The 72089-nt window shown below is 40.3% G+C and overlaps 4 protein-coding genes across 4 annotated transcripts; 2 read left to right on the top strand and 2 right to left on the bottom strand.

Moving 5' to 3' along the window:
• Positions 1–27226: 27226 nt before the first annotated feature.
• bhlha9 (basic helix-loop-helix family, member a9) lies at positions 27227–28099 on the bottom strand. Its single transcript, XM_026373097.1, has one exon. The coding sequence runs from the start codon at positions 28097–28099 to the stop codon at positions 27227–27229; it is 873 nt and encodes a 290-aa protein (XP_026228882.1).
• Positions 28100–39294: 11195 nt separating this feature from the next.
• On the top strand, positions 39295–59614 carry LOC113169189 (spectrin beta chain, non-erythrocytic 4-like). Its single transcript, XM_026370382.1, is given in 20 exon segments — positions 39295–39417; positions 46910–47173; positions 48059–48292; positions 48497–48586; positions 48677–48955; positions 49041–49171; positions 49326–49530; positions 50568–50597; positions 50599–50814; positions 50954–51088; positions 51229–51470; positions 52845–52983; positions 53117–53201; positions 53498–53709; positions 54028–55523; positions 55701–55761; positions 55847–56115; positions 56764–56934; positions 57138–57180; positions 58827–59614. Coding segments are annotated over 20 exon segments (4716 nt in total). The 3' UTR covers positions 59118–59614.
• Positions 59615–64354: 4740 nt separating this feature from the next.
• micu2 (mitochondrial calcium uptake 2) lies at positions 64355–68337 on the top strand. Its single transcript, XM_026371476.1, has 12 exons — positions 64355–64599; positions 64792–64921; positions 65296–65327; positions 65419–65494; positions 65668–65715; positions 65816–65898; positions 66495–66548; positions 66634–66731; positions 66863–67034; positions 67259–67367; positions 67451–67608; positions 67743–68337. The coding sequence occupies exons 1-12, from the start codon at positions 64402–64404 to the stop codon at positions 67842–67844; spliced, it is 1260 nt and encodes a 419-aa protein (XP_026227261.1). The 5' UTR covers positions 64355–64401; the 3' UTR covers positions 67845–68337.
• On the bottom strand, positions 68331–71660 carry LOC113169778 (interferon regulatory factor 2-binding protein 1-like). Its single transcript, XM_026371475.1, has 2 exons — positions 69609–71660; positions 68331–69201 (listed from the first exon to the last, which is right to left on the bottom strand). The coding sequence occupies exon 1, from the start codon at positions 71415–71417 to the stop codon at positions 69642–69644; it is 1776 nt and encodes a 591-aa protein (XP_026227260.1). The 5' UTR covers positions 71418–71660; the 3' UTR covers positions 68331–69201; positions 69609–69641.
• Between the last annotated feature and the right edge of the window lie 429 nt (positions 71661–72089).

Raw genomic sequence — 72089 nt, 5'->3', positions numbered from 1 at the left:
TCTTTTTTGATAAAGTCACATCACGGTTGGTGTTTTGTGCCAAGCCAAGCACTGAATCTCCCTTGACATGCTGGGAGGACCTGGGCTCCAAATCTGTTCCATTTTTCTGTCAGTGTCTTCACTATTTGTGCTTTCACACCTGCGTGTGGAGCCCATGAATGATATTATGACCTTGCTTGCCTACTTTTTATCGTTATGAATACCAGATGATGCGGCTTGAGCGTGGGAAAGATTGTCGAGGTATTCTAAATCTCCAAGTCTCATTCATGCCTTGGGTCAGAGGCACAGAGATGATATACAGCAGATTCAGTGTATCATTGTTGGAACGTGGTAGGTCACGAAAAGACTTGTTCCTGAGCATCATGCCACAACACAGCGTAAACGGACAGCCTCAGAAGACAAGTAATTAGTGTGATCTATCATTCGCAGTCGTTCATGTATGACTGCAAGCTTAGAAGGAGTTAAGGAGAACAATTTATTTTTCCTTCAGCACAATATGAAAACAAACTTCACACTTCATTCAAGAAATCAGAGAAGAATAATGGGATTAATCCAGGGTCCCTCCATGGGGAGGGCTTTCCAAATGCCTGAAAATGTACAGTTAGTATGTCTGCAGTTTTAATTTGAAATTATTAGATGTCCTAGGATAAATACGTGAAGCTGCCTGGACAAAGCCAGCTGAAATCCAACTTATTATTCTTCGCTAATGAAAACGTATTATTTTTAATTATTTTAATTTTATTATATTCTTATTTTCAAAGCATGATATGAACTACTCAAGTTGACAGCACCACTATATTAAATACCTCTGTTGTCAGGATTGTCTGCTGTTTTCTGTTGATGTCTGTACTCAGCCAGAGATTGTTTGTGAGAGAAGAGCCTCGGCTCTGTCTGCAGCTGCAAGCGAGTGTTTCTGTAGCTCCTATAATGACTGTACATCCTACGACATCACTCATTAGCAAACTCTTAGTCCTATCTCATAGGAGTAATAGAAACTAGTTGCATAACTGCATGGTAGCAGTCAGAATAGTAAAACATTGTTATTTTCTGTAACATAGTAGCTTGTTAATATAGATTTTTTTGACCAATAAGGCAGCATGCATATATGCCTTCCGTTCCAGGAAAGTCACAGAACTCAGTTGATTCTCCTATTTTATTTAAAAAATAAAAATAAAGGTTGCAAGGTTAGCAGGGAACAGTAATTACTATGAAGAGAGGGAAAAGGAAAGGGGAAGACAAAAGTCAAAAAATATTTTCAATATATTTTTATGGCCCAGACTTGATTTTATAACTGTTGTGAAATCAGCCTATGACCTTGAGCTGAAGAGGCTTTTTACTCTAATGGACAGTTCAATTAATCTGTCAGTCTCCAGTGCACAAACACAGCCATGACTGTAAACGAAGGTGCTCACTATTTCAACTCTTTCTCCATTACAATTTCAGCGTATCACAGACAAACTGTGTGCAACTGAAGGGCCATCTGGCACAAGTGTGCTGTGCTGTTGCAGGGATGACATCAAAGGCGATGCATATTTCATAAGAGCCTATATGGAGGCTGAAGAATTTAATTTCAAATTACAATGGAGACATTCTTGTTGCTGTGAACAATCTTGAAGAAAGGGCCTTGATGTAATTCACAGACAGTTCTTTCATCTATTCATCCAGCGTTTTCTTCAACCTTGGGCTCAATGTGCCTGTGCAAACGCAGTGCATTACTTGTCATTCACGAGCGTAATGACTCACCATCTACTGTTCCTTCTGGCACCATCAAAGGTCATCCCCTCACCAGGTGTCATACTCACTCATCAGAATACAAAGACTGCAAGAAAACGTATCTCATCCTCTCTCCCAGGTGCCTTAAAAGAGATATTTCACCCCGGGTAGAATATTTTATCAATTCAAGCATGTGCCCTCTGTGTGCAGCTATTCAGAAAGGCTCAGCCGCAGAGACCAGGTGATTTGTTGTTTCAAACAGGCCTCAGTGTTGGACTCAAGGACACTTTGAGCAGTCCAGGAAGGAGATAAATACATCCAAATACATCCTGGTAACAGGACAGAGCGTAATGCATTGCTAAATAAACAACAAGGAGGCATCAATTCAGTGAGCGTGTGTGTGTGTGTGTGTGTGTGTGTGTGTGTGTGTGTGTGTGTGTGTGTGTGTGTGTGTGTGTGTGTGTGTGTGTGTGTGTGTGTGTGTGTTTTATTTTTAATTCCAGGGTCAGTCTTTCTGGGGTGTAATTTTTCCAGTTTGCAGTTATTGATGTTGTGATGTGGGGGAAAAAAGCCAGATTGCTGGTGGTAATAGCAGATCCCCTGGGGGAGGCAATTTGGAGGTTGACTGCTCTTGAACCGTGATGGAAGCACGTGCACAGGAAAGTGGCGTTTGTAGCAAAGTAAACCAACAACCACCTCTTGGAGCATCTCTGGAGCATTATGAAATCTTTCCATTTTTAGTCCACGCCCTAACTTGCTTTTTCATTTCCTTAAATTCGGATTGAGTCTGCTCGCCTACATCAGCACTTCTTATTTGCACCATGTACAGCAATGGCTGCTGAAGCTGCCGCTCCACCTGCCAGCTTCAAAGATGGGTCTCAGAGGAACAGTTTTGGAGATGGAATCTGTACAGACTGTGTGCATATCTGTTTGGGTGAGTGTCAGTTCCAAATCACACAATGGGCTTATCTCTCCCAGTCTCGTCCTGCCTTCTGTGCTGTCACACGAGACAGCCAAACACTGTATGTACTGTATTCTCTTTGTTCTTTCAAACAGACCATCATGAGAAGAGAAATACAACGATTTCATCTTTGGAAGTGCAGTACATGAGCCTGGCACCTGCTTTCGCAGCCTCCCACAGAACGCCCTACCGTCTTGGGCTCACATGTTTATTTGCACCCTTCCAATTTCACCTTTTGTAATGTCTTGTTTCATTCCCGCATCAATCACTCAGCTCTCCCTCTCCTTGGGCATCAGCTACAGATTGATTACCTTTCAGGAGTTCAATGTAATGACAAGAGGCCAAGCTAATTTTCTGAAGTGATAAATGGTGAGCTAAGGGACTACAATCCACTGGGAGGCGAAGTGGCCACAGCCTTCTCTTTAATGGCTTTCTCTGCCAATGTTAAACAAAGGAAAGACTGCCACTAAGCATACATCCAAGTAACAAAGAGATGAAATCAGCCGGAATAAGATTACTGCTGCTTTTCTTTCTTGGAGTCTTTGACAATGAACCTTTAAGGCTCAATTTGTAACAGCAGAGTGGCAAACACTAATGAAACTATGTCCCATCAAGTAATACTTAAGGGTGTTAAAGGGCTTTTACACATTTAATCTATAATTTTTCATTTAAAATGTTCATAATTGCCAAATAACACCAGGCTGAGACAAAAATATGTTGAAAAAGAGCATCAGTGAATTTAGAGTTTCATCTTTTAAAATGCTGAGGCTGTTTTATGCACAAACATTAATATTATGACAACTTTATGATATTCTGTAAGAAAATGGGAAAATGAAAGATTGGATTTTCAAGGCACCACACATGTGCTGTTACTCAGTTATATATGTGATTTTATTGTCACAACAGCAGCAGAGAGCACAAAGGGATGCACGCTGGCATCGTACCCCCCCAACACGTACTGTACACCTTTGTTGTGCTGCCATTACTACTTGCAGACATTAGCAGCGTTCTGGGAAATAAAAAAAAAACAAAACAAATCTACAAATCAAAAAGAAACATTTGTTGCACCTGCGTAGCCTCTAGTAACCAAATAAATCACATTTAAGCTCAAATACTGGCTCATTAACAACTGAGTGACTCCTGTTGTTTTCTGCCAATACAAACGTCTGCGGCCAAGGTCAGACTGTGCACACAACCCCAGGCTCTGTTGTGTATAATGCCAGCTTGATCTGTTTTTTTTTTTTTTTTTAAGGCTTAAGGGATTTGAAAATTCCTAGTGTATCATTTCTCATGTGCTATTATTTTTTCAACAATACAAATCCAAATATAATGTAAATTATAAGTGATTAGGAGGCGACTGTGTCTTAGCTGTCTACAAACTGCAGGGTTTGTGGTTTGACTCCTGGTTTCCGGATTTCTGGCCACAAGTCAACGTGAATCTAGACAAGACACTGAACTTCAAACCCTTGGCGCCTATTTAAGTATCACTTATTATTATCACTCTTACAATGTGGCGTAGAAAGTGCTTCATGTAATGTTGTCTCCTGTTTACACATATGGGGAAAAGTCACGTTACAGTATATAAATATAGGATTTCAGATGGAATGGGATGATTTGCTGCGTTGTATTACTGAATTGTATACAGAATTTTTTTCAGGCACATAAAACACAGTAGAATAATGTGCCAATGTGAATTGGAAGCTTTTTTTTACTCATTAAATACAATTAAAGAAAGTGTCAAAGCTTTCATCAACTGAATTTTGCTGGAATTAGATTCTATTGACAGGCACTAAAGACGTAAACATGTTACTTTAACACAGAAAAAGTAAAGTCTCATGAACGCTGAGGCTTGAATCTGTCTGTTTCTTACACACTGATGATTAAACCTCCACCTCTAAGAAATAATTAAACTGTTGTCATGGAGAGGGTTCCTCAATGATGCTCAGTGCCACTGAAAGCATAAGTGCCCTGATCATTATGTGCATTAGTAGCCAATTAATAGATTAGCTGCTAGTTCTGTTTGCTGGATGCTCTATCTGGTCCAGCTCCACAATAGCAGCCACTGCATATGATAACAAAGAGGAGCCCCGTTTTTGAGCAAGCATTCAATTTTGAAACCCATCCTCTAAATAGCTGTTGTTGGGCTCAACTTAATGTGAACTAATGGACAGACTCTCAGAGCACAATCTCCAATTGGCCCCTAGTCATCTCCGTCTCTTAGCCTGCTCATCAGGGTAAGTACCAGTACACATGCAGGCAGTGCAGAGCCTGGGCTCACTCTCCAGGCCCTCAGCGCACAGCACAAACTCAATTCTGTTTTAATGTCGTCTCCACCCTCGTAAATAACTTCAGCGGTTCCCAGGCTCTGTTTAATAAAACACATCTGATTATATGGGGAGGGGGGTTATTAAAACAGTATTTCTTCCATACGTGGTGTGATTTTGCCGAGCACCTCGATGCAGGCCATGTGACAGGTGCTGTTATTCCTTATCCCGCTCCCTCCCATGCCGGCCACTTTCCTCTTCTTTAAATAGTACCTCATATCAGAGGAAGGTGTTTCAGGATGTTTTCTTCCTGTGTTATCTTGTTAGGATAAAGGACAAGTAAGAGGACAGACTCTGCATAATTAGAGTAACCTACGATTATTGTGTCTAAATGGCTTTTTGTATTCTGAGGAGCTGCAGCCTCCAATATAGCTCACAGTTAATCCATTTGACAAGCACACGGTGCTAAAAGAAGAGGAAAAACACATCTGTGTAAAATCAATAAATTGCTTGGCGAGAGTCAATCAAAAGCTGTTTTTGTGTGGATGCTGAACATCTGCCCACCGTGTAAATAGGACTTACTAAACTGTACGCCTCATGCAAAACACGCACGCACACACACACACACACAGATGCTTACAGCAGGCTCACCGAAGCAATGATAGTCATTGTTGCCCTAACAACTACTTAAGAGTAGGAAGCAAATCTGACATTTTCTATGAGAAAACCTCCTCCACTGCTTTAGTAGCATCAAATATAAAAGGGATTTTTATAACAAATCCCTTCCTAGTGGACCTCTGTGCTCTTTAGTTAGTATACAAAAGCAGAAACCCTTATTCACTGCCTCTGCAGTATACTGTATCACACAGGAAAATACAACCGCTGTGTGGGCTTACTTCTACCATTAATTAACTGTCCTGTCTCTAAGCAACATTCTCCACTTCTGCTTCCAAGAAATCAATCTCAGATATTTTTGCACTGCAGATGTGATCAATGCCGTTAATTCGATGTGAGAATTCTGCTTGCTCTCTTTTTCTGCTGCTCGGACTTGGTTGACGGATCACAGAGTAACACACAGCTTCACCACCAGTTCTCCTCTTAGTGGTCACTTTGAATTTGAAACGAAAGCCCAGACTGTTTCTGCACTTCACACTGCTGACATACTGCGTCCTATGTGTGATCTGACAGATCACAATTAACAACTCTATTACATGTCCATGTCTGTTACATTTAGGTCCATACAAAGATCAGTCACATCATGTTGTGTTGAACAGGGATCTTCTTGTCAAGTGTCATTTCATTTTACAACATGCACATGTTCATTCTAACTCAAGCCTCAGCACTTGTACTAATTATGCACCTAGACCTCTTGTGATAACGCGCTGCCATCTTGTTCGCTGACTGCAACCACTGGTCTGTTCAGAGTGTTTAGTTGAGACCGAATGAGACGAATGAGAAAGGTTAGAGCATATCTGAGTTTCACTTTGAAGTGTTAATGTGAAGATTATCTAATGTTCAGTAGATTAAAAGCTATGACTAAAAATCTGATGAAACAGCTACTTCAAAAGTAAATTAAGCAGAGATAAAGATGAATTAAAATGCGATAGCAAAGTAGTTTGACTGTTTTGTGTTCATGATCTGCTGTCTTACTGAACCATCAGTCACTCCTTGATTTAAAAAGGTAAAAGGTGGTAAAGGCTAAATGCAGTTTAGGAGGGGACAATATGAATGTACTGATTGAACTTCTATACTTTGTGCAGTAAGTGCTACAAATATTGAAGAGATCAGGTTTAATGTTTCATTTAATCTCTTATTGGTTCTACAATTATGCACTGACTCTTCAGCTCCAGCTTGCAGCATACAAGCATTCATTTATTTACGTTTCCAATGAACATTTTAAGCTGGACAGTAAAGCTGAAAAGTCTGAAAACTTCAGGAGAAGTCACTCTGGTGGCCAAAAAGACGCAGAGCAGGAGAATGAATGTTGTTTTCCACCTGTACATATAAGCTTTATAGTACAATTAAACCCCTTTGTAATCACCAACATTTAGATTTGCAGCTGTAATTTAATTACATATTTCTTCTCAGTAAATGTAACAGGTTCCATTTTACATTTATTTTCTAGCACTAAGTGAAAACGTCCCCAATGATCCCACTGTGACTTTCAGAACTGATCTTCACTCTCTTCTCTCTCTTCAGTAGAACATATAGTCTGTTCTCATAGTTCATTCAGTTACACTTAGTTCAGTTCAAAATGCAGCAGGGAAAAGCACTTACTGTTTGGAAGGTAATAGCTCACTATCTCCATATTTCCACATATATCGCATTATGGTCGTTATGTGGTTTCCCCTTTCTACAGTACTATACATTACTAATTCAGTCAGGGATTCACTGCAGTCAGTGTTTATAGATGTACAGGACACCTCATCTACTGTATGTAGCCACTAGACATGATGTTGATGTGGGTTTTATTTCTTCCCATGCATATCAAACCATGTCCAGGAGTGAGTTTACCAGCAGTAAACATTTCAAATTGTGCAGCTGGGTAAAGGACCTCTGCTGCAGAGAGGCCTGTAGAAGTTGTAGGTTGTGCAGTTTGCGGAGTCTTTGCATCCATGAGTCTTACGAGCGTGCATGTCTACACTAGGAAATACTCTTGCACTGAAAGCATTACAGGACCACTTTAGGAAAGAGAATGTGATTGGACGGGGAAGCATTCAAATCAATAACATTTTGACAGCGACTGACAAAAGGTCACTCCTGGGCCAAGAGACACAGGCAGTCACACTGTCAAGGGGGGATGTCTGAAGTGGACTGAGGACATTTCAAAACAAGTGAAAACGCAGCACTTTTTGTCTGAGTTGGGCAGTTGAAAAAAGAACACACGAAGCACTTCCAAGACTGTGTGTTCAGTGAGCTGATGAAACTGAGGAGAAATGATTTATTTTAAATGGGTTTTGTTGATTCCTTCCTCTCTTTTACTGGAGCTCCACTTGTCTAATCTTTGTTGTTTGGGTGGATTTCAGCAGAGCGTTTACACTTTAAAATAAATGAATGCAATAAAATATCAGTCACCATATAGGTCAAACTATTGTTTGTTTGCTTTAATTTATAAATACTCCTAAAACATGTCACCATGAGAGACATAGTTTTACTCTATTCATACCATAGAGAAATTACTCAGGATAGACGCTATTCAAGCTGCTTCAACTTTGGGATCCAGTGTCTTGTCTGGTACACTTCAACATGTGTCCAGGAGCAGGCGGGGATCGAGCTGTTGAACCCTGCAAAATAGCAAAAAATAGTCACTCAGTAGGTCAGTTAGTTAGTTAGTCACACGTTTTAAAAGTGTGAGTGTTGCAGGCCTGTGGGGCAGCAGTCATTTTAGCGTGGTTGGGAGGCTTTTTTGGCTCTCCCCTTGCGGGCCCAGTTGACTGCACTGACTTTTGTGTGAGTTGTTCCTGACTATTATGTGCCACATTAACCTGCAGTTTTCCTGTCTGCATATTAAGCAGCAACTATGGAGCTCGGAGGACCTTCTCATTACGACGGGCCTTTGGGTGTTCCATTGATCTCTGAAGAAGCACCGATCCCCTTCCCTGCTGTTATTCTGCAGCAGCTCCTCTAAGATCAGCTGCTCAAGCTGTCACAGGCCTCCACTGCTGCACAGCCGAGTGAGGGGTCTAATGGAGGCCAACTTCACCCTCTGGCAGCTGTTCAGACTTATAGGCTTTCTTGCTTGAAGGGTGACTCTTAGCTGCCCAAAATGACAACAAATCCTTTTTCACCCCTGTGGGTGCTGTCTGTGCCACTTTAGATAACATCCCTGAAACGGGACGGTTCCTTGGGGCCTAACTGTAAGGATGGCCACTTAGTCTGCAGCCAGCACATTTGGAAAACTTTAGGGAACTGTGGTCAGAACTGCGGCTTCGGAAACTTTTGAAGCTGTTGCTGCTTTTAAAATTAAATTTTAATCTGCTTCCTAGCTGGAAGACATACTCTAATGTGAAAGCCATGACTAATTATTTATTAATTATTATTGCTAATTGTAGTCTGAGGGGAAGAATGAAAGAAACTTAATTGCTACATCAAAATGCATTATTTCTGCTTAACCTCGAGCTCTGCAATATAAATGAAAAAGCTCAGATTGTGTTTTGTATCTGCATGTAGTTTCAATCAGACATTGGTGGAGTTGTTTATTTGAAACACGCCTGAAAATATCCAGGGCATATGAGATTTTTCGCCAGCTTAAAATGTTTTATAAGATTCCACATTTATTCATTCATTCATTTATTTATTGCTTTAGGCTTTTTAGGTTCTTAAACAACATTAACGCTAATTTAATACGTGTCATGCTCTTATTTTAAATGACGTATAGGAAATTTGTTTTTAAAATACAAAATTGAGTATTTGATACTAACTGTAAGTTGTTGAATTACACATCTTGTACATTTTATTACAAATACAAGTGAGCATGGCAGTTTTCTTCATTGTGAATTGATGATTTATTATTATTTAAACCCAAAATATTGGAGTTTTTGCCACTCGACAGAAACAAATATAAGTTGTGACCACAATACTGACACGTTATCACCTTGTAGATTGAAATAGAGCCCAGCAACATCTCAATCGGGAACACCTACTTTACATACATATTTTATAAGATATAGAACTATGAGATCTTTAATATATGGGGAAGCTTGATTTTTAAGTGCTTTATATGTGAGGAGAAGGATTTTTAATTCTATTCCATATTTTCCAGGGAGCCAATGGAGAGGAGCTAATGTAGGAGAAATATGATCTCTCTTACTAATTCCAGTCAGAACTCTGGCTGCAGCATCTTGGACTAACTGGAGGTAACTGAACTATAAATGATAAATAAGTCAGTTTCCATCATGCATTGTTAAATTTAGACAGTTTTCACTCTGAAAAGGAACTTCTCTATCTGCCAAATGTCCTTATGTAAACACGCCCTCGGGTCAAAAATATTCTGCTGCTGGTCAAAGAGCTTCTTCTGCCACTGTCTATGCTGTGGTGGTGTCCACCTGATTAAATTTGACCTGCACTGCTTTTGCAGTCTGAGTCTCACGTTGTACATGATTAACTTCATTAATGTTATTTTCACACACACAAATAGAATTAATTTAGTCACAGCCCTTCTTTGTTCTCCTCTCCAGTTTGATCTCCCCGCTCATCAAACAAATCACTCGTTATAGTGCAACAGCATGTGCACTTGATGTCTGACATTTCATTTATTGGACTAACTACAAGATTAATCTCCTCAAAGCTGCACAGGGCAACTTTGGTCATCTGCAGCCAGAGAACAACAGTGAGAGCAGAATGAATGAATTTGAATGATTTGACTTCTTGATCCATGATTCATGTGACGCAGCTCTAACAATCTGCACACTGTTTATTAACGTTAACAGACATCAACATGCAAGATACTGATGGGACTGGCTTTCTGTACTCTGTTCAAAATACAGTCTGGATATACTGTAGGGTTTCTTTCATTCAATGCAGGGTCCAGGGTCCAAGGTCCAGGGTCCAGGGTCCATGTCCAGCTCTGGCTCCCTGAATCAATCACCAACCTATCAATGTCTGGATCAGTATAGTCACAAATTCATCTAATATCTTCTTTGCCCTCCTGTAATTTGACAGGTTTTCCAATGCATACAACTGGCTGCTAATGAACTTTTTTCACACCGTCCTGCCACGGTTTGGTCTCTTTTAGAAAATTTATCAGTGTGTCACTTAGCAGACATGAGTTAATGTGCTATTTTGAGCTAGATGAAGCTTGTGGGGCTGCTGATAACACAGCAAATCGCCCTTGTCTTAATGAGCCAGTTATGCATTATTTTGTCATGAACAATCTATTATCTAGAGAGGTTTCAGCCTCCTCATTAGTGCACAGTGTTTTGTGTGTAGCATTATTTAGAGTTGATGCAGGCACTTTTTCTCTTCGTTTTTAAACCTCACTGTCATTTAAGAACAATACTGGACATCAATTATTGGTATCAATAAAACCACCCCCGTAGGTATAATAAGGTATTAGAAGCCACTTTATCTACTTTATCTACTTTCAGCTATTAGTATAGTATAATAATGTATTTTAAGTACAGAGGTAACGTCTTTTAATTTGTTGTTAAAGTTTAGAACTAGATAGCTGGGGCTCATCCCAGCTCATAGAAGTCCTCCAAGAGTTTACGAATAAATGAACAGTTTCACAATCAAACACTGACCTCTGGCCTCTTGTGAGTATCTGCCTTTATTTTGTTCACTTCAGTCACTATATAGAGGTTATATACGGGGCTAATTGCCCTCCCGGTGAGTGCTCGACAGTTCTATGGTAATGTTCCAGCATAATTACCCCCTGCTTAATTGTCAACGCAGGCTCAGCAAGGGCATTGTGTAGAGCTGTTAGTGTTCTGAAAATGATGGATGTATTATGCATTTGCAGTCTACATTACTTGTTTATACCCTAGTATTAGCACCCTTTCTAATTATTTGTACATTATAAAACGCAATAAAAATGTATTTTCTTTGTCACCTTTAAAAAAAAACTGAACAGGATTTGAAAATCCACATTTCATAAAGAAAGGAGGCTTGGCTCTGAATTTATTTATTTTTGAACATCCTGGGTTTCTTTCAAAGACAGACCCTGAAGCTGTCGTTTACTCAGCAATCCATCTGAATTGTCTTTCAGGATCACTGACCAGCGAGCTCACTGTTTCTCAAGAAAACAATTTGACATTTCAACAGAAGAAAGCAAGCAAAGCACATTAGTTCTGCTGCATGTACACTTCTCAAAGGCAATTACGGAACAACGGAGGCGAAAAATAAAGTGATGAAGCAGGAAATCTTTTCTTTTTGAAATGTTAAATATAGCACGTTAAGTATTGTTGAAGCCTGACGGTTCGGTGACTTGAGAAAATGTTGCTGTGTTACTGAACGAAGGCACAGTGGTTTTATAAAAAAAAATCTTATTATTATTGTTATTGTTAGTTCTGTAAAAATGGGAAGAGCACAGCTCAATGGTGAAGTCAGGGCTTTTCTACCTTAACAGACTTCCTTCCATTAACACACAAACCAATGACGGCTCAGTCCAGGCTCACGGCGACATGTGGACTGGAGGATCTACCTGCCCTTCCTACGATGGGTGGACAACCTGCTCCACCTCCTGAGGCGCAGCCGCACGCATGCAATTAATAACATTAATGATGGCTCTGTTCCATTTACATGTCCCAGTAAACCAGAATGCACAACACCAGGTTTCTGGAAGTGGCACAGCTGAATGGAATTCAGCCATTAATCATGGTAACGTGCACCTGTGTTGATGAGTCGAGATGTCTGCTGTGAGAAATGTCTATGAACAGACCTTCATGATACATTGAACGGGCACAAGACAGTCACTCGTTCCCAATGAAGTGGACAACCTGAGAAATACCTAAGCAACACCTGGACTCTCTCAAGTCATATGTCACATTAGGAAAAGCAAGTGAATAATAAAATGATTGATGGCTGAATCTAGTTCCAGAGCCCTCGCTGTAGACATTTTCCACACTGTAGACAAATTTTGCGTGATTTAGTGGGAGAAGCACAAAAAATACAGATGGCTCCATTCCATTTAGATCTAGGTAAGCTTTCCTTGTGAACAAGGATATGCAACACTAGAACTGCAAACATGTGAACACACCTGCAGTGTAATGCATTTGCTATGTTAAAATAACTTGCACAGTACGCCAAGTCCTTACATATCACAACCGCAAATTTTCAAGTGGCCAGTATTTTGATCTATTCACCACTCATTCAGAAAATCAGTTCCTCTCCTACAAACCTAAAGTGTCATCTAGTGCCAGTACAATTGTAGAAACATTTGCGTGTGTTTGTGTGTGCATGTGTAAATGCTCTGCACTTATAAAATGCTTTTCTACCTAACTGGCACTCAAAGCGCTTTTACACTGTTTCTGTGTGGTTGTTTGCCCATCATCTGCCGTTGCTGCTTAGTGGTGCGAAATGCATAATGGGATATTTTACTCCCCAAGTCCACACAAGTATGCTCTCAGAGCATCCTCGATAAAACCATAAAACAAACACTTCTGGTGCTTTCATTTGTACTTGGCTAGATGTGTACTTCGAATTAGAACAGTACTCAGGCTTTGGTTGATGACATTTCAAAAGTCCACAGGGACACACACAATGCCTATGGAAAAAAGCCTGTTGATAATACTGCCTCGCTGTCTGGAAACAGTCCAGAGCCATTGTTAACATTGTAAGTAACCTGTGCTTATTAACAATTCAAAATGCATCCTGTGTAAAAGGGCAACTTAACCATATACTGATACAAATGCACAAGTACAGAAAAGAAAAAAAACCAATCATGCCTGCATTCATAATAATTGAAACTCTGAATTAGAACCGGAAAAGAAAACCTGATTGCAAATCTAAATTGAAATATTAACATATTCTGATATAAAGAACACAGGGTCATGGTGCAGCTACAATAACAAAGCATACAGAAATAACCACTGTACAGTCTTTGCACTGACTCCTTGTGTATGCAATTGAAATCGAAGTTAATTAACCCACACAGGAATTCAAATGAAGCAATCACATTTGGTATAAAAGTTTTTTTCTTTTCAAAAGCACTAAATTGCATATTATTGAGATGCTTTGGGGGAACACTGTCAAATACGTCCCTACGGGGGATAAATCATAGATAAAATCATTCATCAAATAGAGAATTTTGCAGGCTAAACAACTGACAGTACAATATGAATTAAATCTCGTTTTACAGTATAGAAGGATTGAAGCTCTAAGCTTGTCCACAGAGACAAATCAGGACGAGCCTGAAAACAGCAGATCACAGGACAGCCTCTGTCTTCTCTGTGGATGCCTGTGCTGTGACTTTTTGATTTCTCAACTCCACACAATTTTATAGTTTTTTTGTTTGTTTTGTTTTGAAATTGTTATACAATTTGCCAGAAGGAATGTGTCTCCAGTATTAAAAAAGCACAGTGAATTTCTTAAATGTTGAATGTGATTTAAACACAGCCAAATTAAGGGCACTCAGAACTCAATTCAATTTAATAATCAATCATATGATAGCTCTCAATGTCTACAGTAAAGCTGTATATATAAAACTAGTGGATCGCTGTGTCTCTGACAATATTTCAGATATATTTCTAATCATTAACTGACCACTAGACAGAATCAATAAAGAAGAAGCTACTGAACAGTGAAGAAAGATGCCAATTTATCCTCTCTCTTTTCTCTTAAATGTGCAGTTTGTACAGATGTTCGGATTCACTTACTTGTACTACTAATAACCAATTACCAATATCTTGCTCGACCTTAGGCTGCCAATTTAGTTTGAGAGAATTAAGTCACCAGTAATGGTTAACATCTATGTTAGTGTGCAGGAGTAGTTTAGCTGTGGAAAGGTAGAAAAAAATGTCTAAACCAGCATATAATTAAGTGATAAATCCTGGTTATCTTTTGTGTCATTAAAATTCCAGTCGCTGATGTTTTTATGGTGTGTTATTGTAAAATCGGTACTACAGGCACTTGTAGTACTTGCTGGGAAAGCTTTGAACACGTACCTGTGCAAGATGTCTGGACCAATTACTACACAAAGCGGAGAGGGAGAAATCAGTACTCATTCAGCCATGTAACTTCAAATATAGCACACAACAACCTGCCTGGATATTTATTAATAAAAAGCAATAATCAATGCTAATGTATACCAATACATTTAGGTTCAATATATTTACGTTTAACATTAAAAACTATAGCAAATGCTTCCACAAAGCCAAATACATCCCAGACATAAACAAAATAATCTTTTTTTCCCCCACAAAACATTATAAATAATAATAATAATAATAATAATAATAATAATAACTTTAAAACTATGCAGCTACTGGGAAATGTAGTTAAAGTAACGTTACTGGATCAGCAGTAATCCAGTACATGTGGACCAGTTGACTACGGCCCATACGTACTCAACCACTAGAGGACGCGTAAGTCACACTTTTCTCTTCCTTGACTTTTATAACTGATATACAATAAGATATTTACACTGCGGTAATCAAGAACTATAAAAGGTAATTTTCGTTAACTTCTTAAGTTATTTCCAACTGTAAATCCAGCATAAAACATCACTTGTTAGCCATTGTCAATAGGCTACCATTAGCTACCAATGTTTAGTTTAGTAACTAATAGCTAGCAAGACCTATTAGTTAACGCTAGCTTAGCCTAGGTGGATGACAGAGACAGTCAGTCATTTCTAAAGACTCATTAAGTTACTTTTACTGAATAAACTAATTATTTTCCCCCTTTTTATTTAATCTTTTTGTATTTTTGTTAGCCTAAAGGTGCATAGATTGAACTGACACAAAAAGGAGGAGAGTAAGAAAAACCCAGGAAGTCAGGTGGAGCATGTTACTATTTAGCATGCTAGGCATTGCTAGGCTTGATTCATTGGTATCCTGCTATGTGCTTGGTACAGTAGTTTACTGAGTTCTCTCCCTCACACAGTCATGGATTAATTCCCTTTAGGGTACAGCTCTATGCATGTAACTCCGATCTTGACGTTATTATGTTTGCGTTTCATTTTCTTTAACCTCACAGTAAATATAAAGCCTGTTTGTCTTACCTAACTGAACAAAAAGTAATCCATCTTCTTTTGACAGTTGGAGTTCAAGTCTTCACTCTTATCATATTTTCTCCTTCAGTAATTGCCTTTTCTTTCTATTTCTCAGGCTCAGAAAAGGGAATTGATTAAATTGTGAGTCTCTGCAGCACAGAAAGGAAAAAAGAAAGCCTCACTCAAATAAAAATACAGTAAAGCCCCAGAGGCCAAGTAAGTCTGGCATATAATGTATCTTTATCTGTGACTAATAACACAACTTCTTTGGTATTCTCATTACAGCGGAACCTTTTGCTGTCTCTCTCAGAGGACAATAATTGTAAAAAATCTGTGTTGCCCAGGTCCAATATTCATATGACCCCGGGATGTTGAACTTCAATCTGTGTCTTTTAACTATGGTGAATTTCTTTTCTTCAAATAAATAGTTAGAGAGAGCTTGTGGAAAAGGTTGTAGTGGATTGGCAAGACTCTTAAGGCTCAAACATGAATTTCAGCTTATTTACTGCATTGTCCTTACTGTCTGCCTTGATGATTTCACTGACACATTTCTTCAAAGCCTCTACTCCTTCTCAGCTCATTTCCCTCTTGTCAGACACGTTCCTGTAACCCTCCCCTCTCTGTGGTTTTATAAACCAGTTTGCCTGAAAAAAAAAAAACCCATTAGTGTATCCACAAAGGGGAGAAAATTAAATAATTAAGGGTGCAGCAGTGAAAATAGCAGCTGAAATGAGCCTGTCCAATCACTTAACAAGGTGTCGTTTTATATTCCTGAGAGGCGGTCGTGTGTCAGAGTACAGATAACCTTTTAGAAGATCAATTTACTTTTTACAATTATTTAGACACACTCTATTAACTAAATTACCAACTTTAGGTGATCTAGCCTCTGTACTCACTTAAGTTGTTAAGGCTTAGGGCTTCACAGCATGCCAATGAATTTACCTGAAAGGTGACACACAGGAATAATGGGCTGTACCTTTTTCAGGTCCTATGTGAAAGTAAAAGTAACAAGCTTTTTTGAAAAAATATTCTCACCCTATGTTCTATAAATACAATCCTATGAATGAAATGTAACACTCCATGCCAAGTCTGTCAGGGCAAATTAATTTATTTTAGTTAATTGAGTAGAATGAAAGTATTTTGTTGAAAATGCCAGCATCTGACAGCATCTCAAAATCCACTCAGTGTGGGCATGTACAGTATTTATTGACCTTTGAGTTAATACACAGTAGATTGTGGGAAAGCAGCACCTACATGTAGAAGCTGTCTCTGGGTAAGGTCAGCATTTGAAATTGAAGCCCCTGACAGAAGTCCATAACCAGCTGCACACAGTAAGATATATATTCAACACACAGAAGCATGAGAAGGTGTTAAATTAACTGAACACACTCACTGATCAAAGGTGCTGTTCTTTTAACAGGTGTCAGAGGACAAATCAGTTAATGCCTGAGATGTCTACAGTGTGTGGCCCCTAAAACATGACCGAGAGAAATGGCTCCAACATTACCAATCTGTTCAGCCTGGCATCTTGACTAATGATGTTAGCAGGTACGTGGAGAAATTACATCTATCATGACCTTTTTTCCAGTAGGTGTGTAAGAAAAATCTGACATCATGCTCTTTTGCAGACTGTGTCTGTTTGTATGTATAGGTAAGCAATAATGGTGCACTTTCTGGTGCAGTTTTTGCTATTTAATGCACAATCCTTATCCTGCCAGGGGTCACCACAAAGGGTCAACCTCTGTGATCCTCTGTGGTGATCACAGAGGATTATTCTGGCTGAGGTTTTCACATTGCATGCTACCTTTCCCAATTTTGCAGGCTGGTGTTCAGAGTGCACTGGCTTGTGCAATATCAATGCCTGGAGTTTATTATAAGCAATTTGTGGGTTCAGTGTCCTGTCCAGGGACAATTGAACATATGGCAAGAGGGAGTTAGGCCTCATACTTTGAATCTACCCACTGAGCCACCTCCACCCCCAGATGAACAAACTATATATACATATAGAAAACAACCCTGTCAAGTATTATTTATCAATAAAATAAATTAGTTTAATACGTAAACCGATAATCCTGAACATCATAGCAACATAGTAACATGTAACAATAATATAACAATTTCACATTGTTGAATTAAATATTTTCTGTATGTTAAAACAAAAACACTACAGACTTTGCAATTCAACACTCTTTGTAGTAGATTTAATTGCAGCCAAGTGAACAGACTTCAAGCTGACAGGGATTTGCACAAATCAAACACTAATGAATAGAGCACAGGCCAGCATGGACAAACGGCAGGATTCCAGCATGAAAGTTTCAGATCAGAAAAATGACTGTTTCCTTTTTGACTTGGTTGTTGTGTGCTGATCTGACTCAATACACAGGTGAGTTCCAGCAACAGCGTGTTTGGCATAAATGCATATTTTCAAAAGAGTTTCCACCCAGTAGAACCAGTTGCGGGACCACAGGTTGTCTTCTACAGAAATGCAAATGTCTAAGAGAAATGCAGCCTTTTTATAGCGTTCAGGTACTGTGTTTTATGGTGGCCCCAAGAGCTTCTTGCACTGCAACAAAAAAAACCACACAAACAGAAAGAAACACCATCAAAGAAGAAAGTATCTTCACCTATTTGACAGCATGTACCGTATGCATCATAACAATACTATATATATATATATATATATATATATATATATATATATATATATATAAAGATTAATCACATGTGCAGAAAATAAATTTGCATATATATATATATATATATATATATATATATATATATATATATATATACATGCAAATTTATTTTCTGCACATGTGATTAATCTTTTTTCTTCAAGTTGCCAGAACTGCCAAATTGGTGATGAGTTTCTCCAATTTGCTAATATTTGTCTTTGTCACTTCAGCCAATTCAGTGTGCCCGTTATAGCTGACAGTGAATAACAAATTTCTTATACAGTGTAAGCAGTCGCAGCTTTTGCTGAGAGCACTCAACACGGAGATCCAAGTAGTTACAGCGTGGACACAGACCTTTTGAAAGGCAACCCAGATCTTTTTCAGTGTTGTGTTTTTGTCAGCTTCTCTCCTCGCATTTACGATTCAGGCTTAATTGGAACAGACTGTCCTCAGAGCTGAATTTGAAGAGGAATCAATGGGAAAACTGGAGGCCGCATAGAATGATGAAGGGAGTGAATGACAGTACAAAATAGTTGTTTACGTACTGTGTAAAAATACATAGCTAGCAGTGAATAAATAGACCATCCATAACACAAAGTGCTTTCTTGTGTGTGATTTTAGCTGAATAGTAGCCGGAATAGTAAATGTCATCAAATTTCCCAGCCCCTGGTTATTTCCTGCTGCATATCAACACAAGGCTGAATAGCTTTTTTCCCATCACAGAGCAAATAAAAACTTGTACTATGCTGGCAAATGAAGAGAGCCCAGATTTAATAAAAAAGCAAAGATGCTGTGCAAGGATCCAAAATCACATCCAAAAATTACATTAGAGTTGGGTTTCACTTTTTTAAAGTCATAAACCAAAGGCCTCTTCACCTTGACACCGAATACAGCCCCTCTGATCCTAGAGCCAGATGAGAACTGCCACCCTCTATTCTCAGCTTATCTCTGCATCTCTGTACGCTCAATGTCAGCCAAGCAGGTTATCTATGGTGGATTGGGAGATGTGTCATTTTGTCATAGTGTCATTTTTGTGCTTTCTTGCCCCAGTGTGCACAGGCTCAACTGCACAGTTGCTGCACTTACAGTGTGGTGAGGTATACCAGGTCACCAATTGTTTCGTTCGGTATCCTTAGTGATTACATGTTTAAGTAATTATCTTTCATCTGTGAATATTTAATGTAGCTTGTGCACTGATCACAGTTTCTAAGAGCAGTACTGAGATTGTCATTTAAAATGCATATTTTATATATTATTTACTTTGCTCTGCACAACTCTGGTATAACAGTCTGGACAACATACTATACCACTTGTTCAGTAACTTGAGTAAGACCTCAAATCCAGCCTTGTTCATTGTCTTAAGAGGCAGCGGTTTGTCCTCTTGTCTAAATGTGCCATATCTCTGACAATGGTGTCATCTCTTGCTTGTTGAATTTAGGATTCACAGCATCAAGCAAAAGTATGCCTGTCCTGGTTGGCAGCTTGCTTTACCTTTCTTCATCTGTCTCTCTCCACAGGTGTCGTGTGGAAAGACACGGAACATTGCATTCTGTGAAATTGCAATATCAATTTGTACGGCCACCATCATTAGTTATTAGTATTCAGTCAAACTAAAAATGTGTCCAGGACCCGTTCAGACCCAACTTACTATTTTTTCCATTAATTATTCTAACTAATTTAATACATACATTAAGATTTGAATAAGTGATAATGTAACATATACATTAAAGCTGGGACAGTCATGTTCATTTCACGTTTATATAAACATCAGCAAAAGTATCATTCTGATCAGCTGAAACTTAACTATAAATCAAATTGGGCTATTATTTGTAAAGTTTTTGACAGAAATACTAATCAAAATTATTATAAAACAAAACAAATATTTTCATGCATGGGCCCCTAAGCAAAAAAAAAAGCACATTCCAGATGTTGAACTGTTAGAAAAGGCAGAACCACCATATTAAAAAACACTATTATTAAAATCTGCTTCATATTTCTGCAGCACTTCTCATGTCCCTTCACCTAGATTCTCAATGTGCATTCACCCAATCTATCTTTGACTCTAATTACACACATAAGCTCCAATGTGTAACATTTTCACAACAAAAGTACGCATTCAAAAGTTTGCTCATGCACTTTCTTGAAATAAGGCAAAGGGCATCTCTGCTGTTGCCACTGCTTGCCTGGATCATCTGTTTCTGCACCATGTTACTTGTAATCACATCCTGGATGTCTCACTAGAACTGTGTAAGGCTTTATGGCACCATGTAAGACACGGCCAGCTTGACTCATCATGGCAGAGGGAACAGATTTGAGCACTGTTAAGGGGATGGGGGGAAAGCACTATGGTGCGGGGTCTACACTTGAAAACTGCAGGGGGCAGCCAAAACAGCAAAAGCTCCAAATCTTGCAAAGTTGCTTGCCTGCTCCTTTTTTTTGTTGCCTTTTTTAATCTACATGTAGCTGATAGGGTATTTTGTGGTGGTCCTTATATTGTAGCTCACAGCACATGTAAACAGACAGAGCACTATTAAAGAACAACAACATGTATTCATTATAACAAAATTTGCAAACACTGCTAATATCCAGTTACCAGCAGTAACTGGGTTCTCTGATCACAGATTAAATATTACATGTTGAGGGCCAGTTCTCTTTGTTTTTTGACCCAGTTTGTCTAGCACGTCACTGGGAACCCTGGTACTCTCTATTGCCATTCTGCCATTGAATAGACGGTGGTCAAAGATGCTGTCAACAGCAGCTAAACAAACTCTGCAGTGGACTTTACAATAGAGCCACAGCCTTTACCAAAACCAACCAGATAAAAACAAACTTCCACTCGAGAATGTGTTTGGTCCACACCTGTGATGTGGCATCAGGGAAGTGAGAAGTAGTAAATAGAAAAATGGAAAACTACACAAATTGGAGCCAGGATACGTGAGCTCCTGGGGCCCAGCTCATCCACCACATTCTTGGTTGGCTCGTTGTTTTCCGATAAGTTTTAACTGGCTGATCAGTCACAACTATGGTAACTAGATGTTCCAGCTAAATTGTCATGGTCCCTTGTTGAGCATTTGCCCTGGCGTCCAGGCAGTGAAACACTGCTAGTTGATGTAATGAAACTGAATATAAATATATAGACTTTTTATTGAACGACATTTTGACAATGATCAGCATGATTCTTCTCAGACACAATGAGTTAGATTGCTGTTGTAAATGAAAACTCAGGCATCATTGGTGAACAAAATGACCAAGCCCAGATTCTGGTACACACCTTGAACAAGTCAAAAGTCTTTTCATGTTAAGACCCTGATGTTTCCAAGTCAAACACTAGAAATATGCATTGTGTGTGTAATTATTAATATAATGATAATATATGCTGCAGTATTACTGAGCATATTTTATATGTTTTTTATGCATTATTTTCATGCTTCACATCTAAGTATTTAATCTTATTTTACATCATATTTTATTCTAGTTCGACTTCAGCAGGAAACTCTGAACAACTACAGCGTTCTAGTTTTTGACAAAATGAGAATTGTCTGGGAAAAACTAATCAGAGTTCAAACAAATGCTATAGCTTATGACCACAGGGAATCTGATTTGACAAAAACCTTCGAACCTCTGAAACAAAAGGTAGATAAGAGGCAGCAGTGTTTTCACATGTCCACAGATGGTATTCCTACATCAAGTATACTCTTGAAGCCTTTAAAATTGAAATCTCTTCAAGATACGTAATTATTTGCAACATTGTGTCAAACTGAACTTTGTGCATACATACAACACATGACCATGAACTCACCTTCACAACTGCCACATCTTTATTATAGGATGGGGAAAGAACATTTTTTTGGTTCAATCCAAAAGCCTACTACCAGTTATACACTGACAATCTGAAGAGCTCACCAGCCAAGTATACAGAAGTACTGTGTTGTTCTGGCTCCATCTAGTGTTCAATTATGACACTGCAAATGTGGCTCCAAACAAACCAATAAAACAAGCTGCAGCTTGCCATTTGTCCAGACTAAAGGGCAGTAGTGACTAAGAAGGGTAAGAGTTTTTGAGGCTTAACAAGGATAAAATCCTAGTACAAAACTGAATCCAGTATAGTGAAATGTGGAAAGAATCCTCATATATATTATAAAAGACATCGTTCCAGCATTATTTTTACTTTTGCTAACTGAAGTTATTCAGTGATATCAGACCCTAAAGACAGAATATCCAAATGCTAAATTATGTAAGGCAAAAATTTAATGTTCCTTTAAAATGATCATAAAATATTGTATACTATTGGTATACTTTGTCAAAATAAACCTCACTATAGGTTTCGTCAGATTATTTAATAAGCTGCTACAGTTGTGTGTCTCAGACAGTGACTAATAATTCAGGTATAATGTGTTTGTTTGTACATGTCACTGGAACAAACTATCTGACACATAATGTCCTCTGGCACCTTCACTTACTTCATCTTTATGAATGACGTCATAGCATAGCATGATGTGTGTGTGTGTGTGTTTGTATCCATCACATTGTAAATCTGTTTATAAAGTATTATGGCGATTGACCCTCATTTTGGGGACAAAGGGAAAGTAGCCTACATAATATAAGTCGTAAAATTTTTGAGTGGTTTAACATTATGCAGTTTATGGTTAGGTTTAGGTTAATGTTAACACAAGGGATGGGGTTGGAAAGGTAGGGGTTATGTTTACACTGTGTCATCATTTTAATGTCCTCTGAAGTGATGGAAACTGATTGTGTGCTTGTGTGTATGTGTGTGTGCATGTGTACTATGGGAGCAGGGGGGTCAGCACAGTATGAAGAGCACCAGCATGCATCTTCACTCCGAAGGCTGACTCATCCCCATATATCACTCAAACACACCCTTGTGTCTTGGCATCATTTCTCTCATGTTTGCTTGTTTTCTTTTCCATCAGCTTGGCAGTGGAGGGTGTCAAGGAGGCGGGACAGTCTGAGAAAAGATTCATCACTGACAGGCTCACATGTCGGAGTGAGGTAAATCCTCAGATGAGTCACAGTTCAACATGAAGACGTTGACCCATTAAAGCAGTTTCTTCCCATAGACTGCCCAGCAGCTGTGAGATTTGCACTTTGTGTTGGATAATACCATCTCATAATTTGCAGTTTTGATAATCACTTGTAACTTACGCTTGTTCTGTTAGATAGATTTTACAGTGAGTTAGAAATCAGTGGGATCATTATTCTTTAATAATCAAGTATAATCTGTGTCACTTTTTTTAAAACAAACTATAGTAAGATAACTTGGTATTTAATCATTTGGATGCTGATTACTCGCTACACATAATAAATTTTCACTGTAATTCATATACATTACATAAACAACAATAAAAACCTCAATCAATTATAACAACAGAAAGGACATAAACAACAGGTGTTATATAAAATACATTAGTATATAAATGGTCTATAACTGGATGCATTAATGGGACATAAAATGGTCAGTGAAAATGTTTATTACAGAGAAAATACTGCTTGTACAAATAAAAACAGTTTATATAGTCAGGTCATTTTGTTCTCAATGTCACATAAAAAACAGAACATGTTCTAAGTCAGCACTGTACCTGAAATATATCTGAAGCCCATAAGTCAGGGGAGGGTGCTTGGTGCCATTTGGGTATTTCTAAAATACCCATACTATATTATAATAGTAAACTTTTTTACTTTCTAAGTGTGTGATGAACGGTGGTAAGGAAGTCCATGCTTTCATTCTTACATAGCATAACATGCAAAATAGTTTGTTGACTTGCATTAGTTTTTGAGTTTTGATGTATAGCTAGTATTAGAATTATGGCCATCACAACTGTTTATGGCAAAAACTGAGAAACATTTGCAATTTATTTAATATCAACCACACAAATTAGGCAGGGTTGTTAAACAACTGTTTTTTGGCCAGGCATTGTGTCTCTAAAGGGACTAAAGCATTTAAAAGTAGTTTGAAACCATCTCTTTCAACCACTTAAACTGGCACCATGTGTTCCGTGATGTAATTACTGACAGCGTTTGTTATGTTTTGCCATCTGTTGTTTTTCTCATTGTAAAGCACTGCAGTGTGTTTGTGTGCTGGAACTTTGGCTGGTTTTAGGTCAGTTGTGGTCAGCTGACATCCAAAGCTTTTCATATTCTTCATATCCTGTGCAGTGGTTACTTCACATTTAATGAAACAAATTTTCAATCTTGTCTTTTCAAAGCCAAAGCAGCTCAATACGAGTGAGGATGAATACTTAAATGATTGATGAAATTGTGAGGCTGGTGGCCAGGATTTTGTCTCCTGGTGTTGTTTGTTTGTGTTTGTTTTATTTTTAACTTCAGTCATGCCTAAAAAGCAGCTATTCTAGCTTTACTTGTGGTGCAGTCATCATATGCACCTGTTCCATGGCAGCACACTGCATTCACTGTCAGTGCCCATATGCATTAGCCTATCCTAAGCTACTGTACATACTCAATAATGTCAGCTCACACATCATTAAAATGACAATGAAGATAAATATTATCACACATCCCAATCTCTTACTTCTAGCACTCAAAGTTTCCAGGCCTCTTTTAATGAGTGCAACAGTTTTTCAGTCTACTTTGTTTGCATCTACTGTCTGCTACAACACCAAGAAATTTGGTTCCCTTAACCTAGTCAGTAGGTATTTCCCTGTGCAGCTGTGACTTGAGGTAAAGTTATAAGTATGGTTTGTTTAGAATACAAGAACTAATGTATTACTACATGCCCATTACATTCCTCTGAAAATGTTAAAATATAGTTAAATATAATAGTGTATCATCTGCATAGCTGTTTTTGCTTAATACAGAGCAAGGGGAAAATGTTAAACAAAAAATGTAATGGTCTTAACTTGGTAACTTAAATAAAGGGTTTGGTATTAGAATAATAAAAGTTAAACCACATATGTGTGATTATAACATTTCATCAATTTCTCTAGCAATAACTTGTGGTTAGGTGCATCAAAATCCAAGCTTAAATCCCATAGTACTGCTGTCATGCTAGTATTCTGCCACAGTTGAATGCCCTTTGCGATATAGTCAGAAACTAAATTATTATTACCTTGGTAGTACTTTCCCAACAAAGTGGTAGTAAACTGATGGCTGACTGAAACTACTTACTTACTTACTTACTATTACTACTTTTTTTTTTTGTAGGAATAAAAAACCTTTACTCTCTACTTTTCTCTCAGTGAAATTAACTAGTATGAACTGGCAACAAGAATTAGAAACCCAGTGTAGCCTCAGTAGCAACTGCATAATACTATCATTCCCTCTGGAGCTTTTTGAGAACCCAGAAAAGTAGACAAACTGGCACTGTAGAGAGTGGAGCTCTGCTTTTGTGCCAGAAAAGGAGGAGAAAGAGACATGCCGTCACTTAGTGCTGTCAGCCTCTCACTGGTGAGTCAAGGTTTTCCAGTGATTCGCGTCTGTGCAGAAGCTGAACGACCGGCTCAAAGTGTAGTCACTCTCCTCCTTTTTCTTACCACCTTTACCCTCCCCTTCCTATTATTTCACTCCTTTCCATTCATGTCTTTGTCCGTATTCCCTTTCCTTCCTGCCCGCTAATTGTTGTACCACATCATTTATTTCTCCACTAAGCCTGCAGTACTTTTCCCCAGGCCAACTCTTTGCAGTAGCATCTTAAGGCCCTTGTTGGAAGACCTCCAGGATGTTCAAAAAACTCTCACACACCCAATTCCCCCTGCAGGCCAGTGCAGCCCGACAGGGGATTTCACCATGCTGATGACGGGGCACACTCTTCCTTCCTGAGCCCACATAAATCTGTCGGTTGGCTCTGTCCTATAGTCTAATAATTAAGCTGTTTTCCATGTCACGCTGCTCAGCAGGGGAGAGAAGGCTGTTATTGACTAACATGAGTTGGTAGTGCTGGGAGAAGAGTCTGTGGTTAGAATTCATACTTCTTGATCTGCAAAAAAAGAAAAAGCCAGCTAAATGATCACTGTTAATGATCTCACTTGCAGTTGTTCCAGCAGTAGCTTTAAGCAAAATGTACCTATGTGGAGAAAGCACAGCTTGTGCAAAATACAGTGCATGCATTTTTCCAACTTCTGTGTTATAAAGTGATTTGATGCTCACATAGCAAGAGCCCTGTGATTGTTTTTCTTATACCAGTGAGCCCACACTTTACTCTGCTGTGTGTAAGTAGCATCTTAACTTCACTTCTTGCAGGAAAATAACAAGAATGAACTTGTAAGAACATTTTTCAACTGAGTGAAGGACCTCCATCATCTGAGACTCATAATAGTATAAGCTATTAACCTTAGGCTATTGTCAAACACACACACACACACACACACACACACACGCTCGCATGTGTATGCTTACACTCAGACAAACAATGTTATGAAGCATATGTTAGTGTATAGAAAATTTAATTTTCACCAAAGTTTGCAAGTGGTGTATAAACTCTTTACAATTTTATCATTCATAACAGTAATCTTTATGCTATACAAAGAATAAATACAATTACAAATGTTGAAATTTGGGTTCATAACATATTGTAAGAACAATGTACATAACAATAGAACACATGCAGTATGTAGGCATTTTTATTTTTCAGCCTGCTTATTGTTTTCTGTGTTTATGTTTTCTTTGCATACAACATATTAATTAATGTAATGAAATGTCCAATAATTCTGCTTTTGCAGAAGGTAAAACAGATGAATTGTACAACTACAACACTAACTGTGTGGAAGGTATATCTGCGGCAGATATTTACAAATTACTGTACATTTTCCAATATTTACAACACTCTACAGTCTAGATTGCCATTGCACTTCTCTTTATTACTGTCAGTTACCTTTAGATGACTCTGCTCTACAATAAGAGAGTGGTATTGTAATACTGACTTTGCAACAGCAGGAACATAAACATTTCTTCAGGGTCAGTCTTCAGGGTTCACAGTGGAGGAAATAGCTTTTCACATTATATCAGAGCACAGGTTGACGCTGTTCTCTGGCTCTTGCAGGTAGCTCACCTGCCATGGAAGCCCCAGAGCTTGAGGTGACTCAACACAAGTGTCCATGTATCCCTGAGTGCAGGATGCCCACATTCCTGGCTGATACCCCAAGCCCTCACCCACCTGTGGGTATCTCAGAGGACTGGGCGGATGGTCATGGGCGGTGCTGCAGTGTCCATGTGTTACATAAAGCTGTCCATCAGTGGGATAACAAGGGTAGTGTGGTGATGGTGGACATGATGACACAGTGTTATCCATAAAGACGTGAGGCTCCGTGGACAGTTTGTGCATGTGAGTTCCTTGTTGCGGTTGCATCTGGTGAGAGATGGATGTGTGCCAAGGGATGTAACTATGATGCTCCAGATGAGGAACTGTTACCCTGGTCGGCTCGAGTCTAGAAGCTGCCAGTGCCGCTGGTCCTGCAGAAGCCCTGTTGCACTCTCGGTGGCTGCAGGGCTTGTTGGGAGGATGGGAGCTCAGGAATACTGAGAGAGCAGATATGCGGTTGATAGCCCTCTGCAGCGTTGCAATCTTAGAAAGTCGTTTGCCACTGAGGTCATGGTTCAGAGCGACACGCAGGGCATTAAAGGCCTGGTTGTAGTCCAGGATGCGTTTTCGCTCACGGACATTGGCAGCCATGCGTCGAGCTTTTGAGCGGACAGGGCGATTTCTCTTCTTGGTCTGGCTTTCCTCTGGATCACTTGGGCTGCTGGTTGAGCTCTCACTGTCTTGGAAAGATACCTTTGGACTTCCCTCATCCTCAATTTGGCCCAGCATGCCAAGTTCCAGCTCTTCCTCAGAGAATTCTGAACTTGCAACACTGCTGCAGCTCATTCTGTCCTTAATACGGAGTCTATGTTGTTTAAATTTTGCCTGTCGTCTTTGAAGACTGTGAGCGCTCCCTGAGTGTTCCTTGGCTTGTTTTTGTGGGGCTGTCGGTATGTGCCGCTGTGCCGACAGCCCAGGTATTCTTCCCCTCTGAATCCTCTGGTGCCTTGTGATTACTTGTACCTCGACAAGACAGGTTGGCCTGCTTTTTAAACTCTTGAAGTCACATGGTACAGTCACCTGTAAGGAATGGTACACTCTCTCTCTCACCAGTTTTATAGGTGCCCTCCAGGCAAATGGCACTGTCACCTCCTCCTCCTACTCTGACTCTCCCTCAATTCCTTTACGGGATATTACAGAACAGTTCCACCAGTTCCATGTCAGTGTAAAAACATAAGCAAAACATAGTTTTTTGGAAATAATACTAAACTTGCCTGACAATTCAACAGTTTTTTACTACTTAATGCTTATATAATCTCTGACTCCAGGTACTACATGTTGCCATGACGACCTTCCATGAAACTATAGAGCTATAAAAAGCTTCAGTAAATGGCCTTTTCCATACATCATTGGAATCCCTTCCTTGCTAAGAACTACACTATAATGCAACATTGACTTATCGTCCACCAAAATCATTTCTTTCTCTGCATAGTAGCCTATTGTGAGTATCTCCTTCTTCTAACATCAGTAGTGAAGAAGGGATATCTATCTAAATAGGTTTTCCATTAATATTACTCTTGTGACACTTGTGACAAATTGCACATTTATCCAAGTGGCCTAATCTACGTATTTCCTCTTTTCTCAGGTGTGGGAAGAGAGGAACCTTCTTATCTACCATAGGCTAGATTTGTCCTTGCAATTAGTCTCTAGAGTGGTGATTCTCCCTGTCTCTCTTTCTCTCTCTCTCTTTCTCTCTCTCTCTCTCTCTTTCTGTCTGTCTGTCTTTCTGCTCAGGTTTAAGGGCCATGTAATTTAGACTAGCTTCCATCCCCATAAATCAGGCCTGGGCAGCACCTGAGGACAAGAGTAGAGTGAGCCCTAGACTTCAAAGAGAGAGAAAAAACAAGGGCAAATACTTTACAAATAGAACCTGCAATTGCTTCTGGCTTATGCTATCGATCTTTCGTAGTCTTCTGCAAGTGAACATGTGGTTCCACAATTTTGACTTATGCAGCATTGAAAGATTTCTTTATGAATTGTATACATAATATCCTGAGGTGGGTCACATGTACGGTTATTTTCTAAACAAATTCGCATAGTACATACAAATGCAGACTATGACAAAAGATCTGTGTCAGATATTGTAGTGGAAAGTAAAGGGGGATTGCACTGACTTAAGCTCGACTACTGGTTAAACACAACAGCTCAGGTAACTAAATGTCCTCAGACACTGAACTGGGGGTCGTTGAGAAGCATTGCTTCCTTCCTGCCCTCTTCGTTTTATTGTACGTGTTGTGGCTCTGAGACACCATCTTTTAAAACAATTACAGCCCAGAGTTTTAGCTCTAAAGCACAACTATTTATATTAGGCGGGAACAGTTTAGCCTTTTTAATGTCGCGTCTGGGAGATTATTGTAAAGATTATTATTTATATCCCCACTTGTATAGTCGTCAAGTACGAGTGTCAATGTACTTCCTTTTGCTCAATTTCTACTACCAAACATTTAGTGCAAAACAAATTATTTCCACAATCTGTACAATATTCAGCATTGCACATTATGGATGCATTTTTAATTAGAAATAAAAATTTGCTTTAAAAACCTTTTCTTACATGTGCACTAGTAGTAAGTAAAAACATTGCATAGTGCAATAAATGTGCAAAAAACTAGTGTGTGTTCACAGTTCAGCACAATGATGATGTTACCATCATCAATTACACTAATCTTTGTCTTTTTTGTTTTTGTGTTCAACCGTTGGGCCATTTCTGTGAAGTTGTAAAGTAACCATTTTACTTAACACACCTTTTAAGTAGCTGCATGCCTTTATAGCTACAATTGTTTGAAATGTTCAGCCCACATTGCTCTGCTCCAAGGAGTGCATAGGCTTTATCACAAGCTGTGATTTATGGCTTCACAAACATGTCAGATTTACTGCTGTGGTGTAAAGAGCATGAAGACTGCAGCCTCGGACTCTCCCCGTCCATTCATTTTTGACAGGTGACAAGACACCAGTAATTATCAGCCGCCGGGAATAAATCACAAGATTTTATCACGTAGCTCGCCATGCCCTTGATGGAATAACCATTTTCAAGCAAGGGGAACCTGTCCAACACCGCTGAACCTAAGATTTGTAAATCTCCTGCTCAAGCCCCATAATGACTGGTTGTTAGCCGTTTGTTATTAGAGGTCTGTGTGCCAAACATTATAGATGTATATTTCCAAGGGGATAGTTAGGAGTAATAAGTGAGTAAGGTCCGGGTTCGCTAACCTTGGCTTTGCCGTGGTATGTTAATGCATGTTTTTGGTGCCTGTCATGGAATTTTCTCACCTCAATAAAAAGCCTCCAGTCAAAAAAGGGGTTTGCGGTTACTTTACCCCACCACTATTTGTCACACCACAATACCTTAGGAATTGTAAAAATCAATGTTATCAACTGTACACTGCCAATCTGTGGTCATTTCATGGCAGTTATGTTATTTGCCATGAACTAATCTCTTTTACAACAGTATCACATCATCCTTTCCGACTCTTTGTGAGTGACTTGCTATTTATGTTCTGTTTATTCGATGAAATATAAGTATTGCTTTTTGTTTTTTGGTGCAAAAGTAAAACAATCTTCCACAATATTAACACCACCTTAATAGGGGTGAGCTTGGGAAAAATGTAGTGCTTGCCATCATTGACAAGTGTCAAACAGTGCATGGCAGCTTGCTGCAAATTAGGGTGCAAAGCCACACACCAGTGTCCGTGCCGATCCCTGTCCACAAGAACATTAAAAATACCATGTGGTGCTAATGTTATGGCTGATATGTGTTCAACTGTTTAAGACCAGTGCTCAATACACACTGCTCTATCACTACTGTGCTTGTTCAGTTATTAGTCAGCATCAAATTACCATAATAAACTACAAAACTTGACAATCAAGCAGAAATAGTTTTCTGATTTATTATAAAGAAGAGCCTGCAAAAACTTTTGAATGTATCTTAAAGTAAATATTTCTGCACTGCTGCCAGGCTGTTCTGTGAATCTGACTTCATGAGAGCCATCAACATCACCTCTCAACAATAAAATACATTTTGCAGCATATTTCTACTAAAAACATATTTGAAAAGTCTAGCTTTAAATGAAAATAGCTGTACAACTTCATAAAAATACTATATTCAAATTTTACAAAGTAGTACAAGGAAAAATGTTTTTCGAAAAAAGTTTTCGAAAGTAAATTAAATTGATTTTATATTTTCTATAATACTCTGTTCTTAAACCCACAGTGATGGCTCATATTTTAAAGGTTTATGTGTTTCAAAAGTAAATTTAGGTGAAATGTGTTGATGTAAAATAAATGTAATGAAGAAAAAAGAAGCACTTAGTAACAGAAAATGTGAAGACTTAGCAAAAATTGAAGAAGCTCAGATTTTTTAGTAAATACAGTTCCTAACTTAATACGTGGCAAGAAGAACTTAGTGAACTAATTTCCTGATTTTATGCATAAATTCATGAAAATTCACAAACAGCAACAAACATTAGATTTCTAAGCCAATAAAACTCATGATCATGAACTGTCATGATCTTTCATATCTTTATCGAACACACCCAACATTTAAAAGTAAGTCAAACTGTTTTTATTAACTGGTTCAAACACTTTGGGCAGACCTGCATAATAAAAAAACACTAGACCATTCCTTCTCACAGAACTGCTTTAGCTCAGTTGTACTCATGGTAAAAACTACCTCCAGACACTGCTGAGCAGTATGCTTTCTGAGGGCAGCAGATTCCTTTGCATATGCAATTTTTAAGCAGCATGCTGCCTGTCATGGCCGATCATATCAGATCACAACCAATAAAAGAGATGATCCGGCTTCTCTGAGTCACACTTCCTTCTCTGGTGACTGCTCAAAATGAGACATGAAATCATGAAGAAGAACAAAACTGTTGTCATATTGATCTAAAGTCTAGCCAGGTTTTCTACTTGTATGAGCTGTGATCATCTGTCAACATGTACATTATGAACATACTTGAGTGAAACACACTTTTGGTGATACGCTGCGAAAAACAAAATGAGAAGACAGCCTACTGACACAACAATGAATGAATCATTCTGTCTGAAATTACTGGCAATTACGTGTAGTTGGCTGCTGGAATCCCTCTCACAGTGCACGGCACCTATAAAATCTTAGTTGTTGGATTGAAACAATGCCCCGGGTATTTCAGCATGCACAGCTCAACATTGAAAGTGTTATTCACTGAATATCTGTCACGTTGTTGGCTATTAATCATAGAGGTGTGTAGGGGTTTATTCTGCAGCATTAAAAATGTTTCCAGTGGTTTACCACTCTGAGAACTTGAATTGGTTCAATTTCTGCGAAATAAAAATATTCAAATGGTTGCTTATAAAGCAATTAATGGTTATTAAGACTTAGGTATGTCTTAAGTGTAGTTTTGTGTGCATCTGTGTAAATATGTAATTTAGTTTTAAGTCTATGTTTGCTGAATGTTAACCTTGTATTTATAGTACCAGAGGCAAAGCAGAAAGCAATTGATTAATGAGACAGTTTTGTTTCAATCATGTCATAAAGTCAGGCTGGTTGCCACGTAGAGAAAAACAACACATTTAATGTTTGGGTCACTAAAAATCCTCTACTCTCTAATTTAGCCATACGCAGAACATTTACTACAGTCTCTGCTCTTAGTGATTTATACCTTGTAACAAAACCATTCATATCTGTCAGTACTGATGTCATAACATGTCTAACAGTTTCCTCCACATAGGAATGTCAGTACGCTTCCTCCCCTGCCCTACATACTCGTTTTTACATGATAGCATTTACTGTAAGATCATGCAGCTAACTGAACTGCAAACTGAAGGCATTGCTGAGGCAAGTGTATTTACTGCACAGAGCAGTAGCCAGGCATTAAAGCTGTTCACTTAAATCATAATTTATGTTGTGCTGTATACATGCTGAGGCTGATGTAATCAGTGTTCTGTACATGACAAAAAAAAATGTTCATAGAGGGGGGAAAATACGAATCCAAAAAGGCAGCGGTGTATGTTCGTAGTGCATTCCTGCAAGGAGAAGTCAGTCATTATACAGGGTTGTCATTAAAGGGTCCATTTGGAGAGCTGGAACATGTGGTCAAGGTTAAGTGTCTGTAGGCTAGTTCCCACACAACCCACAGCAGTTAAAGTGGTGCCCTGCGACCACAGAAGAGGCAACAAAGCACCACAGCAATACTGTGGTTATATGAGTCTAATAAGTTGACGGTCCTCTTTTTAATGCATGGATGTGTTTGCTCCCAGGATTAAAGATTGATTGACAGCTGTTAGTAGGTGGTTCAATAGAGTGAATAAGTGGTTTAAAGAACAGTATGTATACAAACATACAGTTTATGTTAGTTGATTGGTTGATAGTGAGCTCATTTGTTTAAGAATAAAAGAAATTGAATCAAATGCAATCAAATATAGAAGTTTCATCATGACATAATCATTGATAGCTTTGCTCTTTGGTTAGTGCTATAGAGGTCACAACCCCATCTTGCTTCTGGACATTAACCAACCTCTTAAAAGGAAAAAGATGTCGGATGTGCCAAATATAGAATTATAATTGATTTGTTGTCTTTTTAACAGGCAAAAATTTGATTTATGTCTCATCTGTCAAATTCACCCTGGACCGATATTCTAGTAATGTTCTCTTTAGATCTGATGATCAAATATTGAAAACAACTACTTATCGCAGTTAAAGGATAGGTCATTAATGGCCAATAACACTTTGAAATGAGACTGTGTAGTTTTTCTTCAGTCATATCCTGCACAGGAAAGGTATCCTTAAATGGCAGTATGAACAAAAAAAGAAGAACAAGAACAAATGTGTTATAATGAACGATAAACATTAGCATTGGTTGGCATGACAGTTCTTATAAGATGAATTGTTACATGTAAAGATTTAACATGTAATAAGTACTGCTTTAACAAATTGTAGAAAAAATGTAAGCTGCTGTTCACTGTCAGGATAATACACTTTGTATTAGTTATTACAGCAAAATATTATATATAGAGTTGGTAAGTAAGCAGATGAACATAAATAGACCCTATGCATTAATAAATAATTTGTTAGTAGATGTCAGTATATAAAGTGGTTAAAATCAACTGCACTAAACTTTGTTCTCATTTTTCACAAATTACTGTAAAATATCTTTGCCATAATGGCTAACTCTCACTCTCACTGGTGTTTATTTTATTTACTTTTCCACTTTTGCTAAAGTTTGTGTCTTTTACTTGATCTGTGAAAGGTAACCTCAAATGTCTGTATTGTTGCTACAATGTTTCCTATGTAGATCTCCATCATAGTTGTAGTGTTACTGAAAGGCAGGGAAAGAAACCGTTTTAGAAAGGTTTCCCTCTAGTGGTAGAAAACGCACACTCGTCTACCAGTGTTGAAGTGATACAGAGTTTTCTTTGGGTATTTTGAACTAATTATAAATGCAGCAAATTTTAGAAGATTAAATAAAATATATTTCAGATGTAGACTGTAATTACACCAGTGAATAGGTGTTATCATCACATTTCAACTTATAGGCCACTAGATACAATACTGTATAAGTTTGTCAAGACCAATAAAACACTGCAGCAGCATTTACGTATGTATGTAATCAGCATCTCCTACTCATACAAGAACAGTCAATTAAATGGGGAATTCTGTGTTGTAACGACTAGATCATCAGATGGCCCAAGTTCAGCATCATTTAAGGTCTATTAAATTATTTGACTGGACACCATCTTTAAATTCTAGCTACCACGTCAAATAGAGATAGATATACAACAAGTATATTAATTGTTTAAAGCTAATGTAATAATATGTATCATGCATACTTTGGTATTTTAAGAAGAAATCAAACTACAGTCTATAACTGTATTTGAATAAGGGAATCTGCCAGCCTGTGTAATGTACAGGCTTTCACGGGCCAAATTATTTGCATTTACGTCATATTAAAGTATTGTCAGTAAACGTTATTGTAATCACTACTACTTATTCACATATATTTATCCACAATGTACTAAAATAGACAACTACTGTATACTGTGGTTGGCACATGTCATCATGATATGCTTACAGTGATGATAAGGTCGGATCTAATAAATACAGTTTACATATATTTTTTGGCTATTATAATTTGTTACAGCAAATGATGGTCCTGGTGGCTGGTTTGAAGTGACAGTAACTTTGCCTCCCAAGAATATTAGCACATCTTAAGTGATAAATTATAGTATGTTTTTAGGTATTAAGTTAATTAGATGCTGTGTTGTATTTGCCATTAATGTAAAGGAAACAGGAGAAAGCCAATGAGATTTAAATACGTCCCCTACAATTATCAGCTTAAGGCTTTGGTTTCTGAGGCAAAGATAGTTAACCTGGTGGAAATATGTAGTCAGAGTGCAAAGTGTCTCACCTTGAAGTCAGGACCTCCTGTGGGGTCACTTGTTACTCTGACAGGTTTGAAAGATTTCTAAGACAAGAGTACAGGTACAAGAGAAGCTGTTATACCCAAGGCAACTGTCTTAACTGGTGCTGTCTAGACATAATAAAGATGGAGTGATGGGCCAGAAAAGGTGAAAAATGTGTCTTAGTGTGTGGCCAACTGGTGGAAAAAAATCCCTACTCTTTCCTGTAGGTGGTGTGAGTAGGCTGTATTTGTTTTCATTTAAAGAGATACTCTGCTGATTATGTTGGATTCATGAACACGGTGCGAATTAGAGGGCAGGTGGAAAGCTACAGGTACGATGACGCATTTATTTATGTTGCCTGTAATCTGCTAAGAGATTGTATCATTGGGCATTTGATCAGGCTGTGTGTTATATACTCTGCTGTGACACTCAGTATGATACTCACCAGAATCCCATTACATTTCTGTGGATGTTCGTGTCCTGACAGTGGTTCTAAATGATTTTTGGTGGTGTCCCCACCAAGAACATAGTTCCATTTGTCTCCAGAAAACTTAACTATAATGGTTGTGGTGGAGTAATGGACTTTGCAGCCTCCAGTGACTGTGGATTATAACATTTTGGAAACATTGCACAGCATAAGAGCTAGCACTGTGCACACACACTATACCTTAACAACAGCCATAGGACTAGTGATACTGCTTTAATTTTGCAGTAAATACATTTACATCTTGTCCATATGTCCATTCCATTCTCATGAGCACCACATCAGGACCGCATTAAGGGATTTTTTTTTTTTTGTCTGATTCTAATCAGTCCTAGATGAACTGATTAGATTTTGGCAGTCAAAGTCGAGGTCTTTGTGACCTCAAGCCTCTCCAAATCTTGTGAATTTGATATCTCCTCCCATTACAAGTTGTAGGTTTTCTATTGCTCTGGCTAACATTCCCAGGTTTCGCAAAATCAGATTAAAGCTAATGTACATTTCTGAAACAGTAGACTACATGCACAACAAATAATGTATGTGCAATTATTGTGCGATGTGTATGCAGGGTAAAACTTCACAGCACTCATTGTTGAAATGTTGGTGCATCAGTCAGTCCACCATTTTGATATAGTGTTAAACATCTCAAACAAGCTAGTGCCCTGCGATCAGTATTTCAGAACTGTAATTTGTCCAAATATCTGCAAGAGACTCTACTCAGCCTGTTAAATATTAGCTTGTTATGGTCGTGAGCATGTTGACATGAATACATTATCTTTTCAGTCAAAGCACTGCTCCATGAGACTAGCAGCCATGTTAGCCATGTTAGGTTCAAGATGGCCTATGTCATGGTCATGTAACCAAAGATGACTTAGGATGCCTGTAACCACTGCTGTGACCCAAATCTACTAACCAATCAGAATGCCACCTGAAATGACACAATGATGAGCTGTTGCAGCACAGAGAGTTCAAAGATGCTGAAGACATTTTATTCTTGTATACCTACTTGCATCAAGGCTCAAGATTCAGTAGGTGTTATCATCGTACACTCTCCATGCATGAAAGTTGATGCCATAGATACAGAATCAGTTATTTAGATCTACATCACACAGTGTGGCTTGCTGTCATCAACGAAGCTGAAATCTTACAGGTTGTTGGTTGTAGTCTTTTTTTGCTCTGAGAGCTTTGGGCACCTCCCATGATCACCAGCTGTCCCGTACTAGATTTTAAACAAACTTTGGCAACCTGTTTAATTACACATTGGCTTAACTAATTCTTCATCAAGATCAGCTTGCAGACCTGCATGTGTAGATTCATGTAATAGTGTCATAGTCTTGCGCCTTTTTGGATAAAATAACCTTAATGTAATTTTGGAGATTAGTTAGTTTATTAGTTAAAGAAATTGTAGACATTCTTTCTCAATTTCTGAGTTCTGAACAAAGCATAAAACTGCAAAAAAACAACAAAACATGGGGATTTAGGGTAGTGCTCTGCTCCAGCCTCTACTCATAAATCTTTAATCACCTTTGGATGCTCTGATGATTCAATTTGATAAAACGGTTATTTTTATAAACCAATATATATATAAATAAAAAAGTGTTTTCAATGCTGCAGCGGAAGCACAGACAAAAATTAGACCTCAAAACTAATTTTTTGATAACATTAAATTGTCTGTATCTATAATTCAGATCTGATAGAGAGCTATCAGCCAACGTACACAGTAAAATGCATACACCCTCTGTACCTGAATGACACATTTGCAGCAGGAGAGTCACTTGCAGGCCCCCATGAAGAGGGTGAGTGAACAGTGATCCCAATAAGTCAGCTGTACTCTGGACCATGTGTGCATGCATCCTCCTTCCCTCCCATTCAGCTGTTTTAAAACAACCCCTCAATCCCTCCCCCGTTCCAAAATCCTGCTCCCACTCCGAGTGCAGTCATTTCTATTGCAGAGAAATGTCCCTGGTGACACTGAGGGATGACGCAGGCTCTCTCTTCCTTTCTCTGTTTCACAACCCCCCCACTAACACCATCTTTTCCCTCTTTTGACTTGCTCTCCCCTGCCTTTTTTGCTCTGGTGCTCCCCCTTTCTCCATTTGCTCTCCCTGTCTCCCTCTACCCCTCTCCTCTTGCTGTCTCCCCCCACCTCTCCCTTCCTTCTTGCTCTTTCTCTCTCCCTCTCTCCCTCTCTGCTCCGGCACTGCAGTGCTGATTGTGATTGCACACACACTCACACAAGCACACACACTCACACACACGGGAGTGTAGCTGAGAGGCAAGGACTGCAGCAGCATGCACCAACCGCGACTGAGCTGTTCAGGGACACGAGGAGAAGGAGCTGAAGAGAAAAAATAGTGTGCTATCTCACACCAGCCTGCGTGTGCATCTTTTCAGCGGTGGGAGCGATGTATTTCAAGAGCAGATAGCTTGTGTTATCCGGCCTCCTCTGCACTGCCTCTGCATCCCATTCACCCTGCTCCTCCCACTCCAACTCTTCCTCCTCCTACTGTCTACAGTATCATTAGACAGGACTACAGATTGACTGGGACTGGCGTGTGGCAGATTGTCAGGTTTTACCCGGCCGAAAGGTTCTTCTGTGGCTATGCTACATCCATACCTCCACTGATGGCTGGATTGTAATCGACATTCAGAGGTAGAAGATAACCCACAACCTGCAAGGAATCTTGGATGTGTGTGTGTCATTCTTTACTAGTGCTGTCATTGGCGCATTTCCTCTCTTTCGCTGGTTGTTTTTGCCTTCTCTGAGACTGGCTAGCAGGCACTGCAGCATCAGCACCGCAAGACCCATGAAGTGGTAGGGCATGAGGACCCAGGGTCGACCCAAAGGAAGGGCTTGAGTGCTTCCATTGCTACCACTGCTGCTGAGGTGCTTATCTTGATTTTTTCCTCCAGAAAAGGGTGTCTGGTGGGGGTTGGGGTGGGTGGTGACAGCACAGGTACCCAGGCCCCTGCAGAGCAGAGCGGGTGGCTCTTGCGTAGAGGAGGCAGGCAGGACGTCCTGTGGGAAAGGGGGGAAGAAGGGCTGGCTCGAGCATTGGGCTCCTGATGGTGGCTATTTTTGTCTCCCCTAGCTGAGTGATTGGGACAGCGGGTGGAAGAGAAGATGCTGATGGCCCGAGACACGGCGCGGGATGAGGCTCAAAAGCTACACAGGAAGTGGCTGAAGCACCAGGCCTTTATGGCAGAACTGGCCCGCAATAAAGAATGGCTAGCCAAGATAGAACAGGTGAGTGGAGGTGACCAGGGCATGTGGGAGGGTTGCATGGGGACAGCTAGGAAGGATGATACCATGCCTAAGTCAAACACATGACTAAGAAACAGTGTTGATGGTGGGTGTGGTGCCAGTAAAATGGAATAGGTGAACGTGGGAGAGATGTCATCAGTCAGCTTTCATTTCATCACTTGGCCCTAAGGGGACATCCTGAATTACATTCTCAAGGTTATGTTGCTGTAGAGGCTGTATTGTTTTCAGGATCACAGGTGCTGTGATCCCTGTGGTTCTTTGGCCTTTTTAGTCTAAACCACCTAAATTTCTTTGCATAGTTACAGAGGTTACAACTGATGTAGAGGACATGTAATCCTTTGCAGCAGTTAGCGCCTAGCATACAGAGAATACACTTTTCTTCATTTGTATTTAGTTACAAATGATATCTGTTAGGAACACACAGCTAATGTGAGGTCACATCATGAGAACATTTTTCAGGTTCACTTTTTTTCATTCCCATCATGCTTTACTATTCTGAAAGCAACATCCCATCCACACAGAATGTTCTCCATGCCCTCTTCTTCACTGAAGCTCAGGTGGGCTCTTGAGATGTAAATTACCCAGTGATACTCCTGTCTCATTTCTGCTATTGGGAAATTGGACATTTTGGTTTTAGGTGTAGAACTGAAATGTGATGATCAGCTGAGTCACATGTAAAGCTGCTGCAGGAGAGGACATGTAAAAAATAATGTTATATAGCACTAGTCAAGTGAAGATTGTACTTAAGCCCTTTGTGAGCATAGTGCAACATCTTTAGACACCTTGACAATAAAGCTTTAAGCTATTTCAGCAGTCTTGCAGATTTTTCGATTGATCTATATCTATGTATAATGTTGTATAACAATTGATTCAGATTGAAGATATTTTTAAAACAACTGATGTGGCTAAACCAGGAAGTACAACATCATATGAGTGTTAGCACAATATCAAGCAAAAAAAAAAACATGTTTGCAGCTTTTCTTTCATGCATTTTTCCAACTAAATTGTTGTACATGCAAAATAAACCAGTGCATATTGATTTATTTTGTAAGGTGTGTTAGTCTTGTATATGCATCAGAATGGCAAAGTTGTGTCTAAAACATATGGTAAGGGCGTTCTAGACACATTTCAGATGATCAGTGTTAGTCATAGTTGTCTATAGAAATAGTTTAATTTCATTGTTGGTGACATTTATCCTTGACCTTGCTAAAATGTATTTACATCTCTAATAATATCTTGAGAGGAACTGTTGATATTGTTGATGTTTTTAATAATTAATGTATATTGAGCACAGTTAGAAATTCATTAAACTGTATAGATTTTAACACATCAGATCTTGTAGTATATATAGTATTATGAAATATTCATAAGACAGCAGTGTAACTAATTATTGCCATGGTCATATAGCCATATATTATCCGATGCAAAAAAAAAAAAAAAACACATGAGCAGTCTTGTTAGGATTTAAGGGTTTATCATATTATATTTCAGACTGATCCAGCAGTCACCTCGATTCAGTTCAGTCACGATGCAAAAGAGCTAAAAGATGACTTCTGATACAACTGCATTGCCACGACTCACTGTGTGCAGATAGGCTTGTGCTTTTAGTAGATGACGTTTTATTTATTTTTTCTTAGCTATAGACAGTTTGTGTAAATTCTCAGCTTTAGTCACTGAATCTGTGCAGCCATAATTATTTGTGTTCTCATCAGTGTTGCATCCTGTGACTTGGTAGAGCAAGATACTATGTTTGCACAAATTAAGTTCAGCGACTAATATAGCGGAAAATGTATAATTAAATCTAGCGACATACAGTAGCCAGTGAAACTGAAAAATGTAATTATGTCAAACAGAAACAAGTTTTGAATCTATTATGAGTACATTGAGAGAAAAGATGACGCTGTGTCCTGCTGTGATCAGAGAACTCTTCGTCCTTTTGGAAGGTTCCCATCTCTGCTTCTTACCTATACTCTGTCTCAGTATTTACTAAGCACATGAAGCCAGGCGTCTAGTTCAGGGCCAACTTGTGTCTGTGCAGAAACAGTGGGTGCTTCTCTGTTACAGTGAGAGGACCCACACCTGACCTTGTGCTGGGGCTCACCATGTGCTCTGGAGTCGGTGCTTTGCAAATGCAGAGACAAGCCAAGGCCCTTTCTTGACTGACTCACAGCGATTAGTGGACCCGCTGTACGCAGTGTAGACAGCACTTTGTGTCTATTTTCTTATTTGTGTTTGCTGCCCCCCTTTGTCCAAATTAAATATACTGTTACTCTATCTGCTCTTTAGCAGAACTTCAGTAAAGGACAATAACATAGGATGATGGCTTTGTTTCAGTTCAGACATTCAGTGTATTTGTCAGTGCTGTGTCTGTCATGAGGAAGGGGATACAGTATGAATCTATAGTATACTGAAGTGCACTATAGTGTCAGTATACTGACACTATAATATACAGCAGGTTCATATGCTAAACAATTTCCTAAAATAGCTGGCCACAGCCATGTTAATACTGTGCATTTGTTGGAAACTATGTTCCGCAGAGGATTAATTGGTGCTCTGGTAAGTGTTTAGGAGCATAACTGTGCTGTGATTACATCAATAAGGAGAAATATGTTAGCACATTTTAAATAATGTCTTTATTATGAGTTTTTACAAGAGCACCACTTGCAATACTGATATTTTGATGAGAATATGAAGGATATGAAGAGATCACAGAAATCACCCCCCAAGGTCTCCTCTCTTATACCTAAATAAAATGTAGGTTTTTACTGGTATAAACAAAAAATCCAACAAAATTAAAAAACAACAATGAAAAGTAAATAACAGCTAATCCATCACATTTTAGGCTGTACAAAATACCTCAAATGACATGTAGGTTTATAATCTTCATTATGCTTATACAGTATATTTATGGTGTCTTTCCACACATTAAGCAGACATCACATAATTTACAATTTCTTAAATGATTTCTATCCATTCTCTGACTAATGAAATCTACATAAAAACTAAATGCAGTCATTTGCAAATATTATAAAACCATATTAGTTTCACATGCAACATAGAAAACATCAAATGTGGGAGAGCAATAAGAAAATTGATAGAATTCATTCATTTGAAATGGATGGCAGCAACACAGCTCAAAAAAGTTGGATCAGAGCCATGTTTACCACAGTGTAGCATCCCCTCTGTTAACAAGAGGCTGTAAATGACTGGGAACTGAGGAGACCAGTTGCTGGAGTTCTCGGAGACAAATGTGTTTCCTGTTTCTGCCTGATATAGGATTCTGCTCAACAGTCCTGGGTCTTCTTTGTCTTGTTATGCATTTCAAGCTACAACAAATGTTTTCAACTGGTTAAAGGTCTGGACTGCAGGTAGACCACTTCAGCACCCAGACTCTTCTGCTATAAAGCCATGCTGTTGTCATAGTTGCAGTATTGTCCTGCTGAAATATGCAAGGTCTTCTCTGGAAAAGACGGTGTCTGGATGGAGCACATGCTGCTGTAAAACCTGGATGTATCTTTTAGCATTGATGGTGCCTTTCCAGCTGTGCAAGCTGCCCCTTCCATAGGTAATAATTCTCCCCCATACCATGTGAGGTGCAGGTTTCTTTTGAACTAAGCCAGAAGGTACCCAGGTGGTGGTTGGTTTCCAAATGTTGCTTATTTGAGTCATTGAGTGCAGTTTTCCACTTTGCCACAGATTATTTTAAATGAGCTTTGGTCCAGACAACCCAGTGGTGTTTCTGGATCATGTTAAAAAAAAGAAATATATATATATATATATATATATATATATACTCGACTTAAATGTTTAGCTTGCCGTGTATCTCATTTGTAAGTCGCTTTGGATAAAAGTGTCTGTCAAATGACTACATATAAATGTGAATGTTTTGCGTTTTGGCCTCATCCCTTGCTCAGAGATTTCTCCAGATACATTAAATAACATTATTCTGAAATTGTTTGACAGTTTGTAGCAGCTTTTCACAGATTGGTGAACCTCTGCCCATCTTTACTAAAAGACTCTGACTCTCTAAAATGCGCTAGAATGCCCAATCATTACTGACCTCTTGCCAATCAACCAGATTAGTTGCAAAATGGACTCCAGCTCCTTCTTGGTACTATCACTTACATTTCAGACTTGTTGACTTAGTCCTACCAACTTTTTTGAGCTGTTTTGCTGCCATCAGTTTCAAAATTACCTTCTGTCCTTCTCAAAGTGGTACATGGTCTCAGTTTAAATGTTTGATATATGTTCTATGTTCTATGTTGTCTCGTGAATGTACAATATGGGTTTAGGAGATTTGCTAATTATTGCATTCTGTTATCATGTACATGTTACACAGCCTGACAACTTTTCTGGGATTGGAGTAATATTGTTTAACGTTGTCATATTGTTTCAGTATAATACAGAGAGCAGTGACAATTTAAGACCCTTTACTGTAGTCATATGGGAAAACAGAGTTTTGTGGAACAGTTAATGCTATATTAATATTGTAGCATTGCATATGCACAATTAAGATCCAGTCCTTTAGCATCACCTAGAAACAAACATACAGGGCTAGTTGATTGCTAAAACAAATATACTGTATTACAAGCTAATTATTGTCCATTTGGTTGTTGTATGTTTTGATTGTCATTGGTGGAAATTTTCAAAACTCAATATGACAGCATTTTACAATATCAAAACAGCTGCTTAAGTCAATAATTAATTTTTAACTTGATGCCAAATGTAATTTCAGAAAGATCATCTTAACAGCAGTGCCAGCAACATATGAGATGAGAGCTTCATGAAATTGTGTATTTACAGTTATTTTGCACGTCTTTTTCCACTCTTTATATCTATTGATTAATATGCTGATACAAAGAACATCTTTATGAAAATACATAACTGAAACTCACGAATGCTTCTAGTGTACATTACAGCTGAAAGTGGTTAATGTTAAAGGATAATTTCACATTTTGTTAACTGTGTGTTAAAATAACAGGCAGCTTTACTTGCTGTAATCAGTCATCCTGTTAATGCAGGCCTTAGGGAGAAAAGTACTGTACTTCCTATGTAAGTGATGGAGGCTATGCACAGTACTCTGTCTCTGTACAAACGTATTATCTAAGGAAAGTCAATCTGAAGAAAATATAAGGTGTCAACCTTCCAAGTCATGTTAAATTGATATCTTTCAGCCCAGCTTTTAGGAACAAAATTATTTTTGTCATTTCCCTTACAATAGAAGAGGGACTTTCACTCTAGATTCTAACATTTGGCTCTCTGCTTAAGCCTCATTTTAGCTTTAGAAACACATTTAGAAGCATTTTTATTTTTACTGTGGAGTTTGGTCTCCATCACATGAACTGAAAGGACTTTAGAAAGCTACCACTTCTTGGTTCAGAATGAACAACAGGAATGACAACATCATATAAGAAATGTTGCCATGTTTATATTGGGCACCTAAAACTATTGTTGTAAGAGAGACCAGACTTAAAAAGAAATGGGAAAAAGAATTGCAAATACAGTAGAGGAAGCTTGTAGCAAAGGTTGACAGCTTGCTAACCACTTGTAGCAAAATATGGTTTTGCATTGTGGTTTGGACTGAGGTGACAACTGGGGACCTTTGTTCTGTGTGTACCTGCGTCTATCTTCCCTGCATCTCCACAACAACAGTATAATGTTAATAAAGACAAAATGCCAAAAAAAGCTCTATTTAGTGATAATCGTGAGTCTTTAATAAGCCATAGCTGTATTTGGATATCTGCTCTAGGTTAAGGTGTTGGTTTTTCTATCTTCACCACTATTACAATTGTTATGCAGATACCAGTTTGATTTGCACACTGTTACTTTTACATAGAGTAGGTGTGAATACATTGTTTGTGCCAGTAGTATAATACAAGCCCTTGAATACCACCCTCTGTTTCACTATGCTGCATCAGCATTACAAGAAAGCCTGCTGAATTTGGCAACACAGTGCTGCCATAATAGCACAATTCTTATGTGGTAGCCATTAAAATATTGCACTTCATCAGGCATGGCGAAAAATCCCTTTGCAGATGCCCTATGGATCAGACTGTGGCCCAGACTGTAGCACAGCCTAGCACAACCGCAGCCTCTTCGCTCTTCTGTAAACCTTTGATTCTCTCTCCTTTTGCTTCCTTTTTTCCTTTACTCTGCCTTTGTCCTCTCCTCTCTCCACCCCCTCTCTGATTTCTTCTTCCTCTGCTTCACTTTCTGTGTCAGTAAAGGCAAGAGAGAGGAGGGAGGGAGGGAGGAAGAGAGAGAGACCTGCTTTCTGCTGGCTCTGCATTATGAGAGTGAGAGCATGGCTAAGGAAAGATAGGAATGAGAAAGAGCGAGAGGGATGTGAGAGAGTGAACGCTAGCAGCAGTTAAGCAGTGAGCCTGTGCCAGCAGGAGGAATGCAGCACTGCATTATGAAAGCTATAGGATATGGGTCCATCTCTCTGTGAAGAATACAGGAGAGAAGCAGAAATTAAAAGATAAAATCCATCATAACACAGTTGTCATTACAATAGTAGCTAAGTAAATATATCATCCACTATCACATGCTTATTTTTAAAAATATGGGATAAAAATATGTCATTATCAGGGCTTTTTAAGTCTTGAAGCTCTATGCTATGAATGAGCTTTATGAGTCATATACAAAAATATCTAATTCTCATCATAAAAGGAAAATTCCTCCTACAGGAGAACACTGGTAATGGTGACACACAGAAAAATAACCCAAACTTTGATGATAATCACATCACGAGCAACACACACGAGGTGAGGGAACAGGAGCAGAAGAGCACAGACGAAGGACAGAACAGGACTTTGTTAGATTTACTGTGCAAAGTTTTTAGGTCAGCCTGAGGCCAAACTTTGCCCCACACACCTGCCTCTCTGCAGGCAGAGGGCTCCAGTCTTGGCGTGGAGCTGTGTTGTCCCAAGATATTTTGGGGATGAAACTGAATTTAGCTGCTCACTTCCTTGCACCACAGTATGTAGTATGTAGTGCAATTGTAAGCACAATGTATTTAGGTATCTGTATGGTGATTTGTTATAGAACTGTTTAGTCTATACAGTCCAGCTCATTGCTTGAACACCAACTCCACTAAAAAAGGAAATATCTCGAAATCATTGTCACGGATGTGAAAATTGATGAAAATGTTTTTATTGCGCTTTAAATGTAAAATGGTGGACAGTGCAGCAGTTGTACAGTTCACAGATTTCTGGTACTAAGAGAGGCAACAATCAGCTCAGCACATAACCATCCCTTCAAGCAAGAGCTGACATTAAAGTAGTATATGCGTGAGAAGCAAAAAAGTCACTCATGGCCAGGAAATGACATTACATATTGTAGTTTGTATGGCAACAAACCATAATGACTTACAGTAAATTAAAGGATTATTTAGATCAGTCTAAACTACAAGGGTTGGCAAGTTGGCAAGAATAACAAATAGTCTTTAACACTTACCATTTTCTATTTCCAGGAGGGTCAGGAGCTGATCCAGGAGAAGCCAGAGCTGCGTTCAGTGGTTCAGCAGAAGCTGGAGGAGATCAGAGAGTGCTGGGCTGACCTGGAGAGCACAACCAAGGCCAAGGCCCGTCAGCTGTTTGAAAACAACAAGCCTGAGCCGGCGATGAAGAGCTACTCAGACCTCGACAACCAGCTCTCGCACCTGGAGCAGCAGCCCCCCCAGCTAGAGCAGGCACACCATCTTCCCACCTTCAATGAGCAGCTCCAGAAATTCCAGGCAAGTCTCCAAGGTTTCCAGGGTCACTCTTAAAACAAAAAACCCAAATAATTCTTTCATTTGTGTAACATGTGGAATGCAGCTACTCTAGTTACATTTACTGAGTTGCCACCACAGTTTGGTCCATCTGACCTTTGTGTATTCTCAATTGTCATATTTTGCACTCTCCTGCATAAATGCATATTTGTACTACAAACCTTTAATTATATGTCCATATGAAGCTTGCACACAGTAAATATTGCACTGTCTGCATACCAAGTATAGAACACAAAAAATGCGGCATAACAGCATATGTAGAATTTACTTTTTTCATTATGTTGTAAATGCTAATGTTATAAGCTGTTATAGCTATATGTCTTTATTTGAAAACATACAATATAATAATGTGTGGCCTGTCTAATAAACCAGCACCCAATTTTCAATGCCTGCTGAGATTATAGTTTGATTTTAGTGTTATTTAAACATAACAAGTAGATAATATTGGCAGTATGACTACCATATATTAACTTTAGGTATTTAATGTAGCACAGCTTCCAGTTCCTCAGTTCCACTCTTTGTCATTTTTATAAACTAACAGGATTATTTCTCCTTTCACAGAACCTTTGTGTTTTATTATAAATTTATGTTTTTGAAAAACTGTATAGTTCAGCATGTTGTAGTTTATATAATTTTCTGTTCCACTGACATGAGTCCAGAGATGCCACTGAGATTCAGCAAACATGAGATTCAGCTGCATTAAAAAAAGGCATCATACGCTTTTTTTTTTCATTCTTTCTTTTTGTTGTTAAAGTGATGCAACCAATTACATAACAGGAAAATGTTCTAATAGGAAAACAGCTGATGTGTTGTGTTCATCCATGACTGTAACATGACCTTCCACTGCAGGCTATGGAGTCTCAAATAGGTGACTTTTACAAAGATGTGGGAGAGCTGGGAAGCTTGCAGGGGGTATGCCTACCCCAGCGAGGGCTAATGGCAGGGGACAGGGAAGGGGGCGAGCAGTCAGGCATGGTAGAGACCCGCATCGTCCGCCTCATTGAGCCCCTGAAGGAAAGACGTCGTATCCTACTGGCTTCCAAAGAGATGCACCAAGTCGCCCAGGACCTGGAGGATGAGATAGTGAGTAGCAAGCTTCTTTTCATTAAGCTCTCGATGCTATCTTTTCTTACTGTATACCGCTTTTTAAATTCTATATTTCCCCATTAGCTAGAGTTAATACGTGATGGTCCAAAAATTTCAGGAATTAGAATGAAGAAAAATGTACTCATCATGTGTCTCCCTGTGACTTCCATAAGTAGTAACCTCGCTTTGGTTTCTTGATAGCTATGGATTCAGGAGAGGCTTCCTCTGGCCTCATGTAAGGATTATGGGAACAACCTTCAGAGTGTGCAACAGCATGTTAAAAAGAACCAGGTAAGTACGGGAGATGACGTATGGTCATGGTCAGCTGAACGGGGACTAACCCCACTCAGTCTGGGAACTTACCTCTGATTTGTCCTTTAGACTCTCCAGAGAGAGCTGACAGGGCGACGGGCTCGTGTTGAGGAGGTTCTGGACCGGGCAGGGATTATCGCTTCACTGAGGACTCCCGAGGTGGAGTTCATACGTGAAGGGGCAGGGCATGTGCGGCAGCTGTGGGAGGTTTTTCAGCTAGAGACAGAGAGGAGGTCTGTGATGTTGGATGCTGCACTGCAAGCTCAGCAGTACTACGGTGAAGCAGCTAAAGTGGAGTCCTGGCTGTCAGGTCAGAAGCTCAATCTGGCCAATGAAGAAAGGGGCATGGTAAGGACAGCCCTCACAGTGAAACATAAATCTTGAGTGTACATATGATACCAACATCCTGACATATGATGGTGATATTTTGCAGGACGAGGCGAGCACCCTGCAGCTGCTGAAGGCTCATCTAGCTCTGGAGCAAACAGTGGAAACATATGCAGAGACGGTGGGCATGTTATCCCAGCAATGCCAGCATCTACTGGAACTGGGACACCCAGAAAGGTGTGGCATAAATCACGTTCACATAGGCACTGACAAAAGCAGTACACATACTGTATGAAAGTTAGATATCTATGTGTTCCATCTACTGTGTAGGATGATATACAGTAAGGCCTGTTACTAACAATCCTGTTGGTTGCTGTAACGTTTCCAACAGTGAACAGATCACCAAGCAGCAGTCCCACATAGACCGGCTGTATGTGTCTCTGAAGGACATGGTAGAGCACAGAAAGACCAAGCTGGAGCAGCAGTACTGGCTCTACCAGCTGAACAAAGAGGTGGAAGAGTTAGAGAAGTGGATCACGGAGCGGGAGGCAGTGGCCAGTTCCACTGAGCTGGGCCAAGACCTTGAGGATGTCACGGTTAGTCCATCACACAGTTGAAGTTACCTAACTAAAACCATAGAAGATTTTAGTTATTTATGAGCTAACACAAGGAAAAGGGATCACATACAGTATGACAGTTTTTCTCATGAGACAACAATAATTATACATCATTTAAATAGATGTGTAGTGCAGAAGCAGAACCCACAGCACATACAGTAATATTGGCAGTATGGCCATTATGTAGTATCTTTTATTTTATTTTATTTTATTTTATTTTATTTTATTTTATTTTATTTTATTTTATTTATTCATATATTTATAGTGCTATTGTGATACACAAAATTATGCTTTACGGTCATCATTCCGTTCTGTACTGTCGATATCCAAGAAAATCTGTGGACACATTTCAACGCTAATATTCTGTACATAAACTGGGCCTCTTCACTTCCCTCACTACTCTGAGCTCCTCCCTACTGGGATGTGACAACGAGATGCAAGGGTGAAGGAATTTTTGTAATCCAAACAAGATTTTCTGCTGACTGCTGCCCCAATTAATCCAAGATCCACTGTGGCACCAGGGCGTCAGAATGTGACTTATATAAATAACACCAACACACATAATTATAATTTAATTATTTTTTTTCCTGAAAGAACAGAAGAAACACAACTGTAAGAAAGCAAAAACAGCTATGAATATTTAAAATAAAATTTTTATTTTTTTGTGAGATGTTAAAGGCTGAGGGTAGAGAATTAAATCATAACTGTGACTGTGGCACATGTAAAATACTGTATTTTTGGTGAATGAACACATAATGAAAATGAGAAAATAGAAGTGGTTTGTCTGGAACAAAAAAGCAGCAAACAGTGTCTTCATTGCACACATATCCTCCATATAATTTTTCATGTCATAAATAAGCATTAGAGCTATACTGTTATTTTAAAATTGTTAAAGCAACCCAGTCATTCACTGCACTGTCCTGTCAGATCAGATAAAAGGGGTAATACTGTCCAGTGAAAAACATGTGGTTCCTTCGGTCCAGTCCCTGTAGTGTTGTGTAGTTTCTGTGTTTCAGGTGCTTCAGGAGAAGTTCACCAAGTTTGCCTACAGAAACCAACAGCATTGGCCAGCAGCGCATGGAGCAGGTCAACAAAATGGTGAACGAGATGATCGACTGTGGCCACTCAGATGCGGCCACCATTGCTGAGTGGAAGGACGGCCTGAATGAGTCATGGGCTGACCTCCTGGAGCTGATGGAGACTCGCAGGCAGATGCTGGCTGCATCACACCAGCTGCACAAGTTCTTCACTGACTGCAAAGAGGTACAACCAAAACAAATTTCAAGCTCTGACTTGAGCATATCACAATCTTCACTGCCATTTAAAAGATAGACAGTCTGGTTGTGGCATCTGCTCTCTATTTTTAAAGCACTAATGATGACAACGCTGTCCTGTTTTGTAGGTCTTGGCTCAGATTGCAGGGAAAATGAAGCAGCTGCCAGAGGTGAGGGAGTGCCAAGCCAACATTACCAATCCAGCCACCCTGCAGAGACTCATGCACTCCTTTGAGCATGCCCTTCAACTGCTAGTCGCGCAGGCAAGTAATGACTCCTCTCTGAACCCAGTCACACAACATACTTGGATATGAACTGCATGAAATTATGTTTTTATTCCCTATACTTATACAGATGTTAGTGTGATGAAATCATTAGCTCTCTTAATCCTGTCCTGGAGCAGGTGAGGCAGCTGCAGGAGAACGCTGCTCAGCTGAGGACCATCTACGCTGGTGAGAAGGCTGAAGCCATTATGGTCAAAGAGCAGGAAGTGATGGAGGCGTGGAAGGATCTGCTGACCTCTTGCGAGGCCAGTCGTGTCCAGGTCACTTCAGTAACTGATAAGGTGCAGTTCTTCTCAGTGGTGCGTGAAAACCTGATGTGGATGGAAGGCATCATGGGCCAGATAAGATGGGATGAGCCCAGGTAGGATAATCAACTACAGTGCTGTCTCTTCTGATTTGTCTGTATTGAGGTGTTCAAAGAAAAAACAGTGTACAGTATGTGGTCCAGTTTTAGTGGCTGGACTTTGTGTTTTAGTGATCAGTTCAACTGAGTCTCATAGTCCCTGTAGACAGAATTTCATTACTGTGCAGTGAAATAGGCTGCTGTGCCACCTTGACCTAATATTCAGTTTCTCATATGATGTAACTGCAGGCTATAATTTTACACTGTAATCACTGCCATTATTTATTATTTTTCCCAACCACTTCCACTGTGCAATAAGCTACAGCATTTGCAACTTGCCTTGAAATCCTTCAGCAGATGTCGATATATCAGGATACAGTAGGTATAAACATACAGCACTGTGAGATTGGTACAGATGGCAAAACATCCAGTATGTACATGGGCTGGTCAGAGCTGCAACTAACAAATTCTTAAAACAGTTGATGATCAGAAAAAATATTTCTAATAGTTAAAAAATAGTGGCAAAAACTGTGTAGTTACAATGTCTTATATGCAACAAAAATTTGTTACACATAAAATTTTTTTAACAACTTAATCGTTATTGATTAATAAATGTTAGTTACAGTCATACAATTACAAGTGAGTGTCACTTTATTTATTCAGTCAATTATTTTATTTATTAAATATCAGAAAAGGTTTGAGATTATGTTTTCAAATCCCAGATGGTTTATTCAAAAACACAAAAGCGTCAACTTGGGTGGCACTGTGGTGTAGTGGATAGCACTGTTGTCTCACAGCAAGAAGGGCCTGGGTTTGAATCAGTGGGGTGCCTTTCTATGTGGAGTTTGCATGTCCTCTCTGTGTCTGTGTAGGTTTTCTACAGGTACCACTATACAAAGATTTGCATGTTAGGTTAACAGATGACTGTAAAGTAACTCTAGGTGTAAATAGTTTCTCGATGTGATAAACTGTCGGCCTAATCAGGATACACCCTACCTGCTGTCCAATGATAGCTTATGTTTCAGAAGGTTTGAACACACACTTTCCTGTCTATCTCCAGCAGGTAAATAGGAAAGCAAAGTCATTGATTACTGATCCTGTGGGTAACAAATTTTATAGCAATGCCCCGAAAAATTGTTGAGACATTTTACTAGAACTCAAAAATGGTAATGGCATTCATTCTCTGCAAAATAGGAAGGTCTGTCATTTTACATAGTAATAAACTATTGATTTATTAAGTAATTATTCCTGCACTTGTACTGTATACAGTATGTAGGGTAGTATACTTAAAGCATACAGCTAACATGGTATACTTTGTCAGCAGATGTAAGAGCTCCCTTAAAGGATTTGTTGCTTAATCTTATCTGAATAATGTGATTTATCCTTTCTCAGGGATTTGATCGCTCTGGACGTGATGATGAAACAACACCAGGACCTAAAAGCCAAAATAGATGGCCGCAGCAAGACCATACAGCAGTGTGCAGATCTTGGCAAGATCCTGATAGCTGCAGGAAACCCTGCATCCGAAGAGGTCAGAATAACATAAAATCATTATCACACATACCAATAAAAAACCATAAAAAAAAATAAAAAACGTGCTAAACTATATTGAGACGTAGCGGTACGCTCTTGTAATCATGACTGCAATCTGTCTGTCATCACAGATAAAGGAGAAGTTGGACAGCCTTCTGTCTAAACAGAAGGATCTTGTTGAAAAATGGGACAAACACCAGAACAGGTTACAACGCAGTGAGTAGCTCACTCACTAAAGAGAGCAGAAGCAGTGCTTAACACAACGCAGTGCTACATGTCAAATGGATTCAAGCTATTAAGGCTTTTTCCACATCATCCCATTATATGCAGTTAAGATATCATGAATCATGTATGAATTTTATTGTCTTTTCCAGTTAATATTACACACTCACTCAGAACATTACTTCAAATAAAATAAGCTATGAGCTATGTCATCACTGCAATGTACAAACAAGGATGTACACAACTGAATTCCGCTCATCTATACCATGTTGGTCTGCTGTCACCTCCAGAACAGGAACATTTCCAGTTTGCCCAGGAGACAGTCAAGGCGGAAGCCTGGCTGAAGGCCAAGGAGCCACTGATCACCTCCAAGCAGCCAGAGGGAGGAGGGGCCCAGGCCCAAACAGACGAGGCAGAGCAGCTCATCCTTCGCCATGAGGCCTTCCGCAAGGCTGCTGTAACCTGGAAAGAACGCTTCAGCTCCCTTCGCCAGCTTTCTGCAGTAAGCTTGACTGTAGATAAATGTTTAATCAGTTCGGTGGAGTCCCAATTTAATGCTGCTACAGGAAAAAAGTGCGACTTTGGAATATTGTGTTTGCTTCGCAGACATGAGCCTTGGCATGTTATGGACTTCAATCTGTCTCATTATTTGTACTGCACTCATTTACTGCACTATATCTTCTTTTCAGGTTACATTGTCAATAAGTCAAAAAGAGGGTTTGGAACTAATATTCCTAATGTTTTACTGGCTCTATCCTGCCTTTGATTTCTCCTTTTAATTCCTATATAGTGCTATAATTTATTTAAACTCCTCTTTTAGGCTGAGAAGAAAAAAGAGGAGGAGAAAAAGACAACCCCGCTCTCCAGCCGAAGGATGTTTCCGTTATCTTGTCTGACTCCCAGTGTTCCCTCAACTAGTGCAACCTCATGTTTCTTGAGGCAGACTGTCCAAGCACACATTGAAACTAAACCCTTGCAGACCAGTCTAGGTCTGGGTGCCACCCCTGCAGCCCAGAGATTGTCCTCAACTCTAGCCAGCTACAATCCAGTTCTAAATGGATCAGGCTACCATGGACTGGAACAGCAATGCAGTGGCAAGTTGGTGGGCTCCACCTACCTTGGGATGAACAACCAGGTAGCTGGAGGTGGAAGTGACTCTGGTTTCTCAGCACTGACCTCCCAGAGTGGTGGAGCAGACACCTCTACATATCTTGGGATAAACCATCAAAGTGCTGCCAGTGGAGAAAGCTCTGGGTATTTTGGACTAACTACTGGGTGTGTGGGTGGCATTCAAAACCATCTGAGCAGTGGCCGATTAGGAAGTTCGGGTAACCTAGCTCAGCAGCCAAGCGGTGGAGGTATGGGAAGTCCTGGCTTTCTGCCACAACAGAATACTGGTAGTTCTGGATATTTGACCCAGACACAACATATGGGAAGTTCTGGATGCTTGGGACAGCAACCTAATTTAGGGAGTTCAGGATATTTGGCACAACAGCCTAATATGGGGAGTTCTGGGTACTTGGCACAACAGCCTACTATGGGGAGTACTGGGTATTTGGCACAACAGCCTACTATGGGGAGTACTGGGTATATGGCACAACAGCCTAATATGGGGAGTACTGGGTATTTGGCACAACAGCCTAATATGGGGAGTACTGGGTATTTGGCACAACAGCCTAATATGGGGAGTACTGGGTATTTGGCACAACAGCCTAATATGGGCAGTTCTGGATACCTAGCACAGAATTATCAAAGCAGTGGGGGATTGGGAAGCTCAGGCTTTCTGGCACAAAATAATTACAGCAGTGGAAGTCTGGGAAGTTCTGGTTACCTGGCGCAGAGTGGTGGCATCATGGACCCTAAAATGGCATACGCATGGCAGCAGCTAAAAGCTGACTTCATGCAGCCTAGGATTAACCACATCCACAAGGCTATAAACCCGCTCCTAGAAGCCAGCAGAATGCAACGGGAACAGTATGGCGACATCCCAATGGCAGACATGATGGGGCCAGAGTCCGGGCTGGAGCTGCTCCACGGCCGTCTCCAGAGAGATCCCCGTGGCAGCCGCTCTGACCCTCAGATGGACCACCTGAGGCGAGAGAGGGAGTACAAGCTGGGTAGACAGACCTCCAGTGAACAGGAGATCCAGGCCAGACTGAACGAGTTGCCAATGATAGTGCGTCAGGAGCGCTACCGGAGGCGCCTAGAGAGGCAGTCATCTAGTGAACAGGAGGGGAGTGGCAAGCAGAGGCTGCAGAGGCAGGACTCGAGTGACCTGGAGGGCTCTGCTAAAGAGGGCTCTGACAAACGCTCAGGGTATGTATCATCAGTGAACTGCAGTGAAATCCCAATGATCTTTAAAACATTTGGCTTCAAAGTTGGTGCCTACTCATCACTCACCACTGCTGTGTACTACTGAATGTAGTGTGATCCTAATGGTTTTTTAGGTTATACAGTCTAAGCTGTTTGGTGACACATCTGTTGTCATTGCAGAGAGAAGAGATCTACCATGGCAGAGATTGTAGAACAGGCCCAGGAAAGAGAGGCAGCACATGTAAGTTATGTGAAATATCACTACAATGTTTTGTAAATTCATCTTTTTTATTTTTGTGACATTCTGTTTTTTTCTGTTTTGTCAGGCAAGAGGAGAGCCTTATCGGCCTCCTAGCAGTCTGTCAGCACCAGTGACGCGCTTTGACGGACGTCCACGTGCCCGAGACCGCCCTAAACCAAGGAGGAGGCCCCGTCCAAAGGAACCTGAGGAGACACGACGTTCACGTTCAGCTCCAGCAACTGGTGCCCCAACAACACCCCAGCCACCTTCACACACTGCCCATAATGAAGGCTTCCTCTACCGCAAAAAGGCCACCAGCTCTGACCTGGAAGCTCAGCAGAGGAGCCCCAACAGGTAAAGCCATCTTCAACAATTTGTACAACAGATTTTCAGTGGCAGCTTAACAACTTTAAGGCAAGAGGAAGTATGTGATTTGTGATTTTCCCACATGTTGCCATATGCACAGGGTTTTAACAAGAACAATACAGTATATAAGACTTTTAGTTATTATTCTATTTCAATACATATTTTGCCATATTCATTAAAGATTTCTTCATGTTTATCCAAATATCTATATAGAATTTGCATGCCATAAGGATCTTGGGGTTGTGGACAGTCCTATGAATATCAGGGCCACATTTTTTTAATTTAAGTATAGATGTTGAGAATAAACTTATATAGCTGTGAAATATTTGGTTCATAAAAAGACGCTTTTGCTTTTGCTTTAGCTTTAGTTAAATTAGTTTCAGGTGGTAATCCTGACATGGTTTTTACTATAAACTGCACATGTGTCAGGCTACTTGATGGGCACTAACAAATGGGTAGGGATATAATAACCAATCTTTTTAATCAAGTAAAATATGTTTTTAAGTTATAAGTGAATGATTTGTTGTTGTACCTTTGTAATGCAGTGACAGCAGAGATGAGAATTCCCATTGTTGAGTTAAATCAAATGTACAGAATCTTTTAAGTTCTACTAAATGTGACATTTTCATTTTACAGCAAATCCTGGGTGAATGTATACTGTGTGCTGAAAGAGGGAAAAATAACCTTCTACAAGGATGCTAGGAACCACAATACAACATACAATGGAGAACCTCCGGTGGACCTTAGTAACTGCTCATTTGATCCTTCTTTGGGATACAAGAAGAAGAAAAATGTTTTCATTCTTCAGTAAGAACCATTTAATTGTTGTAAATGATATGAATTTTAATTCAATAGTTATTTGGTTGTAGGAATTTCTGTGTTTTTAAGATTTAAGAGAGAAATGTTGATGGAGGAGGAAACTGAACAAGTATAGTTAGATTCTTCATTACACATGACTATAAAAGACTCTGCATGAGTACTGACACTCCCTGGTAATGTTTCTTTCACAGAGTAAATGACGGAAACAACTTTGTTTTCCATGCAAAAGATGAGGTAAGAGCAACAATGTTTAAGATATATTTAATAAGCTCTGTGATTTATTTTAACTCAGTCCAAAGTTTTACTAACACACTAAATGTGTATAGTCCACAGCTAAAAATTGTTGCTTTTTGTTGCTAAAAATATCTGACCAGCTGAATGTGGAGTTGAAGCTTCACGTCAGGCAGGGAGGGGAGGCAATGCTGAGGGATGGATGTTGTTGATAGACTAGCAACCTGTACTCAGCCCCTCACCCAGAGAGCTGGGATTGGCTGCAGCACCCCTGTGGTCCTTGACAGAAATTATGATTAAAGATGATGGATGGATTCTAAAGTTGTTGATGAATAATAACCAAACAAACCAGCATACAAACCTATAAACAGATTATACCATACTTATATATAAAAAAACATCTTAACTAAGAAAATATTGAGTATTGCAGTATGTTTGTGTTTTTGTAATGATTCTCAAAAACACTGTTGGTTTTTGATACATGGTAGTGTATTATGTAAACTAAGACAAATTTCCTAAAATTTGATTTAAAAAAATATCACAATATATCGTCTTACTTGAAGTGTTGCAATACATTGTACTATATTGAATAGTAGCATGGTTATTGTGATTCATATCATATTGCCACATCCATGCCTGTATAGCATGTCAGAGAAACATTTAATTTACTTGAAAAAAAGCCAAGTGATGTTGGGTGGTGCAAAGAAGCCAAGGTAATGGAAGTAGGTACTACTATAATAGTCAGAGGTTGGGAAGAACTGGACCAAACTAGCTAACTGTTTCTAATAGGGATGCAGAAGTTCTGAAACCGAGACAGAGAAACTCCCCACTGCCACCGTGTTACAGACATCACTGATCTCTTGTGGTGGTGTCATATTAATAACAGGATACTCCACCACACAAATTAGATTTGAAATTCGGCCATTACTTTGTATGCAGGCTTTATGATAAGGCAGTAACACTGTCACATACAGGGAGTGTAGGTGATCTGTGTTGTAATACACTGAGGCATAGAACTTAGTGTAGGTAATCCATGTTTCAACCCCTCCCCCCCAAAAAAAAACATATAACATATCAAAAACTGATGAAAAACTGAACCTTGGCTGAAAAATCAGCATCTGAACAGACCTTATAAGAAGTATTGTTCCTGGTATCTAAAGTAGATACACTAGATGAACCTCCACCAGCTACAGTAGTAAAACGCTGCTTACGCATCTAAAGTCATACAATATATAGCAATATTACAGTACTTTTTTACAGTATAGAGCGGGTTGACCAACCCTCGAGGTCCTCGAGAGCGACTGTTGTGCTCCTTTTCCAACTCTCCCTGCCCTACCCACTGCTGATTAGCTAGATCAGCCAATCGTAAGCTGTAAGTGCAGAGATGGCTGGAACACAAGCAGGGCTCTGGCTCTTGAGGACCAGGGTTAGCCACCCAGGTATAGAGAATTTAAATATGCACACTGAAGGAGGTGCAACTCAAACATAGAAATGGGTGATGTAATGAAGATGTCACACACACAAGAGGTGAACACTCTGTTGACATCAGATTCAAGTATTTCCCACCACTTTGTGCCAACACCTAAAATCATTTTATTCAAATCAAAAACCACAATATAGAAGCTGTCTGTGTGCGCTGGTCTCTGCAGGAGGACCTGAAGGCCTGGACTTCAAATATCTCCACCTGTATATCTGAGCATGAGGCCATGGTTAAGTGGGACAAGCCAGGCACCTCGTCCATGGACCCCGACCACTCTGAGAGGAAGGAGAAGTCAGAGGGGGACGCAGACGCCAGGTCAGAGAGGTCCGAGCCCGCTGAAGGAGAAGAAAGGGAAAGGTCAGATAAAGGAGATGGTTCTGAGAAGTTAGACACGTCAGAAATCGCAGACAAGCTGGAAGGTGGAGCAGGGGGCTCCAGCACATCTGGGAAAAGCAAATGAGGAGCCCCCTTTGTGATTTAATGTTACTCACTGACAAAAGGTGTAGGAGGCAATGGGAGGGACGGCTGGAGAGCATGTGCAACTAGGTTTGCTGATCCTCAGTCACAGCTGGAACACACTGAGGCCACGGTCATTGGACTGACTACTGTAACTGTGACAGACTAATCTCTCAGCCCCTCCCCTTCACCCAGGCAATACATCAGTGCTTACTTTGTGCCACCTGCTGGTAGATTGAGGTTGACCCAAACAGACAGACAGGCAGACCCACAGACAGACTGACTCCAACAAGTGGTCCCAGGAATTAGTCGCTGTCACGTCCCATCGTCGATCGTTTAATCTCTTGGATTTACAGCATCTTTCTGTATGTATCTCTGACTGATAACGTAATGCTCTGTCTATCTAGACAAACCCAAGAAGTGGTGAATGAAATCTTTCACAGTATAAAAAAATAGAACAAAATTTTTTGAAGCAATATAGGTTTTTTTATTTCTTGTCTTTGTTCAAGAGAAAAAGGGAAACGGAAACAATTAATAGTTGCAAAATGTGAACTCTATGATTTGCCACATCTACAGTACATACGCTTACTCCAGGCAGTTGTGCACCTTAGACACTTGACACATCTGTATACTAATCATAACAACATGTAATCCCATCACATGGCTAGCTTTCAATCATCATAGTATAATGGAATGCTGGTGTAACCCACCTGACTTCATTGGTGCCAATGAATACACATTTCTACAGTTTCTGTTCTGTTGTCATATCATTATTTATCCACAGTGACCCATGTGAGGAAAAGATCTCATCATCCAATTCTAATCCACTGAATCCAAGGTGTGTTCAAAATGGCAATGCTCAAAGTAACACTACGCCTATGTGACACAATGCCTTTGTATACATGACCAGAATCAGAACATTGCATGAAATAGTCTATTAGTGCACCTGTTAAACTTGCCTTTATTTTTCTGTTGTTGGGCAGTATTGGAATTGCAATAATTTATCGTGAGTGGAGGTAATGTAGAGAAAATGTATTTTGCTATCATGTTCCACTTCTAAAGCCCAGAGGTAAGTTTGACCACAGTAAGCATGACAAGGAGGGAGGGAGGGGGGGTTCTCTTCGATCTGTAACATGAATTAAGAAGCCAAATGGCCCGTCTGCTGTTTGTACTGTATTACCGCAACTTCTTTTCCACAGAATGTACTGATTTCAGCTGTGACATGTTCAATGACCACTGAGTTTGCGATGGCTCCATAAATTGTAAAACCCATGAAGCAAGTTGACTGAGAGTTAGACCTCTCTGTACCCTGTGTTCACACTGATTGGAATCTCTCCACCAAAGTAAGTTAAATGTAAAACTGTCATGATTCAAGTCATGAGCTGTATATACCTATCTTTGTATGTATATCAATAAATCCTGTGCTCTAATAAAACAATACTCTGAACTACTGAAATGAGTAAAATTAAAACATTTGTATTAATCCACAAATAAAAAACAATCACAATCACTCAAATATATTAATATTTATGACATTTAAATGAACAAAATATGCAAATTAGGAGCCACTATTAACTTTGATAGTATATATAAGTACACCAGTATGTAGTATCATCAAACACCTTTTACCAGGGAAGAGCAGCAGGGCACACTGTGGGTGTGCTTGCTGTATGCATACAGTGGCAAGAAAAAGAATTTAAACCTTTGAAATGTCATGGTTTTCTGCATTAATTTGTCAAAAAAGGTGATTTGATCTTCATCTAAGTCTAAGAGTATTAATAAATATAATGTGCACAACAAAATTCTTTTTTTTTTTTCATATCATCATTCTTATTGAGAACAACCATAAAAACCTCGGTGATATTAGAAAAAGAATGTTACCAGGCCCTGATGCATCAAAGCAGGCTCAAATCATGATGTTTCCTCCACCATACTATACGATTGGGATGATTTTTTTTATGATGATATACAGTGACCTTTTTACTCCAGAGATAGTGCTGTGTGTTCTTTCTAAATAGTTCAATATAGTTTCATCAGTCCACAAAACATTTGCCAATACTGCTGTCAAGTGTCAATGTGCTCTTTGGCAAAGTTCAGGTGTGCTGCAATGTTTTTTTTCTTGACGTCCTGCCATAGACACCCTGCTTGTTCAATGTTTTACCTGCTGTAGACTAATGAACACAGATGTTAACCAGTTCCAATGATGCCTTCAAATCTTTGGCTGTCACTCGGGGTTGCTTCCTTACCTCATTAATGAGTGTCTGTTGTGCTCTTGGGGTCATTTTAACTGGCCGCCCACTTCTTGGTAGAGTAACTACAGTCCCAAAGTGTCTCCATTTGTAGATTGTTTGCATAACTGCAGACTGGTGAATTTCTAAAATCGGTGACATCACTTTGTAACCCTTTTTTATTTTTGTATAAATCAACAATTCTTGATCGTAGATCCTCTGAAAGCTCCTTTCAGTGAGGCATGGCTCCAAACTAATTTTCTTAACTTATGCTAACACCTGACTCCAATTAGTTTGTTTGATGTCATTGTTCTAAGGGTTCACATATTTTTTTCACTATCACTATGAGGTTTATATTGTTGTCCTCAATAAAGACATGAAAGATCAGATCTTTTTTATTTATTGATTTTAGGCACATTATATTTGTTAATACTCTTGAATTAGATTAAGATCAGATAATGTTTTATGACAAATTAATGCAGAAAACCATGAAATTCCAAAAGGTTCACATACTTTTTCTTGCCAATGGATATTTATTCTTCTCAGATCAGGAGTCCCAATAAGAACTTGTAAAATAGCCAATTGAATAGTCAGTGTGTCTGTGAGAGGTGTGCTACATTTCTATGTTACCAACAAGAACACAGTAAACTAGTCTGTGCCGTTCACTACATGCTCCTCTGGATAATCAAATGATTGGTGACGTGGTGCAGGGCAATCAGCTGTGAGCACAGAGATAACCAGTCTTATTGTTTGTCATGTGTGTTGTTTCATTTCCCTTGATGTCAGTAAAATGTGGCCATTTTGACACTGTGTGCATTAAAGAAAAAAGGAGGGAATGCAGTGAAACGGGAGCAGCCTAGCAGACTTTGCTAGAATGTGTTCTTTTTTGTCCCCTCCGTTTCCATCCTGTCAAATTACATGTGTAACAAACAGTCTTCCTTTCTATTAAAGCGTATCTCACATGCAGCAGTGTTTGAGTGACTGACGATTGTACTGAAGGTGTAACTGCCTGCATTGCTGCACCACATGAGCTACTGTGTTACTTTGATTTGTCTTTACACATGTGCCATGCTGTGCAGTTTGCTCTAAGAGCAGTTCCCCGGGGAAACAACAGGCTATTGCAACACTTCATCTAGTGAGTCTTTGCAATAAATAGTTTTTTTATCACTGAAATAGCAGCTGTACTATTTCCATGTGGCTGTGATTGTTCTGATTCGTTGCTCACATGGCGAATATTTAGCTGACATCACCGTGTCTGTTTAAAGTGTTTGCTTCCAATCACTTTTTTCTCAATCTTTTCTCTCGACTATGTTATAACAGTATTAACAAACAGAACTAAATTGGCAGCATAAACCGTGACAAAAGAAAAGAAAAACATTGTGCAGCCTTCATTTCCTTCATTGATGGTCTTAACAAGTGTGTGTATGTCTTTGTTACTTTCCATTACGACTTGCTGCTATGACATTAAATAAATTCATTACATTGATTTCAGCTGCAGCCACTGTGGTTCTCTACTCAATTGCATATTGCTGAAGCTAGCAGGCATCTTCTACTGCAGCTCTCTCAGTCTCCGTAAATGTGAAGGGGAAGACTTCAGCTGACGAGACACAACCTGATCATCACCAGGCAGCAGCAGCAGCAGCAGCAGTGATGAGCACTGACTGTACAAGATGTGCTCTTACTCTGTGCTGAAGCCTTTATTATATATCAGATATATTAGAATATACAATGAAGTATGTTAGTACGACATAATCAAACTGTTGCAAATGTCTCTTTTAGAAACAGCAGAGCCGTGTTTGTGTCTGTGCTGATACACAGATGAACTAGCCTTTAGGTTTGTTTTCCAAACTGTGTCCACATCAAGTAGCTCCAGTATCTGGACACTTCAGAGCCATTCTGCTCACTCGTGTACAGCTGGTGGAACACAAACCTTTTTTTAATGCTGTATTTTGGGCTTTCTTAATAGCAACCAGTAAAAATGCAGAATTTCAACCAGGCTACGTTCGTTGCAGTTTTAAGTAAAATGTGAGTGGACGTCTGAATAATTCATGGGAGTAGAAATAAAGGTACAGCTCCATGTAGAGTGTAAAGCAGTGGTGATGCAGCGTCTAGTCTAAAATTAAAGAACAACAGACTTACAGCTTACATAGTAAATTGATGGATGTTTTAAGAATGCACATTTTAATTCAGATTTATGTAATAAATTGAATAACACCTGTCTATATAAATATGTAAGTGTGTTCTTGTCTATAATGTGTTTATCCCTTCATTTTGCCATTGTATTTTTTCCCTTGTGTAGGTTTGTAGTACAAACTAATGAGCAGCATCAGTGTTTAACAGTCTGAAAGTAAATAATGCTAATTAAATATTATAATAGTTCATGTGGTCTAGACTGAGATATCTTCAAAATGACTTACTCTTGAGTCAAACTGTTTAAAAATGTTCCAAATCTCTGCAAAGTAATGAGTGAAAATAATTTATTTTCTATATTGCAGAATGGAATCCGGAGTCACAGTTCAGAAAGGTTTATCATACATTAGACAAAATCCTGTTTGTGCCTGAAAAACAACCTCTCTGTGGTTTTTAGTGTAAATGACATCAAGACTCAAAATGAGCACACAGCTGAAGTTGGACCTCACTGTCCTTCTTGACAAAGACCAAAGACAGGAAGACCTGTGTGGTCCAATACGCAACTTAACCAAAGGTTCTAAATATTTTTGAGTTTTTGGAGGATTTAAAACGTGCCTGGAGTGTGTGAGTGTCGTTAACATAGTTGGTCTTTCTTTGTAATTTTCAAATGTTACATTTGCGTTTCATGACTAGTTTTATTCTGACGCACAACTAATCCTACAAATAATAATGCTGTAGAATCATTGGGAACGCACAGATTGCAAACCTCTCATTTATTCTAACATTAGAATAAACTGAGCAAACATATTCTTGTTCTACACCCGGAAGTGAAGAGCGGAAGTGAAGTCGTCACGTGACTTGTAGTCCTCGCGGCGGCACGCAACTACGGAAGCCTTGTTGTTTACGCAGCGTAGCTGAAGCTTCCTGAAAATGGCCAGCTGGGGAAAGGTCGCTGCGGTCTTGAGAACCGGTTTGAGGAGCTCTCGGTCTCTGACGGGTTTAGCAGCTCGTCGTGCTGTCGGTCCTGTTCTACTGGGCTCTATGATCGGAACCGGTGCTGTCTGTTACTACCGGCACCGTGCTGACATCAGGACGGCGGCTTTCGCCGTTCATGCCGAGGAACAAAAAGTGAGTCACTGAACTTCAGACACGGAACGAAAGTTTCTGTCGTCGAAACATCGACGAACCGTAAACAGAGAAACATGTTTGATCTTAACGACTCTCGTGAGTTGGGCGTGAAAACTCCCAGAGTTTGTGTGGATAGCTAACACAAAACACTCACTGACACACACACTCTTTACACTGATGTGTGTGTTTCAGGAGGCTGCAGCCCCTCAGACGTCTCCTAGAAAGGCCCGCTTCACCCAGTTCGCCTCTGTGGTCTACGATGATGAGCCCTACATGACCCCGAGAGACTTCCTGTTCTCTGTGATGCTGGAGAATGTGGACAGTAAGAGACACAGCATGAGGTCCAGGTCCAGGTCCAGGTCCAGACCCAGACCCTTACTGAGACTCCTGCACGGTGCCATCTGTACCCAGTTAGGGCCACACAGTGTGTGGTTAATGAAGGGTCCAGTCAGGACCTGCAGTAGATGACAGCACAGCAGGTTCTGTCTATCAGCTGTCTGTCAACACCAGAAAAGAGGCGGGTCATAATCAGGGTCATTGTACATGATTCGAGTTGATTAGGAGAAGTTCAGAGTTCAAAGCATGATAAAGTCGTACATTTTATATAGTATAGATCTGTGATCATCGTCTTCATCCTCTTATATGTGCTCTGGATTTTCTGCTGTGCAAATATTCTCTTCTTTTCTTCTCACGTAGGAAAGTTGCGGAAGAAAAAGTTAACAGAGCAGGTTTGTTTCATTCAGCCCGACGTTTAAAAACGAGGTGGAGCCGGCCGTTAGTTCTAGCTCACGGTGCTGCTCTCTGTTCGTTTGTCTGCAGGAAGTCAATAAGATGCTGCTGGCTGCCTCCAAAGCTCAAGCTGGGAAACTTCTGTTCAGAACCTTAGGAGACAACGGTGAGTAATTAATCTGTCATCAGATTTAATCCACGTCATGCTGAATATTCTGCGTCCAGGCAGGATTCAAGTTCAAGCCTCTCATTCCTATCAAAGTGTATCTGTGTGACCTTCACAGGGAGAAACACCTCCGCGTGTCTGCAGGTGATTTTGTCGTCTTGTTTCCTTTCCAGGTTTGATCTCCTACACTGAGTATCTGTTCCTGCTCACCATCCTGACCAGTAAGTCACTCGTACGTACAGTAGAAGAACATATCAGCAGCATTGTGCCGAATGGTTTTGCCTGTGGTCTTGTGATCTGAGATCTGTGCTGCTGTTGCAGAGCCGCGCACGGGATTTCACATAGCTTTCAAAATGCTTGATGTTGACGGCAACGAGCAAGTGGACAAAAAGGAGTTTCTCACGGTGAGACGATCAATCAGAACGCGTCTCTCAGTATGAGAGGACAGGATAATTGTGATGCTGTTTCTTCATATGTCTTTATCTGCATTTAAATTTCACAATATTACCACTTTTAATGCTGCGTCAAGCCCGGACGCTGCCTCGGGTGTAAGTATGGAGACGCGGGAGCGAGTGGAGGTGAGGGAGAGCTGCGCCGCTGCTGAAGCTGCTCGACGTCGTGTTTCTCCTCATGTTGTGTGTTTGCATCTCTGCAGCCTGAGTCAGCTCCTGACACGTCAAGTCACTTGACGTCTGTGTCTCTCTGCCAGGCAGAGGAGCCCTCGGTGTGCTTAGTCTAGATCAGGGCTGAAGCAGCAAGCTGCATGTTGGCACATTACGCACCCTGTGTCGTATTTTCATGTCGTGAACAAAGTAATGATTGAGGTTAGACGTGCATGGGATCTCATCTGCTCCAGGTTTTTTGTTTGCATCTGGTTTCATTCTCATTTTAGTGATAGTTCAGAGAAGAAGGCTGTATGTGCGAAAACATATTGTGTTGTTTATTGTTGGGTTAAATATGAACAATCATTTGATATGTCTTTGTTCTGTCGCTGCTGAAGCTCAAGAAAATCATAGGAAAAACTAAAGTGAGAACTCCAAAGGACAACATGGAGGTTGGTATTTAAATGTCTTATTTAAATGGCAGATCATGGTTTTTACTGGGAACAGTCTTTGTATAAATGCATGTAATGTTTAAAGAGCGCAGCAGACGAAGCTGAAGATGTGAACACAACGCTGCAGGCCTACTTCTTTGGAAGGAAAGGAAAGAACAAGTTGAAGTATCAGGAGTTCTGCAGGTGCGACATCATTTTTCACACAGCGTTTACTAAAATGTTTCCTTTCATGTATTTATGTTCTCTTTTAAGAGACCAGCTGATGTTTGAAGGAGCTCAGCTGACACATCACATTCCTACTATGTGCCCTTCAGGTTCATGGAGGACCTGCAGGCAGAAGTCCAGGAGATGGAGTTCCTGCAGTTCTCTAAAGGTATGGACACCATGCGAAGAGAAGACTTTGCAGAGTGGCTGCTGCACTACACCAACGAAGAAGACAATGAAGTGTATTGGGAAAACGTGAGGAAGAGGATCCCTGCCGGTCAGGTACACAGACTCTTCTTATGCTCTGCTTTAGGCGTTCAAGTCAGGTCCGGACAGAAGTTCTGTCCCTCAAGTCACACGTACACATTTGTAACAGCACTTTAGACTAAATGTTCACTTTTAAATATCAAGTTTGGCCACTAGGGCAGTCCATACTCAGGCTCTGCTGCACAGGCATCACAGTGGAAATGCAGCACTGAACTAAACCAAAATGTTCTGTGTGGCAGAGTATCACGTTCGAGGAGTTCCGGGCCTTCTGTCTCTTCACCAACAACCTGGACGATTTTGCGTTTTCAGTGAAAATGGTGACTGAAGCCAACCGTCCCGTTGGAATGGGTAACACCTCTCTGTAGGCTGCACTGCGCTCTTCGTGCTGCATCATCCAGCAGATGACTGCATTTTCTTTCTTCTATTTGCAGCCCAGTTTAAGCGAGCCGTGAGGATCGCCACGGGCGACGACCTGTCGGAGAATGTGCTGGACACAGTGTTTAAGCTCTTTGACATAGATGGAGATGACTGTCTGAGCCACAAGGAATTCCTTGGTGTGATGAAGGACAGAGCGCTGCGAGGTCTGAAGGTGAGTGCACGCGGACACTTTGTCGTATAGTTTATAAATACATCAACTAAAATGTTCATCTTGAACGACTGTAGCTCTGAGTTTGACCTGAGCTCTGCAGAGTGAACACTGTCTCACCACTGTCCCGCCCTCAGGTGCCCACTCAGAGCGGCATCTCTGGTTACTGGAAGTGTGTGAAGCGAGAGACCCTGAAGGGAGCAAAGGAGGCCCTGGGGGACAGCAGGTGCCCCATCTGAAGCACCGTGATGACCCTGGACGCGTCTGCCAGTGGACGAGTCGTGTAACTGCATTAGTATCATATAATCAAATAAGTGCTGTGAGCAACATTCAGAAGAAACCACTTGTAAAGAAACTGAGGATTTCAACCACTAGCTCGTACATGAATGTGTTTCTGTATCAAATCTACTGTTGGAGATCAGCTCGCTGAGCTACACGTGGCTCTGCTTGTTGTGTGTGTGTTTTTTTTTGGTGCACTGTACTAACCTTCATTAATACTTTTTATATACAGGGTGTCACTCGTGAGTGGTGTTTACATGATAGGTAACTGTGGGTTAAGGGTGAGAAGCTAATTCTGTTCACGTCAATATTTTTACACCTGGTGCGGGTTTTTTTTTCACATTTGTCAAATTATTTATCTAAATAAAAATGCACAAGTTTGAATTGTGTGCTACAGAGATGAAGCTCAAGTGATTCCGCTCAATAGCAAAAGAATAAAGCAGCTGTAGCTAATGATGTTTTGTCTTTTATTGTAGAATTGACCTGTTACGATCACATGAGTACGTGGGTTAACCATTGAAGATTGTGTTGCTAATTATCTTACCATACATACAATTCAAAAAGTAAATAGACAAAACAAGCTTACTTCTGTGATAGATGAACAAATTAGTGACTGATGCCAAGGTTAGCAGTGAATACAGCATACACAGCTACAATCCAATAAAATTACATTGAGCATGAAGCCATCTTTGGTCTTCGTATCGCTATAAACAAATACATAGAAATTTGTATTGTATCAAAAATAGAAATTACATAGCCATATTGAAAGGAAATTCACATTTTTGACATACAATGTGAGGAAAATACCTAAGAGACATATTGTGGGATTACATCATTTTCAATCCTTGGCTTTAAGGACTCAATGGTTTGCCACATTTTGAACATTCATATGTTTTTAGAAGAATTGCTGTCGATCTATCAGTATCGCTGTCATCCATCTGTGTAGGACAGTTATGCAACAAATATAACACAAAACACAAATGACCAAATAAGATTGTCATTCTTAAAAATAAGAGTGTGCTTTTGAAACGAGGCCCTGGGAGAGTCCCCGCTGCACTGGACAGAGGAGAGAGAGGGGGGGGAGAGACGCATGGTCGGGACCCGGCGTTCGATCGTGGTGTTATCGGTGAGCAGAGACCCTGCAGACGGGCACGTCTCTCCTCTCACAAGTGTGTCTTGTTGGGTCTTTAGTGAACGGTGTGTCTGTCTTCCTGGGGCTCAGAGTTATTCTGCTCTCAGAGGCACAGATGATGAACTGGAGCCAAGGAGGACCTCTGCTTGAGAAATTAGGGAAGTGCTTCCAAAGTGTTTGATCCACTGTGGAAACAGAAGGAAACTGTGTAAGGACCTGGCAACACGTTAAACAAACTGTACAGTAACAACTGGCAACATTCAGCTTTAAGAGTTTCTAGAGAAGACTACCTTTAGCGAGCAGAACATGCATTTCCTGAAGTGAAGTTTATTACAATAAATGATTACAGATTGATCAACTTTCTGACACTTTTAACTGGATGGCTTGAGACTGTACCAGTGCAGCTAATTTAAAAGCCAGTCAGTGTATCCACTGCAGCTACTGTGATAATTGCTGTAATCAAAGACGAATCAACGCCTCCCTCCATCTTTGTTTATCCTGAGGAACTGTTAACATCATGCCCCCTCTAAATGGCTGCTTCCCTAACATCACTAGTAAAAGACAGATCCTGATCCCAGAAGAACAAACTCACCATGTTACCATTCACCACAGGAGGACGGAGACGTCAAGGGTCACTCTCCTTCTTGACCGTCACATCTCCGTCTCCGGCCAGGATGGTCGAGATCTCGCCCTGCATGAAGGCCCAAGGCACGGTGGATCCAGCCAGGGGGCAGCGCTCTCCACTGGGGCAGTACACCTCCCCCCCTTGACCTTGGCTACGGATGAATGCTCGGGTACAGGGGAAGCAGAACTTGTGGTGTGGGACAGAGGGACACTGGACAAAATGTGTGTCCTCCAAGCGCTCTCTGCAGAGGGTGCAGCAGAGCAGGGTGCCCTGAGTGCTGCTCGACGACTCCCCAGCACTGCTGTTGCTGCCCTGCCCTACTGCACCCTGCCCCATGGCTGCCTGGGAGACCGAGGTGGAGGGAGTGGAGGGGCTGCTGCTGCTGGTGGGACGCCCGGCTGAGGAAGAGTGGGCCGTGGACATGCTGGGACTATCTCTGGACATCTGACTGGAGCTCAGGCTGTCCGCAACTCCCATGAGAGCTGAGATGGGTGAGGGCTGGCTGTGCAGACGGGGTGGGCCTTCTTGAGGGGCAGCCATACCAGAAAGAGGCTCCATGCCTGAGTAAGCACCTCGGGGCCAGGGCTCTCTTGCTGCGTGGTCAGGTCTCCCTTCACTCTCTCCATTCTCAGAGCCTGGAGAAGCCTTGCGGCGCCGAGTTGCGCTCTTGGCTGGTACAGGGCGTCCTGCACCTACCATAGGGACTGCATCTGGCTGTGGCAACACCTCTGGAATGGGAGGCTCTTTAAAGAAACGCACACCGTCATTCAACAGCTCAGACAGCCCACGCCAGTCTCCCGTGCCTTGCCGCTTCTCGTATTCCACATACCTTAGCCCAGAGTTCACCGCTTTACCTGCATCTTTGGCTGAATCGCGAAACATCTGCCTCACCAGGTCTGGGACTCCCGAGAAGATCATTCCAGAGCCAGCGGGATACTCCACAAACACCCTGAGCTCGAACTCCGGGGCCGTGCTGGCATCGAAGGCCAGAACACGACCCATCAGAGTATGGTCTTTCCTGAAGCGCACGTTAAAAGGGACGCAGGTGCTGAGAGCGAGAAGCACGTCCCGGACTGCTTTGGGAAGGTTTGGCCACCCCTCAGCCCTGCTACGGGAAACCTCATTGAGTTCGGCCAGCACTTCATTGTTCCTCCACACTGCGGGATCTATACCCACCAAAGCGGAGGTGCTAGATCCCACACCCAGAGACACGGCCTGTCTTCTGCCAGCATCACCCAATACTGGGCCAGCTGACACAGCAATAGGTGTGGCCCCAGCCCTGGAGCCTGATATTGGGGCTAAAAGCCCATGAGGGGCAGCCACCAGCCCTTGGGCTATCAAAGCATGGGATATGGTGCCATGGAGATTAGGAACTACCCCTGATATGGCCCGACGGGTATTGGGGCTCTGTCTGCTGCCCTCTGACATGGCCACATCGTCGGCTCTGTGCAGACCATTGGGGAGGCGGGAAGACATCCCGTACTCCCCCCTCCCCCTGTCGACACGCTCTCCATGCTGCCGCCCAGCTTCAATGGGCCCAGCGGAGCTGGGTTTGCTCTGCTGAGGACCGGGGGGCCTGCCGTCCAAAACTCCGTGCGTGCTCTTCAGTTGTCTGGCAGTTTCGATGAGGAGCTCTATTCGGTCGGCCCCGTCGTAGTTAACACATCCCCGGCAAACCGCTTCGCTGAACTCCCACAGCATAGCCCAGGGCATCTTGGGCAGGTCGCAGAGGTAGCACCACTGCCGTCTGGAGGAAGACTGCGAGGCGGAGGACATGTTGTTTACAGGCCCTCGACCAAACTTTCTTCGGAGGCCTACACGTTACGGTCTGCGTTTTACAACAATCCTTCAATCTTCAGACACCACTCGCCGCATGCCGCAGATTTTACCACCGAAATTAAACGAAAACAGAGCTCAAAACGCGACTGTCGGCGACAACATTGAAAAGTTAGCGACGTCTTCTTTCTCGATTTGTTCGTGTCGGTCTGTGTGGAAGGAAGTAAAATGTTATAAGACACCGGAAACACCTACGCGACGGGAACAGTATGGGAGTTGTAGTTTTTTTTCTTCCTCCATTCGTCTCAGTAATACTGGAATAGAAAAAACCAGGGAACAAAGATACACAGAGCAAATGAAACGAGACAGGTTGTGTCTAAGAGTAAAAACTGGATATGTGAAGGATCTACAAGCCTTAATTTAGTTTAAAACACTGACGGACTTTAAGGTTATGGACATAAAGCGACAGTCCGGAGGTTATGTTAGGTTAAGAGTAGGTGGGAATTAAATTAGAGGGATTTAGGGTTTCGATTGTTATATACATTGCATTTTATTGACAAATTAGTTATGGGAGCTTTTTTCTGTAATTAAAAGAATTGTTATTAATATGTGATGTCATTGTCATTACTCTGTGGTCATAATGACTATGTCCCCCTGGCATTCAGAGAAACA

This window comes from Anabas testudineus, chromosome 14 (assembly GCF_900324465.2).
Source record: "Anabas testudineus chromosome 14, fAnaTes1.2, whole genome shotgun sequence".
NCBI lineage: Eukaryota > Metazoa > Chordata > Actinopteri > Anabantiformes > Anabantidae > Anabas > Anabas testudineus.
The sequence above is the reverse complement of the archived record's forward strand: the minus strand, read 5'-3'. Positions and strand labels throughout refer to the sequence as shown.

Excerpts from the sequence above, each read along its gene's own strand:
- LOC113169778 (XM_026371475.1), bottom strand. The coding sequence starts at position 71,417 with ATGTCCTCCGCCTCGCAGTCTTCCTCCAGACGGCAGTGGTGCTACCTC.
- micu2 (XM_026371476.1), top strand. The coding sequence starts at position 64,402 with ATGGCCAGCTGGGGAAAGGTCGCTGCGGTCTTGAGAACCGGTTTGAGG. Across the intron at positions 65,495-65,667 it reads CAGAACCTTAGGAGACAACG|GTTTGATCTCCTACACTGAG; the intron begins GTGAGTAATTAA and ends TTTCCTTTCCAG. Across the intron at positions 67,368-67,450 it reads CAACCGTCCCGTTGGAATGG|CCCAGTTTAAGCGAGCCGTG; the intron begins GTAACACCTCTC and ends TTCTATTTGCAG.
- bhlha9 (XM_026373097.1), bottom strand. The coding sequence starts at position 28,099 with ATGAGCTGCAGCAGTGTTGCAAGTTCAGAATTCTCTGAGGAAGAGCTG.